Below are 72,089 nucleotides of genomic sequence, written 5' to 3' on the forward strand. Positions count from 1 at the left end.
GTTGTTTTGTCATGTTTGTTGCAATGTTTTGCTTTTGTAAATCTTCAAAGAGTTTAGTATTCTCAGTCAGTTCTGTGTCGTTTTGAGATACTTATTTTTCCAAACTTTGTTCCTTGTTGTTAAATTCAGTTTCAAAAAAATTTTCGTTTTGATCTAAAGTCCATAGAAACCGGTTAAGATCAGAAATGTATCTGATACCCTGAATTGAAGTTTGCCAAGTTGAAAACGTCCTTTTGAGATTCTTTTCTAAATTTTCCAAACTTACCTGGAAAAATTTATTGACGTTTTAAAATCAGAAAAAAGAAATTCATATTAAATTAAGTTATATAAAATAATTCTTCTATTTGTGTATATTCAAAATTCAATATCATAATTCTAAGTTAACCATTTAAACATTTAATTTAAATTTAAGTGTTTTTCAGCATGTAAAAGATTTTTCAAAATATTAAAGATCATTATTTTAATTATTTTACTATTTTTTGACAGCATAAAAAAAGCACACAAATTTTTTTGTCCTATGATCTGGTTTACGAGGAACTTCTAAGTTATCGACTCGCACACCGCTTTAATACCTTTCAAGTCTTGTCTAGGACAACTTTAAATATTTTTAACAGTATTTTTATTCTTTCTTTAAAATAGTTTGCCAATACTCTTAAAAATTACCAAGTATAGAGTATTACATAAAAACCATATTATATGATTTGTATAAATTTTAATTTGTACAGTATGCGTTTTGTTTAGGCTACTATAAAATTGAATAATACTAAACTTATTTTACTAATTCAAATACTGTGATGCCGATATAAAATAAAGTTTAAGTACAATAAAAAATTAAAGCAAAACGGTTAGCTTATATTAACTGTATAAAAGAATATTGAAACAAAGTCATTAATCTTAATAAAAGAACTTAATTTACCTGAACTGTATGTTTGCCTAATTGCCTTTTTATTGCTTATTTATTCAAACCTTACTTAGCATATATTTATCTGACTTGTTATAAATTTGTTAGAAATATTTTCAAATTAAACAACATAGTAAAACGTGCATTTTAAAAATATAAAGAAGTAGCTACATTTACTTACAAAATATTTTATACATTGAAATTATTAAACAACAGATTGTAAATACTTTTATAATATACTAACCTCAAGTTCTTCATTTTTATTCAAAACTGAACCAGCTGTATTTGTTGATGAACTATCCATTGATAAGTTAATTTACTTTTATAGTTTATCTTAGTAAAAGTAAAATTAATTCAGTTTAGTTTTTTTATATGGTTTTGCAAATTGAAAATGAGCTACAGTTGTTTTCAAAAAAAGTAAAAGAATCAATTTAGTTTTGCTTTTTTTTTAAACAAGCTTGATATGATAAATTTTAATAAAAATGTTTGCTATTTCTGTTAATCTAGCTTTAAGCTGACTTATTTCATATCCGATTTTAGTCTAAAATTAACTAAGTTAATATTATTATATGTATATTAAATGATAAATAATAGTTAATAGTTTTTAAACTTAAAACATATTGCTATCAAAATCTCATATAGTTCTTACTTAGCGTAAATTCAGTATAAAAATAGAGATACACTAAAAAGACTACACTTGTTTATTTTACTAACTATTGTAAGTTTTATTGCAATGTACAACCTCGCTAAATTTAAACTTAATTTAGAACTAACTGATACTTAAGGGTTTTTTAAACTAGTTAAAAAACTTAAAAATTAATTTTATACTACTAATATTTTATAGTAAATACCATACCAAACACTTTAATTAAAGAACTTCTAAGTTTCAATAATGTTAACATGTTTTTTGTTTGCAAATGGATTTTCGATAATTGTTTCTAGGATTATGTACCACTTCTAGGTTTTTAAAAGTACATGTTTAAATCATATATGATTAAATAAAATAAATGTCTTAAACAGTACAACAGTTTAAAATAAAATAGTTAAACACTGATTAAAAATTGTCTAATGATTAGAAAAGTTGTATATGTTAAAAAAAAAACAATTGTATTCAATAGATTTTTTTTTACGAAATCAAAATTTTATAAAATAGTTTCATATCAAAAAAAAAAGTTGTTAGAAATTTTAGGTTTTTTAAATGTCATGGTTTTCTTTTCGTTTTTGCTTTAATTTTCAAATTTAAAGTTTTAGAGCAATCCTCTTTTTAGATTATTAACTATTGACTAAGAAAAGTTTAAAGTACAACCCAGTGACAAATAATTAATTATACAGCTAATTTATGAGACAGTAATGTATGAAACCTTGTATTAGTCAAAATTAATATTTTTAACTAAACTAGTTTAGTTAGAGTATCATAGAATTTATTATAAAAAACTAAAAATAATAATAAGTAAGGCAATTATGTTATATATAGTCTGTATTTGAAAACGTAAATTAATTGTGTTGGGTGTGTAAAGTTAAATTGTGAACAGTATATAACCAAATTTAAAATGCTGAATGTATAGGAAAATGCTTTGAAACATCCATTCTTCAAATACAAATAGCTTTTCCAGCTTACACTTGTACAAATACTACAAGAGAAGGAGTTCAATTTTTATCAGAACAATTTTGTTTCAAATTTTAATAGCTAAGCTACTAGTAATTTTGGAGTATATTTAAAAAGCAACTTTAAAATTCTAGCTATTTAATGTTGAAAGCTCGGCTCGGCAATTATAGTAAAGTGAAAACTATTTAGTAAAAATAAACTGTTTCAGAGAAATATTTATCTTCTATCCGTTTTTAATAATCAGGGTAGCCACAGGTTTTTTAAAAAAATGTCAAGCTTTTGGTAAGAAAATGTTATCTAAAGTATTTTTTTTGGTTAATTATAAGTTAAAAGTCGTTTTAAGTATAAATTTGCTATAAATGTACTGTAGTGATAATTTTACGTATGTTCATGAAAATTTTTTTTTTTTTTTTTAGTTACTTTTATCTTATGTAGAGTTTAGTTTAGTTTATTTTAGTTTAGTAAGCCCACTCTCAATTTAGCTTGAAATATTACCTGAAAATAAAAGGCTTAATCAGGGGATGTTTTTTCAAAATGAGTTTCATATTATTTGTATTGTTTATAATATTTTTTATTAATATGATTATATATCTTATAATTATTGTATTAAGACTTTTATTTAGTTGTTATTTACTGTTTTTTAAAAACCTTTAAAACATAAAACTTTTTGTTTTTTATAAAATTCAAATTAAATTAAGTTTATACTTTGTGACTATCTTAAACTTGTCATATTCAAATATTAATTTAATATCGCGTATTTAAATTTAAAAGACTTGCCATAGAACTTAGGTTTCTTAAAAACTGAAATTTAAATTTATGGCAAAAAAAATTGTAACTATAAAATTTGAAAATATCTTAAAATTTAGGTTTTAAACCATTCGAATATTTGTTTTTAGTATAAATAATTTTTTAAGATACTTTATCAATCTTTCAATATAACAGTAATACGTGCTACTTATTATAATTAAAATGTAAATGGAATGTATACTCTCATCTTATAAAATTTTTAATTTTTAATGTTGAGCTTAACAAATGAATCGTGTAAAGTATACTTAATTTGTGTTATGCAATTTATTATATCATTTGTAATTATCAGTTCTTCTAGTAAGAGCTAAAAAAGTAGTTAAACAGACAATTTAACTTTATTTCAAAGCAATTTTTTTATTTTTTTAAATATATATTTAAAAACTTATAAAACTATGAAATTTGATGCGCTAGTCCTAGCTTTCTTAAAACTGTTTATAATAATTTTTTTTATCACCTTAGACTATGAGGTTTATAAATTTTAACATAAATTATTTTTAACATGTGAAATTATTTGGAAATCTTCAAATTATAAAAAAACAGTTTATCACTTACATTTGTTTTTTATGAACATGAACCTATTTTGGATCTATTAACAATCTAGATTTTCTCCGATTAGAACTAGTAAAATTAAACTCAAATATTAAATTTAATTTATTTTAGTTTAGTAAGGCCACTCTCAATTTAGCTTGAAATATTACCTGAAAAGAAAAGGCTTAATCAGGGGATGTCTTTTCAAAATGAGTATCATATTATTTGTATTGTTTATAATATTTTTTAATAATATGATTATATATCTTATAGTTTCTGTATTAAGACTCTTATTTAGTTGTTATTTAATAGTTTTTGAAAACTTATTAAAACTAAATGCTTTTCGTTTTTTATAGAATTCATATCCAATTTAATTTATACTTTGTTACTATTTTAAACTTGTCATATTCCAATATTAATTTGATATGTCTTATTTAACTTTAAAAGACTTGCCATTAAACTTAGTTTTCTTAAAAACTGAAATTTAAAATACGAGACAAAAAAAAAACGAGATTTTGAGTGTTTGTAATCGAGTACCGACTTTAATGTTGAGATATGGTATATTTGAGAAATTATATAAGAATGAAAATAAATAAAAAATGTTAAAGAAAGAACTAAGTTATTTTAACTTACAAAACTATCAGCTAATTGATATACACATTTTAATGGTATATTAGTAAAGATTTTGGTTTTTAAAAACTCATAAGTCAACAGTTATGCATTATGACGTGATAATCAGTTTTATATGCACAATAATCAACCGGTTGTCGTGAGCCTGGCTAGCTCAGTCGGTAGAGCTTTGGACTTTTAATCCAACGGTCAGGTTTCCTTTTTTCTTTTAAAACATTGACTTAATTAATTAATATTCAAATCTCATTAACGTTTCTAAATAAACAAAATTGTTTGTTAGATTTTAAATGCTCAATTTGATGTTATGCTTTAGTTAGCTCAATTTGTATTTAACTTATGATAATCAATAAAATTTTAATCATATTTATATGATTAAATGACACAAAAAGTACTTGTTAAAATGTAAATTTAAGTAGTATACATTTATTTAATAACTTAAGACATATTAGAATTGTTAATAGAAGTTTTTTTTTTAATATCATTATACATTGGAAGTAACTTATATAAAAAAAAATGAAATAATTACAAATTAAATCATTTAGCTGTAGTTACAAACTAATCAATTTCTTAAAAATGAAAACAATAACTGCTACTTAACTCCAATTAAATTTATTAAGCTGGCTTAATTTAACAAATTACTTTTTGTTACCCTTTTTTTTCACAATAGTTACAGTATAAATTTTATAAGAACTAATCAATATGAATATCTAAAAAGAAAGTATTTTTAGTCTTGTAAAGTAACATTACAATTTTTTTTCAAATATTTAATCTTCAACATATCACACGAAACTTTTAATGAATTGTTTTAGAACAAAAAGTCTACTAGATTTTGTATTTTCTTTTATTTTTATCAAATTAAATTTAAGCGCAATTAAATGTAAACACCGATAGAAATTTTTAGTATGTAAGTTTTAGAAATAAAAATATTAAATATCTTACAAAATTTATATGTATGTATATATAATTAGACAAAGTATTATTAAAACTTAATCTTATACTAAATAATTCTACAAGAAAACGGGTTGTGAAACATCATTAATTTTAAACCAAACAAGAGTTTAATAAAATTAACTTAACCTTAAGACTTCACAGTTGTATGATAAACAGAGTTTTTATCAAGATAATTCCTTATGGTATTGTTGCGTCATAATACGCTAGTCAGAAATATAATGCTGAAGAATGCGTTCCAAACGTGTGGCCGGTTAGCTCAGTTGGTTAGAGCGTCGTGCTAATAACGCGAATGTCGCGGGTTCGATCCCCGTACTGGCCTCATATCTTCTTCGTTAGTATAGTGGTGAGTATTCCCGCCTGTCACGCGGGCGACCGGAGTTCGATTCCCCGACGGGGAGATTTTTGTATACTTAATTTATTGGAATCGGTATTGTTATCCATTAATTATTTAATAACATAATTATGAATTTATTCTTTCTAATCAAAATATATAATAACAAAAATTATAATAACATGAGATATATCAAATATTTTTTCAATTTATCTAATATTTTTCTAACAAGTGTTAGTAGTCTAAAGAACATTTTCAAGTATATAAAGTAAATATTGAGTTATTAAACAAGTCTTCGTGTCGCAATCGGTTAGCGCGTTCGACTGTTAATCGAAAGGTTGGTGGTTCGAGCCCACCCGAGGACGTTCTTTTATTTGTTAAACATTAAAGAGTGTGCAAAATTTTACACTGAGCGTGTTTTCTCACTTTCACACTTTTACAATAGTTTTAAGTTATTTTAAACATCCGATTCTTTAGATTGAGATTCTATCTTTTTATTTATACATAAGTATTTCTTATCTTTTTTGATCTTCAAAAAGTTCGTTTTAAATTACTAGTTAACCTTCAATACAAACTCATTGTCAAATAACTAATAATAAATTGGATATACAAAATAGTAGGGTGGCAAAAAATCCGGGAATTTGAGAACATAGGCAAAATAAACCTGGAATTTGGTACTAAAAATGTAAGCAGAAACTTAAATTTTTAAAGTATAGTATTTAACAACTTTGATATTTTTAAAAAATTTGATTGTATCTTTTTTAGACTTAAAAAAATGTACAGAAGTTTTAGTAAGTAACCGATAAATTATTAGTTAAATTGTTATTTTAATTAATTAAACTACTTTGTTACTTGCATTTACATTGTTTTGAATGTCATGTCTAGTTAGTCAACAAGAGCCTATTTCTGATTGGTCTAACTGAATAGAGTTTAGATTAAGAGAAAATTAAGAGCGAAACAAGAGCAAAGCTAAATAAAAATTTCTGATGCAATGTTTTATGCCTAATGTATTTTATATTGAATTTTGTAAATTTTAACATACAAGTTTGCCAAAGATCGAACTGAAAAAGTTTTTCCTGACTTTTCTAAATCAAACTCTTAGTAAAAAACTATAAAAAATACATAACCAAAGACTTGAAAGTTTTTAGTTTGTTTCAAAAACTCAATTAAACCATGAAAAAGATGAACTGCGAAAGTAAATGATTCTAGAAAATAATAATATCAAATTGCAATTTTTAGTAACGATAAACTTTCTTTTTAAGAGCATGTTTAGATAAATCTCCAACTATTTTTCCAAAAACCCTTATCTTTTCATGACTTATGTAACTTTTACTAGTTTTTCCTGGCTTTGTGGCAACCCATGAACATATTATTTAATTATATAGGATGATAAAAAAAAGTAACAAATTTAAACTAAAACCAAATTAAATTTAGATTGTATGGCTATTTATGATATGTTTATCAACATAAAGGCTTTTGAAAAATCATCTGAGAAGAATTTTGACGAAGTTGATTAATAATACTTAAACAGGTTGCGATAGTCAGGGTTGGCACTGGTTTTTGACAAATTTCTTTTAAGTTTTTTTAATTTCTTCCAGGTTTTTGAAAGTACATGTTTTTGGGTCTGTTCTTAGTTAAAATTAAGTTAAAGGTTAAAAACTGGGTAATTACCTAGGATGATGTCCACCAATACCAAGCTGAAATTATATTATACTTGACGCCATAATTTTAAACCATAATTTTAGTTTTATTAGTTTATGATAGTTAAGTTTAATTTTATTTTAGTATATAACAAATATTAAATAATAATTATACTGTATCGTTTAAGTAGTTTAAATCTATCAAAAAACACCATTAATTACTTAAAATCGTTAAAAAAGATTTAAAACTTTCAAAAACTTGTAAGAAATTTTGAAAACCAGGAGTAATTTAGCTAAAAATATTTGGCCACCTGATATAGATTAAAGCGTAGTAGTCCTGGACTTTTAAATAATAACAAGTTTCTAAATTACAAACTTACGTATTTAAAATAAATGATACTTTATAAATTATGTATTTTAAACTTCAAACCGAATTTTAATAACAGTTGTTTACAACACAAATTATAACCATTTGTCGCGAGGAGATTTTAAGGGTTTATTCATAGATCAAAATTGATCTCTTTAGAATATAAATTTAACTGCCCAAATAATTACTTTAAAAACAAATCTTACTTTTTAGTATTTTATTCTTACAAATTATAAGTTTTGTTTGATAAGTTAAGTTAGTAGTTTTGACGAACTTTTCTTAGAATTTTTCAAAAATACTTTATTTTATTTTTTTGTCGATCATCTAGCAAACCTTGAAGTTTTTACTTACGTTGGGGACAATTAAGTAACATATATCTATATATCTTCTAAAACCATTAATTTATTAGATTCTAATATAATTTTAAAAATAGAAGTATTCCAAAATAATCTGCGAAATTTTTCTTAAACTTTTTAAGTATTTCCATCATAGGTATTTTTCAGAAAAAAACATATAAAACAGGTTTTCTTGTCAATAATTGGCTGATTTTGACTATCATATTTAAAAAACTATAATTTAAAAAATTTAAGGTTTTTCTTACATTTTTTGTACCAAATTCCAGGTTTATTTTGCCTATGTTCTCAAATTCCAGGATTTTTTGCACCCTACTATTTTCTATATCCAATTTAATATTAGTTATTTGATAATGGGTTTGTATTGAAGGTTAACTAGTAATTTAAAACGAACTTTTTGAAGATCAAAAAAGATAAGAAATACTTATGTATAAATAAAAAGATAGAATCTCAATCTAAAGAATCGGATGTTTAAAATAACTTAAAACTATTGTAAAAGTGTGAAAGTGAGAAAACACGCTCAGTGTAAAATTTTGCACACTCTTTAATGTTTAACAAATAAAAGAACGTCCTCGGGTGGGCTCGAACTACCAACCTTTCGATTAACAGTCGAACGCGCTAACCGATTGCGCCACGAAGACTTGTTTAATAACTCAATATTTACTTTATATACTTGAAAATGTTCTTTAGACTACTAACACTTGTTAGAAAAATATTAGATAAATTGAAAAAATATTTGATATATCTCATGTTATTATAATTTTTGTTATTATATATTTTGATTAGAAAGAATAAATTCATAATTATGTTATTAAATAATTAATGGATAACAATACCGATTCCAATAAATTAAGTATACAAAAATCTCCCCGTCGGGGAATCGAACTCCGGTCGCCCGCGTGACAGGCGGGAATACTCACCACTATACTAACGAGGAAGATATGTGGCCAGTACGGGGATCGAACCCGCGACATTCGCGTTATTAGCACGACGCTCTAACCAACTGAGCTAACCGGCCACACGTTTGGAACGCATTCCTCAGCATTATATTTCTGACTAGCGTATTATGACGCAACAATACCATAAGGAATTATCTTGATAAAAACTCTGTTTATCATACAACTGTGAAGTCTTAAGGTTAAGTTAATTTTATTAAACTCTTGTTTTGGTTTAAAATTAATGATGTTTCACAACCCGTTTTCTCGTAGAATTATTTAGTATAAGATAAAGTTTTAATAACACTTTGTCTAATTATATATACATACATATAAATTTTGTAAGTTATTTAATATATTTATTTCTAAAACTTAAAACTTACATACTAAAAATTTCTATGGGTGTTTACATTTAATTGCGCTTATATTTAATTTGATAAAAATTAAAAAAAATACAAAATCTAGTAGACTTTTTGTTCTAAAACAATTCATTAAAAATTTCGTGTGATATGTTGAAGATTAAATATTTGAAAAAAAATTGTGATGTTACTTTACAAGACTAAAAATACTTTCATTTTAGATATTCATATTGATTAGTTCTTATAAAATTTATACTGTAACTATTGTGAAAAAAAGGGTAACAAAAAGTAAGGTGTTAAATTAAGCCAGCTTAATAAATTTAATTGGAGTTAAGTAGCAGTTATTGCTTTCATTTTTAAGAAATTGATTAGTTTGTAACTACAGCTAAATGATTTAATTTGTAATTATTTCATTTTTTTTTATAAGTTATTTCCAATGTATAATGATATTAAAAAAAAAAACTTCTATTAACAATTCTAATATGTCTTAAGTTATCAAATTAATGTATCCTACTTAAATTTACATTTTAACAAGTACTTTCTTTGTGTCATTTAATCATATAAATATGGTTAAAATTTTATTGATTATCATAAATTAAATACAAATTGAGCTAACTAAAGCATAACATCAAATTGAGCATTTAAAATCTAACAAACAATTTTGTTTATTTAGAAACGTTAATGAGATTTGAATATTAATTAATTAAGTCAATGTTTTAAAAGAAAAAAGAAAACCTGACCGTTGGATTAAAAGTCCAACGCTCTACCGACTGAGCTAGCCAGGCTTGATTATTGTGCATATAAAACTGATTATCACGTCATAATGCATAACTGTTGACTTATGAGTTTATAAAAACCAAAATCTTTACTGATATACCATTAAAATGTGTATATAAATTTGCTGATAGTTTTGTAAGTTAAAATAACTTAGTTCTATCTTTAACATTTTTTATTTATTTTCATTCTTATATAATTTCTCAAATATACCATATCTTAACATTAAAGTCGGTACTCGAATACAAACACTTAAAAAGTTTGCCTTAAATCAGGTTTATTGGCAAAATAAATAGTAATATTATTTAAAATAAAAACAGACCGTAAAACTTGTTCTTTTAAAAACCTGGAGGAATTTTACCAAAAACATTTGGTAACCCTGTTGTAAAGGTTGTAAAGTAAAAAAAAATTCGTAAAGACTCAAAAATTCTATCATATAGGAAAAAAACTCAAATAATAATCAAATTTGAAGTAGCTTAACAATGTCTTTTCAATGTTGTTTTAGTACTTACAGGGTCGCAATTCGGTCAAGAAAAGTCAGGAAATCAGGAAAAGTCAGGAAAAATTTTTAAAAACGACAAAAGTCAGGAAAAAATGGGGGGTTCTGAAAAAAAGTCAGAAAAAGTCAGGAAATTTGATAAAGTTTTAAAAAAGTCAGATTTTGTCAGTTTAAATTTACAAAATTTCTTGTTTTCAAAGCCTTCAAATGGTAAAAATTAGTAAAATATCTTTTATTAAAATGCAGAAATTTTCTATTAACATATTGAACAAGTACCCTACTTGAACAATCAGATTTTGTAAGCTTTTCAGCAGTGATGATCTGTAGCAAGGACACTTTCATAGTGAAATTGTGATATATACACAAAAGTTTATCTAGAATAATTTTAGAATCAAAGTGTTTTTTGTTGAAGTAAATAATTGAGTTCTTTATAATTAAGCAGTTAGTTTAGTATTTTATGTAACAAGTTAATGTGTATACTGAAACGGAATGCAGACCAGATAAAGGAAACCATATCTTCATTAGATGAAGAGGTTAAAGTGCTAAAAAAAACAGAGAAAATAAATTTTAGTACATACATTTTAATACAGTATTTGACTAAGTTTTTGTTTGTTTATAGGGTTTTATTTGTAAAAGTTCCTTATATGTCGTTTCGTTTATTTAGATACATTTATGGTAGGAAATTCTAAAAAACTGTTCCTTATTGTTTTAAGGTTTCAACTGTAAAAAGTTGTTATTTGTTAAAGATTTTACTTGTTAAAGTTCGTTATTAATTCAAGGTTTTAACTGTAAAAGTTCCTTATATCTTGTTTTGTTCATTTAGATACATTTATGCTAGGAAATGCTAAGAAAATGCGTCTTTTTTCAGACAAGCTTTGTTTATAATGTAATAATACAAGTATTTTGCTAATAGAGCTGTTTATTACAAACATCAATCATACACAGGTGGTTTAAGTGAGGTACTGGAAGTTTGATGATAGAATTCAGCAAAAACTGTTGTTTTTAACCTGCATTAATATTAGGTTGAAAGCTTTATATAATTTCAAGTGTTAGATTATGTATTTTAGATTAAGTTTAATATAAGAGTTTGATTTAGAAAAGTCAGGAAAATGTTGGTAAAAAATCAGGAAAAGTCAGGAAATTTTTCTCAGCTTGATCAGTGGCACCCATGACAGTGTTACATTGAAAATTACAGCTTTTTATCCTAAATCTTTCCGTTATATTCTTTCAATAAAATTAAGCATATTTTATGGTTTGATTTGTAAATTTAAACAAATAAAAAGTTGCAGACACACATAATCTTAAGCTTGTAATAAATTTAAGTAATTAAAAAAAGTCAATAATTTAATTTCTTTAATTGAACACTATAGTTGATTTATAACTTGAAAAACCTCAGAAAATTAGTATTGATTAAATCTTGATTTTTCAAATTATATCTGGTTAAAAAAACTCAAGTATGTTTCAACATGTTTTAAAAGTTTAGGCTGTATTGGGTGTTTCTAATTCTCATGCTAGTATCTAATTATCTTTTTAAAGTTCACATTTTTATTTTTTTGATATGTAGTTTAATTTTTTCACAAGTTTTTTTTTTCAGTATTTGAATTTTTTAACTTAGTTTAACAATATGTATGACTTATTGCACTTGTTAAGTAAATTCTGTGTGAGGTTATAATGTTTAGGAAATTGAGGAAAAGTATTTAACTTAAAAATTTTATTAAGTATTTTTAACGTTTTTATAGTAAGATTTTTCTAAATATAAACAAACGTATTTTATAGATAAAACTACATTATAAGGGAAAATAATTGAGCTGAAGTAGTTGTAGCTAAAAGAGCTGAGAGCAATAGTTCAGTATACAATTAAAAAAAATTTCACAAAAATAAAGCTTCAGTTTTTAGACTTTTTCTAGTAAACATAAATATTGACGTTCCTACTATACTAGGGAAAGTATACTTAAATATCAGTCTGAGCTGATCAGAAAAAAATAGTTCATCAGCATTTTTCAGAAGTTTTTATTTTATTTTCATTCATTTAAAACCTTGTTCCTAACCTACCCCAGCCAAAAATTTTAATTGTTGAGTAAAAAATAAAGTTTAAATAATTAAAACTTTTTTTTTGCTGACCCAGCTTGTTTAAGTTTATATTTTAATTAGATTAAACTTTTAGTCTACTAGTCGTGTATGTTAAGTGATACATAGTATTACTATTTCGATTTTTTCATTTAAAGAATTTGTTCAGGTACTTATAAACTCAACTAAATATACAATTTATTTTAAACAATCTATGGTTTTCCTTCTATTTTTAAGACAGAAGAAAATCATTATTTTAACTTCAGTGGTTTTAAATAGTTGAAAAAAATAACTTATTATTCTAATAGTAATGTTAAATAAAATAGTTGTTTTTTTGTTGATCTCTTTTAGACTTGAAAATTTAAATAAAAATTAGCTGACTTAAACTTATTTATAGTTTTTTACAAATTTCAAGTCACCTTAACTTTCTCCAAATTCTCAAACTAACTTTTATGATTTAAAAAAACTTATTAATAAGTACTTATTTATAATACTTTTTTATAATCCTTTTATTACTTTAATTATCTTTTTTTACAAATTAAACTTTAGCCATCAAGCTTGCCTACGAGAAACTTAAAAATTCAAAGGATTTTTTATATTATTATTTTTTAGTTAGAGCTAAAAAACTTGCTTAGGATAGTTTTAAAGTTACCAAAGCGCGCAATTTTGTGTACCTGGTGCGTTAATAGTGAGTTGGCTATAAAAAAGGTAAATAGATAGTAATGTAATTCTATCAATATTAGTGGCTTTTTTTTTTTTGACAAGTGGATTTTATGAAAGTAATGGAAACCCTGGTACAAATTAATTCAAACTAGTTGTTTCGCTTCTAATATTTGCAACTCTGTTACAAGACAAAAATTTAAACAGTTATCAGAAAGTTAAACACATTGCTGTTGCCAAGTTATTTTTTAGTAAAAATAATATTTTTATTTATAAATTTTTTCATGGAATAATGAAATATTTATGTCTAAATCAGTCATTATTTGTTAACCTTATCTAAATGAAAAAAATAAAACCAGAAGTAAATAAAGAATATGCTTATACTTATTTAATATTAAATAAATTTCTATTTCATATTTGGTGGTTTAAAATACTTAGTTTTTTAATTTATGTGCGGTATTTAAGTTTCCTAGAGTTTTTTATTTGTTAGTCATTTAAAGACTTAAAAATTCAATCATCCTAAATTAGGTTATTTGCAAGATTTTGCTTATTAAAGTAAACTTTTTTTTTTCAAAATTGCTGGCTAAGATTTTTGACATCAGGATCATTTTATTCTAGGATTTTTTTTCTGTAGTTTATCATAATGACTTTTAAGTGCTTAAGGTTACATAACAGTAAAAGTTTTCAAACCTTGCTCATACCACAGTTTTCAGTTTTATCAAAAATATGTGCTAGTTTAATATAAATCACATTTGTTTTTTGGCAACCAAGCTGACTTTCTTGCTTCTGACAAGAACATTTCTTATTGTTGCTTCATTTTTTAAACTCAATTATTAGCTACAAAAAAGGTTACTTTCTCCCTCAAGAAAGTTTAAATCACAGTTTTCCAAAATTGGCGATTTTGGCTCTCTCTGGCATTAACTTTAAATTTGCAATAAAGTAAGTTGATAACTAGCTAGTCAAGGGCTAATATCTAATAAACAATGACAATATATATTTCTTATTTCTGGCAAGAGCGTTTATGGAAGTAGGAATTCCTGGTATAAATTAATGCAGGCTAGTTTTTTTTTCAATTTAAATAATGGCAACCCTGTTAAAAAACTATAAAAGGTGATACTAGCTATTTGCACAGCTGTTGCTAGCTTTTTTATTTAACAGTATGCTGTAATGAAGTACTTAATTTACTTGAATTATTCATTGTTTTGTACCCTGAATATGAGAGCCAGACAAAACGACCATATTTGTCAGTGAACTGATGACCACACCACAGCCTAATAAGCCAATCAGAATAAGGGTTAGTGAGGTGTGTAAAGTACTGATTAAGACATTGATTTGTGCAGTCAGTTGTATTTTGCAAAGCTGTGTGGAAGATCTACTGAAAGAATTCTTATTCAGAGCTATTTTGTGTATGTTTGTTGTATACTATTTTTAAATATAGAGTAAAACCATGAATTGTATGTTAATTGCTTTAAATTATTTGAGCTATATTTAAATGTTTAATAAATTATTAAGCAGGGTTGCCACAAGGTCAGGAAAAACACAGAAAACCAGGAAAAGTCAGGAAAAACTTAACAAAAAAAAAAAGTCAGAAAAAATAAAGCTTTTTGAAGAAAGATCAGGAAATTTAACAAAATTTAATAAAAAGTTAAATATTGGCAGTTAAAATTTACATAATTCCTTATTTTTCAAAGTCTTCAAATGGTAAAAACCGATTAAAAGTTCTTATGTCAGGTTTTTTTTATGCAAAATTTTTCTAGAAGTTTAGAAAATTATTTAATTTCCAATGACTTTATCTGGTAAAAATAGAAAAAAAATTATTTCATTTAACTGCAAAATTTCCTATTATGGTATTTAACAACAACCTCACTTGAACAAGAAGTTTTTGTATGATTTTTGGTATTGATTATCTGTGCAGGGTTGACAAAAAAACCTTAATATCTGGAAAAACCGAAAAACCTGTAATTTTTAACAATTTTAACATGTGTCAAGTAGAAAAATTTTGATTTGACCAAAAAATTTATAATAAAGATAGAAATTTTTTGTCATCATCAAAAAGTTTTTAAATAAAAACACATTTAAATAATCTATAAGAAATCTTTTCCGTGTCGTTAGACTATTTAACACAGTTTTTAGCTTAAACTTTATAATAAACTAAAAATAGACCCTATAACGTGTAATTTTACAAACCAGGAGCAAATTTTGAAAACTTGAAGAAAGTTTGACAAAAATATTTGGAAACCCTGTCTGTGGCAAGGAAACTTCCATAGTGCAACTGTGATATATACACAAAAGTTTTTATTTCAGAATTCAAGAATTAAAGTGTTTTTTGTTTTAGTAAATAATTAAGTTTTTTATAATTTAATACAATTTTAGTATTTTGTGTAACAAGTTTATTTGTATACTATACCTCTTTATAATTTTTTAATGTAGTTTAAAACTTGAATAACAAGTTATAAAAGAGGTATATTCTATTGTAGTTTAACTTATTTGTAATATGTTTCAAATTTAATACTAAATGATAAAAGGAAACATATTATAAAACATATATATAGTTTACTTTTTTATGTATTTTTAAAGTTACTTAAGTATACTATTTTCTAATTGATTTTTAATTTAATGATTTTATATTAAACTAAGTGAACAATTTATATAAGTATTAAGTTTTTTAGATGAATATTTTATACTATTATATAGTATTACGTTTAGGTTATTTTACAACTTTTTCGCTAAGTCTGACTATATCTTGATGATAGAGTTGTTTATTGAAAGTACAACAATCATACAGATGTTTCAAGTGAGGATTGAATGTAGTAAAAAACTGTTGCTTTAACCTGTAAAAAATAAAATTGAAAGATTTAGATAGTTTTAAGTGTTTGATTATTTATTTTAGAATAAGTTTAAATTAAGAGTTTGTTTTAGAAATGTCAGAAAAATTTGAGTAAAAGTCAGGAAAAGTCAGATAATTTTTCTCAGCTTGATCAGTGGCAACCCTGATTAAGCATTTTATATTTTATTATTAAATAAAAGTTTTTATTTTAGCTTAAGTTAGCTGTTTTAAGTCTTTTTAAATAGATTTGAATAGTCGAACATTCTTTAACTGTTTTACAGTTTACTGCACTAAAACTTGGTTTATTATTAAGTTTTACTTTTGCCTAGTGATTCATAAAAGTTTAAAAAGTAACTTATATTTTGAAAATAAATTTTTTGAATATTTTTTGTCGTTCTTTTAAAAAATATTTCTCAATTAGTTCCATATTGAACTATTTAATAGTAATTGCTACTTCTCAATATGTCTTGCCTGATTTATATAAATTAGTCTCAAGTAAAACCTATTAGTCATAAAATATTAAATTTTTAAAATAGATAAATAGTAAATAAGTAGAATTTACTTGTGGTGATTAGTACTAATAAATTAAATGTAACACAATCCATATTTTGGAATAGATCTTTAGAATTATCATAAAAAATGAACTATTTATGTCTAAATCATTTCTTATTTAAATTTTTTTATCATAATTATTTGACATATAATATTAAAATACTAAAACTTTATTTCTACATAATTCTTAGAAAAACACATTATGAATTTTGATTAGAAAAACTAAAAGTAATATCATTTTGTTACAGAACTTTATAAAATGTCAGTGTCTTGTATGATTTGTCAAGAAGATTTAAACTTCTGTACTGAAGAAGTTTCAGTTTTGAACTGCGGACACATGTATCACAATGGGTGTCTTCAGCAATGGTTAGATACCAATTCAACCTGTCCCGAATGTGGATCTGCAGTTACAAGAAACAATTTTGTGCAAAAGCTTTACCCTTCTAAAAAAGAAGATGCGGAATTAGTATACAGAGGAACATCTGATGAAACTAAAAGAATCTTGACAGTTTATAAAGGTTGTACTAAAAACTTGCAAAAAATGTTCACTGAAAGAATTGAAAGTCTTGAAAAGAAGAACTTAGAGTTGGAAGAAAATTTACAAAAGTCTTCAGATGAAAAAGAAAATTTGCGCTTAAAACTGGAAAATGAAGAACTAAAAAATAAAGTTTTGAAATCCCAAATAACAAAACTAGAAGAAAAATTGTCTTTAGTAAAAATTGTTTGGATAAAGAAATATTAAGTACAAGTTAGTCTACATTTATGTTTCATTATTTATCATTATTTTCATCGTATTTTTACACTGCTCTAAAGAGTGAGTTGAGTTTTGTTACAAAACTAATTTGTTTCTTAATTTCTCTACTAAACTAGTTAAAAAACTTCTTTTGTCTGTAGAAATTATACTAGTACAAAAACTCAAACCTTAAACAAATGTCAAAACTGGTGCTGGTAAAGGATGAACAGAAAAGTAATAAAAACACTTAAGTAACCTTATTTTTAAAATTTTTATATTTTAAGTTATTTTTACTGCTATTACTTGAACTATTTATTTTTACTCTGCTTAAAACACGATTAAAAATATCATCCAATGAGCACTCAATTTATATTGATAACAAAATCTACTAAATTTCAAATGCTAGCTTGTAAGGCAAACATGTTGTAATGTACGACATGAAGTAACAAATACGATGACATATTAAAAATGAAATATAGAAATAATACTTACTCATTTAATTAATCTTTTTATAAACAATGATTTCGATACTACAAACTAAATTAAAATATCTAAGTTTCTACTTTAGTTTTTTATTCTTATTAAAACAGTATCATTACCTATACACTAATTTAAATTTTGATGTTATTAAATAAAATTATTTATATAGTGCCACTACTTATATGTGAAAAATATTTAATAAGTAAATTGTTGGCATGTGTAACATTTTGTTACAAAATCATTCGAGCACCTCAATACAATATTACTTGAATTCATAAAATTTTTTAAATCAAAAATGGAAAATATTTTTGTGAAATAAAGTTATCTATTTTTAAGAAAGTGTCAGTTTGTGCAAAACGTTTGTTATAAAATTTCAGGTGAAAAAGTAAAAATTACCGAAGATGATCAAAAAAGAGCAAAAGCTATCGTGGTTGTAAGTGCTAAACACGAATACAGTTACCAGTATCTGTTAGATGATAAAAAGTGGGTTAAAATACACAAGTTTCCACAGTTAGTAGGTGACATATGTGGTATTTATGAAATAAACGACAAAATTTACGTAGTTGACAACAAAGGAATTTCAACACTGGACAATGACTTTTACAAATTATCATCATATCAAAGGTTTAATTTTTGCGCATCATGTTTAGCTGGAAACAACATTCTGGTTTATCGAAATATTTATGACAGCTCGTATTTTGAAAGCAAGATTTTAGATACAAAAAACAAAGAAGTAGTTGATTGCAATATCAAAAGAACACAATATGAAAGTTCATACTTTGCTATTGTTCATTACTTAAATCAGTTTTGGATTCTTGGGAGAAGTGAACCTGGTGATGATGAATACGGAAGCTTAGAATCAGTCAACACAATACAAGTATATGATCCAATATCGAAAACTACTTCTTTATCACCAGTAAAAATGATACAAGCAAGAAGTGGTCACAAAGCCATCGTTTATAAAAATAAGTTGTTTGTGTTTGGTGGATGTGATAAAGAACGTAGTCCTAACAGTGTTGAGATGTACTCTCCTGAAACAAACGAATTTACAATGATGGCTCCAATGAAATATTATCGAAGTTGTTTCGCTTGTTGCAGGGTTGGAAACCTCGTTTATGTTATTGGTGGATCGTATTATTTCCCAAAATCTATGGAAATCTACAACCTAGACACGAACACTTGGACTGAAGGTGTTGATTCACCTGTAATTGAATCAAGTTTGTATGCTTGTGCTGTTAACAGTTATATCTGCTAATAAGTCTTTTATAGCTTCGTTATTTAAAGTTTTTTGTAATTTTTAGATAACATTAGATGACTATCAACTGTAGATGATTTTTTTAACAAACAGTTTTAAACTTCTAAAAGTTTCAGAAAATTTATACTGTTTAGCGTTAAAAAAGTTTGGTCTAAAGACCTAGTGACAAAGGAACTTTTCCGTTATCGAATCGTACACCAAAGTGTTCATTTAAGATGCTTTTGCTTCTAATAATTTTATTTTATTAATTTTTTCTCTTAAATTTTGCATAGTAATATTCTTTTATTATTACGTCTTGCATTTACTCGTAAAATACTTATTTTTATAAAACTAATTATTCTTTGGTTAAAATAAACGTTTGATCTTACATTGGCTTCAAATTATATTTTACAGTTTTTTACCTGTTTATTTATTTTGTTTATAAACAGGTGTGACTTAAAAATCGGTAGAATAAACATTATAAAATGTTTTCAAAAATAACAAATCTAAATAAGTTCTTAATATTTTCTTACTTAAAAAATTTATAAAAAAATTCTTTAGTTTTGTTATAAATAAAGTTACTTTTTTTGTTTTAATTCAGTTATAATTGAGTTGTTGTTAATTTAGTAATAATTTAAGTAATTGTTTTTACAATTAAAATTCATCCTAATGGCTAAGGGAAAATGAGAGAATCAAATGAGAGAGCGCGTGATCTACAGTCCAAAGGAAATTCTAGAAAAAGAATCGAAAAACTATAAATACGCCCAATCAGAGCGTGAAGCAGGTTATTTAACTCGAAACAAGCACGAAGCGACACTCTGCTGCTAGCAAATTTGAGCGTTAGCCGCCATCTTGGAAAAGCTATGTGACGATCGCTCGGCCCTTCGGTACTTTCCCTAAACGGAGCCGGCGGTCGAGACTTCTCTGTTTCGCTAACAACGGGTTCAGGCGCGTTGGCTGACTCAGAGCGAGTAGTCATTTTGGCCAATTTCTTGGCAACTTGTTTCGAATTCATATCGCGCTACTTATCGATTAATTTACCGCGAATGAATGGTCAAGTAGTATAAGTTAAAACAACAAAAACGTATAAACACAATTATTTATTAAAAGAACTCACAACATAAAATATAAAACACCAAATACACTCTATAATCGTAAGTAAATGAACACAAATATAATATAATACTAAACTAGCAAAAAGTAAACACTGACTTTTGTCTATTCGTCTATGCGATCAAGAAGCGCATGCGATAAAAAGCGACGTGATCGTTCATGCGTAGCATATATAGTGCTTTAACAACCCCTTTTTCCCAATTCTCTCAATTTATAACAGAGCATGTCTGTTAGACTGCTACACTCCGTCTAGCCCGAAGAAGAAATGACTGTGGAGGCTTAGGGATTTTAATAACGCATTTTCCGAGCGCTCCCCTTCCCCCACTCCAGTCAATTTTTTTTTTGAATTAAATGAGAGTATGGAAATTTTAAGGATGTTATTATCACTTATACCACGAAATTCGATTACGTGCAATACTAAACAAGTTTAATACACATAGCATAAAGCTTAAAAATAACGTTGATGTAGTGTTTACTTGTAATATAAGCTAAAAAAATTGTATGTACAAAAAATTTTAAGCGACAAAACATAAAAAGTAAAATACAAAGGAGTCACATTGGCTCAATTTATCCTTCTATTAGGAAACATACTATCAAATGTAAAATAGATATTGTAACATGCAACGATACTTTTGTGTTTTTTTTTTTTTTTTTTTATGTAAAAAGTAACACTTAACACTAATATTAAAACAACACACAAAAAAATATTTTTTTATTTCTTATTTTTTTTTTTTTGTAAAAAACTTTTTTTTTATGTTATTATAGTTATTTTTATTAATTTTTATTTTATTTTTCTATTTTTAATTTTTTTTTTTTTTTTTTTTACAAATACAATAATTAAAAAAACACAAGTTAAAATATAAAATAAAGTAACATACAAGTTTTGTAAATAATGTAGTTAAAAATTTAAAAGTATACAACCCTAGTATTGTTACAAACCTATAAGTTCAAATTGTTCGTTCCAAATAGTCAATATGGTTTACGCAGCATTCTTCTCAGTACTCCGAATTGTTCTGATATATTGTTTTATGACTTGTACGATGAAAACAATCAACAATACTGATCCTATGATCGTGTATATTCTGGATAGCGTATCAAGTGCATCTTCCGTTTTACTCCATATGGTACTCTTGAAAGCGTCAATGATATCTGCAAAAACATTTGACTGTGTATCATCTGTGTTTGATAGGAAACCAGTAATGTCAAGTCCCTCTGCAGCATATCTGCGTTTTTCCAGATAGATTAAATTTCTAATTTGTTGTTTGGTGTCTTCTTCCTGAGACGATGACAATTGTTGGAAATCTCTCAGTAACTCTTGATCATCTATAGTAAAAAGTTGTTCCTTAATTTTTAAGCTTTTCAACGATAACTTTTTTACTGATGGTTTGGTTTCAGTCAACACAGAATTATTGAACAGCAAAATTTTGTCCTTGAACTCAAACATTCTGCTATTTGATCTAGAGGCGCTAAATGTTATTTTCGTTGAGAGATACCTATTTTGACGTAATGATGACAGTGTCGTACCAAGCCCAGTGTAAGTCCTGAACAACGGGCGATCAGACTCTCTGCCGTTAACCATCAAAGTTGGTTGGAGATATGCTTCAACCATGAAGCATTTAAGTTGGCACAAACTCCCAGCAGAATACACTGCTTGCACCTCACGCTCTAACAACAGGGAAAGGACTTCCGAAGGGTTTAGCCTTTGAGATCCTCTCAGCGAAATCAGGATAGATCGAGCGTTTTCACATAAAGCCATCTCGAAAAAATTCTTCAGTAAATTGATGTTTAACAGGCTACCATGGGCAACTCCTGAGACTGCAGCACCCAGTTGTTTTGCTGTCGCTGCTGTTTCATTTTCTTCAAGTTTGCTAGTAGAAATATTAGTGTTCTTCTGGATAATCAAAACATGTCCAGAAAAAGTCTTTCATTCTGCTCAAGCTTAGTACATTGAGTAGCTTTCTTGTCACAGCTAATCAATTTATTTGCGATGATATTGGACCCTTCAATTTCAAAGAGATGGCCGTTAGAAACGGGATGAATTATCAAGGTTTTGTTTCTCAAACTCGTTATTGAGTCACACGACAGCGTTTTGTTTGAAAGCAAGACAATTCTCCACGATTCTGCTGTACATGCTTTTCCTTCACAACTTAATTCACCCATAATAAGGTGCGAAATTTTCTCAGTTACAATGTTTTTCGTTACCGACAATGAAGCCAGTCGAAAATTAGTCGTAGCAATTGTAAGCGTAGTAAGATATTGATACCTTGGTTTCAATTGATTATTGGTGACAAGGGTTTTGTCGTTGGAAGGAACAAGACTTCCCTCCGTAGTATATCTGGTCTTTGCTGCCAGCTTACATGATTTAGTATCCACAACGGAAAATATTCGTTTTGTTTCAGCACAAACTTGTGATCCAAAAAAATAATAAGTACACTCGTTAATGATGGTTTCTTTCCTACATGCAATGGCTGGAATTTCAACCGTGACTTTATGCGGTTTGTAGATTGTGATACCCTCAATTCTCGTAACATTTTTTTTTGGAGTACATCGTCCTGGCATATCCAATTTATAATTACGAATAATCTCGGTTGTGCACATTGGAAGTATGTGTCGTCGTGAAGATGTTTCAGCTTTCACTGACATTGTTAACATGAACAACAATAGTGCTACTCTTATCATGATATCGATGAACAAATAAATGGAGTAACTGAAAATTCTACGTTATATATTAATCGGTGAGAAGAAGAAAATTTTCCATGTTGAGAGAAACATGGGAGTGTTGATATGACGTAATAATCCATGTTTCATGTTTATTTAATCATATGCAAACAAAAAGCGTTAAATATAGCATAAGTATTAATAGTTTAATAAAATCGGCTAGTTTATTAACTAAAAATAGTATTTATAATGACATTTACTTTTTATCGTTAACGTAAAAAATGAAGTAAGCACTGATGTAAAACAATAACTGAAGAATGCTTCAACCGACCGATACAGTTTTTGTTTTAAAAATTAAAATGTAGCCTTATTGTTTTTGAAATAACTTCAGTTTTATCTTTTTAACAGTTACAACAATAATTAGCTTTCAATTTACTTAACGAGGTATGATATTTTTTTAACAATAGCAACAATTATTGCTACACGTCGTAAAAACCGTTAAAGTCGTTAAGTCGTTAAGTCGTTAAGGTCGTTAACAATAGCAACAATTATCGCTGCATGTCGTAAAAAACCTTATTGCTGAAGCCTTCTCGCATTATTACGTTATACAAGAAAAGATGATAATTATGACAAAAAGGTTAATAATTTACAACTCATTTTATAGACTTTGAACTGAAACAGAAAAAACTCTAACTGATTTTTTTAAAGACCTTAACAGTTAAGAAAGTCATTTGTTACAAAAAAGTTTAAAAATTGTGTTTTGGTAAAAACACTGCTCCTAATTAACTCAGTTAGAATTCTCATCGATCGCAGTCAGAATTATTGTTGCATAATTTCACTACAACAATGCAGGATATATTAAATTTTCTGACTAGATATATTTCTCAAATAGGTTTTTAAATTTCATAGTATATTTACTTTTTAATTTATTTCATATAATCAGAAGTAAAACAACAATTAAGAAATAAATTGTCAAAAAAACATATTATAGTATATAAAATGTGGGAGTAAAATCAATGCACTTTTTTGCATTTTTAAACAAGTACAGGAAATAAGTTGTTTTGAAACAATAATTGAACAACAGCTCCTATTTGTTTAAAAAACAGATCAAAAGTAAACATTTGATATTTAAACAAAAAAATCTTAATATATGCTTGTTTACTTACGTACATAGACTTATCAATTTTCTTACATGACTTATTTAGCAATTTCTATTTATATATAGCATAATTTTGAAATAGTAAAAAAAATTTGGTAATTCAAGGTAAAGAAAATCTTAATTATTACACTTTAAAATTGTAACAATTTCAAACCCATTTTAGGCTTAATTATATGTCAAAAAGTGTATAAAAAATAATTTATAACGTTTAAACAAAAGAAGAATATAACACTAATATTTAAAAGGTAGAAAAAAAAAATAACACAAACAATTAACAATACTAGTTTATTGAAAAACTTGACCCTTCATTCGAGGAGAATGAAAAAAAAAAAAAAAAAATATATAGTGTTGATTACGTTAAAACTAAGCTGTTAGTAACGCTTGTTTGTAGGAAATAATTTCAAGTGCGTTCGATGTTGCATTTTTGAGAAACGACTTGCGAGTGTTAAGGGTGATTTAAAACTTCGCACGTGCTTATTCGATCTATGTTATCTTAACTAAAACTCGTTTTCGCTCGATTCGTCAACGTAATTTATATCAATTTTTCGCTCTCGTAAATTATAATCATGCAGTAAATTCGTCGAAGAATCGATTGTTGTTTTATTATAAATTTCTTTCCGCTTAACAAATGCTTTCAAATTCCTTATATTCTCTTTTACTAACCTTGAATTTTTACAAATTATTAAACTCTGATTATGTCTCGCATGAACTTTATAAGGCCCGTGGTAAAGAGGCTCTAACTTAGTCCTATTATGCTGCTTGACCCAAACATATTGACAATTAAAAATATTTGGTTCATAGTATACGTTTTCACTACTACGTCGCTGAAAATTTCTAGAAATTTTAGACATGTTATATAGAAAGATTCTTGTGTCGCTATCGTCGTTAATTGGATTTAGGTCGTCCTCGTTGTATATGCGATTAAATAATACTCGACCCGACAAGTTCGTACCTGTACCATAGGTATACTGCGATAATGTAAATGGAGAACCTTCAATGAGTGTGTTATTTATGTTAGCCGTCAACAATGGCAAGTGCGACGCCCACTCTTTTTTATTTCGCAAGGAACGCAAATAGACATTTATTACGGCATGTTGCCGCTCGATAAAGCCGTTACACTGCGGAGTATACGGCGGTACAAGTCTATGATCAATTCCGAGCATATCAAAAGTTTCTGTTAGGATAGTGTTTATAAATTCCCTACCATTATCGGAAACCACAGTCTGTGGAATTCCTAAATGACCTACCCAATTTTGTAAAAACGCGTCTTTTACTGTACTGGCTTTTTTATTCGCGATGGGCACGGTTACAAGAAACCCTGAAGCCCTATCTTTAGCTGTTAGAATATATTGAAACCCACTGGATTCAATATTTAATGGGCCCATGAGGTCGATATGAACGTATTGGAATCGCTGCGTATTTCGCGGATAAAAGCCAATACTTGGCTTATTATGTCGCTTTACTTTCGATGCCTGACAAATAACGCAACTACGGACCCAGTGACTCACATCTTTAATTAACTCAGGCCACCAATAATTTTGCGCGATTTTTTCAATTGTTTTATCAATACCTAAATGGAAACGGTTATGAATACTATCGAAAACGCTTAATCGTAATGATTTTGGGACAATCACTCGTCGATTATTATCATCGTTGATGACAGCCATTTTTTCTGGACCGACATACTCGATTACTTTATCTTGCATTTCGGCCGAGTTAATAGCTTCCGGATCTTCGGTTTGTAATTCTGTTATTGCGGCGACGTCACAAGTTAAAAATCGATTATCAGTCGCCACTGTGTCATCATCTGTGTTTATTATTAAATTTTCTTCTGTCTCTCCTATAGAGTCGTTTGCCGAACTATCTGAATCGTTGTCACTTTCAGAAGTATACGCGTAATCACTATCGTAACTGGCATTGCCGAACATTATCGATACTTGTGGTGGTCTGCTTAAACAATCAGCAACTACGTTCATTGAGCCGCTAACATGTTCTGCGTGCGGACTATATTCTCTTATTACGCACAACCAACGTTGTTCACTCGGGGGTTGCGTAGTTGGGCCTTTTTGAATTGCGTTTACTACCGATAAACTGTCTGAAAAAATTGTTAATTCTCGTCCTATTATTCTGTGATGGAAGGGTTTTAACGCGAGGTGAATGGCACGCAATTCTTTATAAAAAACACTACGGCTTCTTTGCAGCATATTTAAACTCTTACTGTAAAACGCTAATGGACGCATTACGCCTTCTTCACTCTCTTGTTGTAGGACAGCCCCAACATGAGTATCTGAGGCGTCCGTATACAAGCAGAGAGGCTTTTCGTGATTTTCGAAAGCTAGCGTGGTTGCATTTGCTAATTCTGAAATAGTTTCGTCGTACGCTTTCATTTCTACTGCGCCCATAACAATCGGTGTTCTGTTTGTAGACTTTGGTCCACCTGTCAGCGCGTTTAGAGGTGCCATTATACGAGCTATATTAGGCAACCATCGATTATAATGATTTACCATCCCAACGAAACGCTTTAATTCTTTGCGTGTCGTTGGGTATGGCAATTGCTTAATCGCTTTAACTTTTTCATCTACTACATTTATACCATTAACTCCTACAGTATTACCTAAAAACAAAAGTTTATCTTTCGCAAACTTAGACTTTTCTAAATTTAAATAAAGTCCATTGTTAGATAATATAACTAAAACTTGACGCAAATGAGCAAGATGCTCATCTTCGGTTTTGCTAAATATCAATATGTCATCGATATACACCATTACAAAATGTTGGCACGGAAGGAGGATGTCCTCCATAAACCTTTGGAACCCTGCGGGCGCATTTCGCAGTCCAAAAGGTGTCCGTAAAGGTACGAAGACGCCTGACAATGTAATAATCGCTGCATGACGTTGCGAATTTGGGTGCAGTGGTAAACTCCTAAACGCTTCTTTTAAATCTAAATTTGAAAAAAAACGTGTGCCCCCCGGGATTCTTTCCGGAATTGAGTCGATGCGCGGCAAAGGATAAGATAAAGGTTGCGTGAACGAATTTATGTAGGTGTAGTCTACACAAATTCGTAACGTGTCATCTTTTTTCTTTACGCACGTAATAGGTGATACGCTCATACCGGAATTAAGATTAGTTCTCACTAAGGCGCCTCTTCTTACTTGTTCAGCATACTGTTTATCTACTTCTAACTGACGTATTCTATTTAGCTTACGTGCTTTTATTACTCTAGGTTTGTAATCATTTAACACAATTTCGAGCCTGTGATTATGCTTCGGCGGTGTGTTATAATTTGGCGTTTGGATTAACTCTGGGAACTGATTAACCAACTGTTGACATTTAGTTTCTAACTCGCGGTAGTTGTCATTCGACAGTTTTGCGGCGAAGTTCACTGTTCTAATAATCGAAACTGGTAAATCATTTGGATAAAAAAGCTTTGCTGTCTTAAGCGAAATATTATTTGTTAGCTTTAAGTTAGCGAGATCTATTACTAATTTATTACTTTTAAGGACGTCCATTCCGATTATCCCAAAAGGTGTTTGCCCTTTTACGACCCAAAACTCATGATTTATTAATGGTAAATTGCCTAATTGAAGTTCAAGAGTTGTACTTCCTATAGCGTACATTTTGCCGTTTCCTATACCCTTGATCGACCGACTATAAGGAGGAAAAGTTTTTTCTACCTTACTAACGAACGACTTAGGTATAATGCTAACCTCACAGCCGGTATCTACCATAAACAGAAAGTTAGACCCTCTATCCACAACGAACGTTAAGTGTTGTGGTAGGTCTTTTGGATTACCGACAAAACATTGATCTAATTGGAATCCCCATTTTTGTACTTTTGTGACGTCACTATACGCGTTCGCGCTGTCGTTATGACTATCGGTAACCAGCGCGAAAGAAGTCGACTGTCGTTCGACATCAACCTGAACATCATCTGTTTTGCTAAAATTTTCTGCTTCTGTTGACTCGTTTCCCGATTTAAAAGAAGTCTTAAGGTTACTAATATCGCCGCTAAGGTGCTTTAACGCGGTTGATTCTGAGTCGAAATCAGTTTGCTCAGGTGTTTTAAGGTTACTAATATCGCGGCTAAGGTGCTTTAACGCGGTTGATTCTGAGTCGAAATCAGTTTGCTCAGATGTTTTAAACACACAGCCGACTGTCTTAGCAAGAGGTGGCTCTCCCCTCTCCTCCCTACCTCTTACTGTCGGGAGGAGGGGTGCCCGTTTTTTTGATTAAAGGGGCCCTGCCGGTTATGAAAATTTTGGTTGTTTGGGGAATGCCCTTGACTATGAAAACTTTGAATGAATGGAGGCCCTTGACTTTGGAAGTTACTTGGACCTTGGGTATACCCTGAATTATTATATCTATTGTTAACCTGAACGGGGTTCTGGTTAAAAACTTGGCCGTTTGGTGGCATTACATTCTGATACTGCATGTGGTTCGGCTGAACGTTGCCGAACCCCATGTTATTGTTCGCTACGTTCTGATAGTTTACATTACTGTCGTAACGCGTGTTTTGATTATTATAATCGTTTTGTTGATCGTATTCAACTTGATTACTTTGATTATGTCTATAAGGGCGACGCGAAGATTGCTGTACATGCGAATTTTTATTATTATTTTGTTTCTTTTTATAAAAATTCTGCGATCTTTGCTCATAACGAAATTCTTGAGCTTTTTCTAGAATCTCCGAGTGAGATCCAGTGTAAATCTGTTCAATTTTCACTAAAAAATCATCTATTTTAAGCGTAAAAGCTTCTTCAACTTTCTTTTTTAGTTCGATTGGACATATAGCTGACATAAAATACTTTATCATACTATCCTTATCAGCTTTGGACAACTTTTCAGCTAGGCACTTATCTGACTGGAAAGACGCCTGCCCTAAGGTACTCTGTTTAAATCGAAGTATGTGTGGCAAACTAGATTTTTTGCCAATAAGATAAGTTTTTAAATTAGTGTAGTTGAAATGACACTCGCTATTAGTTTCGCGAAAATTAATTATGTCATCTCGAGGCCAAATATGGATTAATAACTCAAGTTTCTCACGATCGCTATCGATATTAAACGACTTACAACGTGACTCAAATAATTCGAGTTCTGCGCGAGGTTCCGAAATATTTCGAAGTTGTCTAAATAGCTTAGCATTTTCTACTATCTTTCGGCGCAATCGATCTTGTTCAGTTTCAACACATCGAGCGCCATTTTCTAAATTATAAACATTGCTATTATCTGACAAGGATTCTGTCATTAGCGCACGTAACTCATTACGTAAAGCGTTTGTGCGACGATTTTGTTTTATCGTTGCTATTCTTAGCTCTAATCTGTTTGGCTAAGGTTTTCTATATCGTCCTGCCTAAAACTAAGGTGCGGACTAGCTTGAACACTTTCAGCTGTGTTTCTTGGATAAAGCGAAGAGTGCGAATTTTCTACGCTCGCTGTATACAAATCGTGCGTATTTTGTGGACGCAAAGAGGCGTTATAGTCCTCCTTTGCTCCTGGTACGCTATTAATATTTTGTTGGTATGCAGAGGCATCTGTGCTCTGCATACCCGCTTCGCAATTCTGTCTTCTCGATAAGGTTTGCTTTTTGGTTATAAAAACGGGTTCGGACCCGGGGAGGACGCCACTGTGACGATCGCTCGGCCCTTCGGTACTTTCCCTAAACGGAGCCGGCGGTCGAGACTTCTCTGTTTCGCTAACAACGGGTTCAGGCGCGTTGGCTGACTCAGAGCGAGTAGTCATTTTGGCCAATTTCTTGGCAACTTGTTTCGAATTCATATCGCGCTACTTATCGATTAATTTACCGCGAATGAATGGTCAAGTAGTATAAGTTAAAACAACAAAAACGTATAAACACAATTATTTATTAAAAGAACTCACAACATAAAATATAAAACACCAAATACACTCTATAATCGTAAGTAAATGAACACAAATATAATATAATACTAAACTAGCAAAAAGTAAACACTGACTTTTGTCTATTCGTCTATGCGATCAAGAAGCGCATGCGATAAAAAGCGACGTGATCGTTCATGCGTAGCATATATAGTGCTTTAACAACCCCTTTTTCCCAATTCTCTCAATTTATAACAGAGCATGTCTGTTAGACTGCTACAGCTAGATGACATCCGAGAAAACCTTTTATTCAACAACGTCGACGGGGCGAACAACTCGATTTGATTTGTTAACGTGCCATACTCATAAGCCTACGCATACTGTAGCAGACAACTTCTTTGGATCAATTTGAACACTGAATTCCACGATTGAGTCCACAGCGTTCAAGGAAACAAACTTGAACATTCATCTTACTGAGTAAGCCCACACAGACTGCGGCGTCAAACAAAGCTACACTTCTACGAACAAGTTGTTTTCGTACTTTTAATTAATTCTGTCGTAATATTTATACATATTTATATAATCGTATCTACTTACTATTGTACTTGTATTGTAACATTTATATATATTATTATCATCGTGCCTATTTAATATTGTATTTTATCGCCACGCTCCGATTACGGAAGGGAACCGAAAGAAGACCAAGAAAGCGTTCATCAAGATTCTGTACACGAGACGGACCAACGCCGAGTGCCAGAAACCGGAAACTAGTGACACGTCAAGGAGGGAATCCAGAGCACGTTTGCCTTCTTATTATTAACTTTAAGTGTTTAGACTTATTGTGCGTTGTCATTGCGTTTATTTGTACATAATAAAACAACATCACTTAGTTTTATTATATTTAGTTAGATAAATTATATAGTTATGTCCTTATACCCCTAAAAAAGGCATTAGTCTTAAAAGTGCCACGCACACGTTCGCGCACCGAAATGAGTTGTTCCGAGACTACTGCTAACTTGGAATCTGATGAGATTGTCGAGCCTGAGACCGAGGCAATTTCGAAGGAAATCAGTGAGGCTCCTATTTTGGGTAACAATACAAGCAAGGAATGATACTATAAAGTGTAAACATAAATACATACATTAGTTAATATAATATATTAATATAATTATAATTACATTAGTTAATATATGTTTAACATTATTTTAAAATTTAGCAAGAACCAAGTGAAATTAGATATTTTAAAGCTTTTTCTAGTTTTAAAATAAACGTCTTATGATATAGATTATACCTATAATTGTTTTCCTTATATATCATAATAAAATAAAAAAAAGCCTAGTTTAGACATTACTTTTATTATTATTTTAACTATTTAAGAACATTTCTTTACAAAATAAAACAAATAGAAATTTTCTTTATGCTACGACTGTAAATTAAATAAAGGCTTGTAAACAATAATAAAAAAATAAATATACTTAATTTTTTTTTGTTTTTACTGTTTTGTAATTTAATTCTAAATACTAAAATATTCTTTTTGTTTAAATATTTAAAACATTTATTTATAACACTAATACAAAAAATTAACTCTTCAAAAATATAAATTTGAGCGAATAAAGATCAAAGCCAAGCAAGTTAACTGGAATATATAATAATATGTTATATGTAATATTTAAATTACAAAATTAAATTGGTATAAATTACTTATATAATTTGTAGTGTTAAAAACTTAGTCACACATGTCAACAAAATTAAAAGCTAATTATGTGTTCCTTTTAAAACTTTTATCATCTATTAGTAAAAAATGCATAAACTATTTTAATTTGAAAATTCAATTCTACTGTATGTCTGTAGGAAGTTAAAGCAAATTTTGTAGAAAAATATATTTATATATTTTCTTGTATTTTGTATGTAAATTTTTTAATTGTAAAATTGTTAATTGTTTTAAATGTCTGCAACTATTTTTTTTTATTTGGTGGATTGAGAGCTATAAAACTTTCATTCGCTTTGTGGCGCCACTGAGTCTTTGGATTTTGCCGAATCCTTGCTTAAGTGTGTTTAGTTTATTTCAATCAAAACTTTGGTTTAGATTATTCAAAATAATATTTCATATCTTTTATATATTTAAGGGAAACAAGTTTTTGTAAATACATAAAAAGTCTATAATTAAAACCATTAATGTTATGAATTTTCTAAGTTGTTTAAAACTTATTATTGCAAGTTAGTTACAACTTTTAGCAGTCATTAGTTTAAAAAAGCTTATAAACTTTAGTTTTTATAATATTGTTTCAGATCCTTTCCGGTAGTAAGACAAAATTTTACTTAAAATAATGAAATATTTATTAAGTTTAAATACCTATACTAAAGTAAAATAATTTTCATATAAAAAAAACTATTAATATTATATATATATGAATTTTTATGCTATCAATTTATTATTTAAAATAATTTCTTCCTATTATAAAACAAAATAAAAGATAACTATTATTATTTTTTTTATTAAAATAAACTTACTTAATAAGAACTTCAACCAAATATAGCTATTGTAATAAAATACTATGTAATTTAAAACCTATACTTTATGTAATGAAAAAAAAAATTTTGATAATCTAATCTTAACCATTTATTTTAGAAAACTGAAAAATACTTTTAAAAACAAAAAATAATTAAATTGGTGTTTATTAGTTTGTGTTCTAATTAGTTTAAAAATCTTGGCTTTTCAAATGATTAACAGTTAGTTTTTTATTGGATAAATATTCACAGTTATAAAGCTAGATTGAAAGATTTTATGAAAATATATAAAATTTTAGGTCTAATAACTTATTTGTAAACACCATAGCTTAGCAAAATAAAACTCATTTAAGCTTTCATTGTCTGATTAAAACTCCACTATATTAATACTTTCATTAAAATAATTATAAATATAATGTCAGCATTACTCTGTACCTGGAGGTTGTTAATTATACTTTAAATAACTTCTATCCAAATTACAGGTCTCTATTTATGAAACTTTTGAGAAACACCTTGTATTTATATTTTTTTATAACACTTAATTGTCAAGTTATCACTTAAATATTTATTTTATGCTAAAAAATAAAGTTGTATCTGTTAAATGAAGTTTCAAAGATTTAACATATAAAATATTAAGAAGGACACTGTTTTAGTGATAAATAATCAAAACCAAACTACAATAAAAAACTACTAAACGTTCATGAATGTTTTTAACACAACAAAAAATTTGTTTACTTATTGCTACTCAAAATACAACTAAAGGTCAAAATTTTCAAATATTGAGAACAAGTTTTTATATTTTAAAGAAAAGAATTAAAAACTAAAACTTACATGTTTTAATTATGTCAGGATTAAAAAATTTTTAATACGTCAGGATTTTAAAATTTTTAATATGTCAACAAAATGATTTTTAGTTAAATTTAATTTGATTTTTTTGTGATATTTTCAATTAAAGAAAAAAAAAAGACAAATGATTTTATTATTAATTCAAAAAATTTTTATTTAAAAAACTTGGGATTTAAATATGCTGTATAAAATTATGTAAAACACTTTTATTAACTGACCTTTATGATAAAAAAAACTGTAAAACTTTGGAATTAAAAATATATATATACCTCAACTAATTCATCCCCTTAATCACTATATTTAAATTTCTTTATTTTGAATTACAAAAAGTTAAATCTTACTAAAACCTTTAATTTTTTTTAACAATTTGGCTTTTTAAAACTTAGAAAATGGACGTATCAAATTAAACCAGGGATTCGACAAGGCTGTCTCGAAAAAAAAGAGTTATATGCAGAAAATAAAAGATTTCATTCTTATTTAAAATTTATCCGAGATTAAAGTAAATTTGACAAAGCTGGATTAGACAAAATCAATGATAGCAGATTTGTCAGACCATTACTAATATTCGACTAATTTATAAAACTAATCTATTCGTATTTTTTATTATTATTTGGTGTTTTAATTGATATCTTATGAATACTGAATGTTAAACTAACACTTATGAAGTTTTAAATTTTCTGTTGATACTACATGAATTTACTTCTAAGATCATATTTAGTAGTTATTCATGTTTTTGTTTATTATAAATTAGCGTGTAATCTTTTTTAGTCGTAGTTCAAAATAAAATTAAAAACATCTAATTACTTTTTTATACCAAGTATTGATAGGTTTAATTTAGAAATTAATATTATATAACATTAAAATGAAAAAATATTTCGTTGAGTAACTAATTTGAAATTTACTAAATTTCAAACTTTTAAAAAAAGTTAGTTATAATTTTTTTATTGTATTTTTTAATCGGTAGTACTTGAGCAACTTTACACTAAAGACCTAAAACTGGTACTACCTCTAATAGGTTGAAAAGAAATAAAATAATGTGTTAAAATCTAAGACTTTATTTATGTTAGAATACTTGTTTGTTCTTTTCTTCAGTTTTTGAACGTTGAAACTTAAATATAATAACTGATTTGTGGAATGCAAACATTTTGTAAGAGAAAAGCCATAAAATGCAGTACTACCTTACACTTAGAACTTTAAGTTGCACTTTTTTTTAACGTTTTACTAACAATTTATACGAGCATAAAGTTAATTTTATAGGCAAAACTATAATGTTTTCAAAAATCATAAAATTTTAATGTCAATTATTTTCCTTATCTTAAAAGCTATCTGAAAAATCATTTTTTTATCTTAGAGAACGCACCTTTGTATTTAATTTAAGAAAAAAAAAATTGGTTTGGGGTTTGAATTATTTCATGGGGTCCCTCCAAAAATAAAGGTTATTTTTTGTTTTTTCTATTAAAATTGCTTTATAACCAAAAATATTTTTTTTTTAATTTTTTTTTGTGATTTCCCTTAGTTTGCATGTTATTTAAACTCTTAAATAGTTATTTTATAAATAGTGTTAATATCTTTTACGAGTTGGCCCCAAAACAAAATGATGTATATTACACTATCATTTGCCTTGGCCATTTCCTAGATAAAAAATTGATAAAAGGAAAAAAACAATTAATAAGAATGTAATTTACAACAAATTTAATTAAACTATAATAATTTAATTACATTTGTTGTAATTCACATTCTTATTAATTGTTTTTTTCCTTTTATCAATTTTTTATCTAGGGAAATGGCCAAGGCAAATGTTAGTGTAATATACATAATTTTGTTTTGGGGCCAAATCGTAAAAGATATTAACACTATTTATAAAATAACTATTTAAGAGTTTAAATAACATGCAAACTAAGGAAATCAAAAAAAAAAAATTAAAAAAAATTATTTTTGGTTATAAAGCAATTTTAATAGAAGAAACAAAAAAAAAACCTTTATTTTTGGAGGGACCCCATGAAATAATTTAAACTCCAAACCAATTTTTTTTTCTTAAATTAAAGACAAAGGTGCGTTCTCTAAGATAAAAAAAGATTTTTTAGAGAGCTTTTAAGATAAAGAAAATAACTGACATTAAAGTTTTATGTTTTTTGAAAATGTTATAAATTTGTCTATAAAATTAACTTTATGCTCGTACAATTTATTACACTTAGTTACATTTAGAAAATAAAACTTTATGCATTTTTTTTTCGTAAAAATAGCATTTGAAAATGTTTAAGTATTTTCTGTTTTAAAAGAGTTTTTCACTCACCTTTTTGCCTCATATTTCTTGGTTAAGTTCTGATTCTTGTATTTAACTAAAAACTAATCTTCAGTTTGTTGTTTCAATTATTTAAGTCTTTGACATAACTACAGTCTTAGTAACTTTGCTTTTAGGTTCGATTTTATTTTAGAGTAAACTAAACTTTTAAATATAAATGAGTTTTTAAAATTCTCTACACTCTACACTACTCTACATAACTAATTCAATTTTTATTCTAATTGTTTAAAAATGTATACAATTTTAAGTTGTTTTTGATAATTAATTAAAAGTATTATAGCATTGATGAAACGTACAGACCGGTGCGATTGAGAAAAGTTGTGTTGTGATATCCGAAGCACAACTACAAAACTGCCCTATTCAAATTTGACATTAATCTCAATTATAAGCTAGTAAATGTCATCCAAACTTATTCGGAAGACAAACCTACTTTGATTGTTAGTCTAAATTAAAAGCATATATGCTTGTACATTATGCGGGAACGGGTCTAAATTGCGCGAAGACAAAAGTGCGCAAGGTTACTAAATTGCACGCGGGAACTAAATTGCACGAGAACAAAATTGCACAAGTGTACAAAATTGCACGAAGATACTTTTGCACGAAGACTAATTTGCACGCGGGCACAAAATCGCACGAGGAGACAAAATTGCACGAAGACTATTTTGCACGGAAGGTCGATTTTGCACGAGTTACAATTTTGCACGGAAGGTCAATTTTGCACGACAGATAGTTTTGCACGGAGGGTCAATTTTGCACAAAAGATGCCAACTTAAAATAACTAAATAAAAAATATAACAAACCCTTTATGATTATAAAAGAATAATAATAAGCATTTGATAGTGTAGTTCATTCTAATTTAACCAGGGCTGAATTAACTTTATTTAATATGTATAACCTTTTTTTTTATTAAACTATATTAATGTGTTTTTAAACTATTATAAATTAGAATTTTATTTTAATAGAAATAAAACTAGAGTTTTATCATACTTAAAATAATCCTTATTTAAAAATAGACATGTATTGATGTAAACATAAATTATATTATAATTATACTAAATTTAAATATGAAATAAAACAAGATTAAAAAAAGATAAATAAATAAAGTTTTACATGGGTAGGTGTTAAAAATTGCGCGAGTGTACAAAATTGCACGAGGGGACAAAATTGCACGAAGATACTTTTGTACAGAAAAAACGAGCTTGCAAAATAGTGAAACAATTAAATAAATTTAGAAAAGAGAAAACTCGTTTTTTGAAATTTTTATTGTTCATTGTACAAATAGTTCTGTTACGGCTTTGTACTTCCATAATTTATACTTAAAATTGTACTTTTTTGTTTTATATAAAAGTTTTAAACCTAATTTATATGTCATTATTTTATATTTTTCTAAACTTTATCTTAGTTGCATCAGTATTTGCACGCGTTTTAGTCTAATTAGCTCTTAAGTTTCTCCTGCTCTGTATTTTCTCTTTATCTAACCAAGACTTGCGAAAAAGCACTGTCAGAAGCAATTTTATTTTTACATTTTTAGAAGAAAAAGGAAATATAAGCTTTTGACTTAAATGAAACAAACAAAATAATACAACAGCTACAATTAGTTAATTTCTATTTTTAACAAAAAAAAAATAGTTTAAACAAAACTCTTTTTTTGGTAATTATATTTTAATAACGGTTAGAATCTAATTTTATAATCTAGTTTTTATTTTTATTTATATTAATTTTTTTAATAGATTTTTGTTTATTTTTTAAATTGTTCATTTTGACTTTTATGTTTATCATTATTTCATAAAATTTATTTAGTTATTTATTTCATTTAATTTGACTTTTTATATTAATTTTATTAAATTTTGTTTTGGACTTTTATTTAATGTATTTATTATTTAGTTTTTAATTTTAGTAAATCTTTAATATTTTTTGATTTTTTTAAACTTATTTATTATTAAGTTAGTTGATTTTTTATATTCTAACTTTTTTTATTATTTAAAAAAGTCTAATTAACATTTAATTTTTCTACTTGAAAATATTTTTTTTACTTAAAAGTACTATATATATTTTATTATATACTTAAATTTTTCACTATTTTTTTTTATTTTTACTTGATATTTTTTTCTTATATTTTAGTTATTTAGTTATTAAATTTTACAATTCAGAATTTTATATTTATTTGCATAATATGTAATTTTGTTTCGTATTTTTTATTATTAAGTTATAAAATTTTTAATTCTGTTTTATTTTTCGTTATTTAGTTATTAAATTTGATAGTTCAAATTTTTTTATTTTTTTGAATAATATATAATTTTGTTTTGTATTTTTTATTATTAAGTTATAAGTTTTTTAGTTCTGATTTTTATTTTTCGTTATTTAGTTATTAAATATTATAATTCAGGCTTTTTATTTAGAATATTATATAGTTTTGTTTTGTATTTTTTATTATTAAGTTATAAATTTTTTAATTCTGATTTTTTATTTTTTAAATGTTATAAAAAATTTCGTGCAAAAGAGTCTTCTCGTGCAATTTTGTCCCCTTGTGCAAAAATGTCTACGCGCAATTTTGACCCGTCCCTGGGAAGGAAACAAAACCCGTGCAAAATTGACCCTCCGTGCTAAGTTGTCACTCGTGCAAAAATGACCCTTCGTGCAAAAGTGTCTGCGTGCAAAATTGTCTGCTCGTGCAAAAATATACCCTCGTACAAAAGTGTCTTTGTGCAAAAGAGAGCCTTCGAGCAATTTTGTCTGCATGCAATTTTATCTTCGTTCAATTTTGTGCTCTCGTGTAAATTAGTCTTCGTGCAAAAGTATCTTCGTGCAATTTTGTGTTTTCGTGCAATTTTGTCCCCTTGTGCAAATTTGTACGCTCGCGCAATTTAGACACCTACCCACATTATGCATAGTATAGTTTTTTTTTTTAACGTAATAAGAAACATAAAGTATAAAACTTTATATTAACGAGTAGGTTTCAAAAATGCACGAAGGGACACTTTTGCACGGATTGATTAATTTTTAAAATTAGTATGAATTTACTTTCTTTTTTTTTTTACTATCACTATTATCCCTTACCCTTGGTCGGGAACTTGAAAATAAAGTTTAATAATCATTTCTTGTAAACTATCACTGATACCCCTAACATTTACACTAGGTCAGTAACTTTTTTTTCTTCTTCATCTATTATTAATTTATTAAATATATTTTTTTTTACTAAAGCTGTTACCCTTGTCTCGATAAGAGATGCCGACGTGATCTTACAAAATGCTTACAAAATCTAATTGTTCAAGTAATTTGTTCAATATGTTAATAGAAAATTTCTGCAGTTTTATAAAAGATATTTTACTAATTTTTACCATTTGAAGGCTTTGAAAACAAGGAATTTTGTAAATTTAAACTGACAAAATCTGACTTTTTAAAAACTTTATCAAATTTTCTGACATTTTCTGACTTTTTTTCAAAACCCCCCATTTTTTCCTGACTTTTCCTGATTTCCTGACTTTTCTTGACCAAGTGGCAACCCTGTAAGTAGTAAAACAACATTTAAAAAGATCTTGTTAAGCTACTTCAAATTTGTTTATTTTTTGAGTTTTTTTCCTATATGATAGAATTTTTGAGTCTTAACGAATTTTTTTCACTTAACATGTAACCTTTATAACAGGGTTACCAAATGTTTTTGGTAAAACTCCTCCAGGTTTTTAAAAGAACAAGTTTTACGGTCTGTTTTTACTTTAAATATTTATACTATTTATTTTGCCAATAAACCTGATTTAAGGCAAATTTATTATTCTAAGTGTTTGTATTCGAGTACCGACTTTAATGTTGAGATATGGTATATTTAAGAAATTATATAAGATTGAAAATAAATAAAAAATGTTAAAGATAGAACTAAATTATTTTAACTTACAAAACTATTAGCAAATTGATATACACATTTATATGGTATATCAGTAAAGATTTTGGTTTTTATAAACTCATAAGTCAACAGTTATGCATTATGACGTGAAAATCAGTTTTATATGCACAATAATCAACCGGTTGTCGTGAGCCTGGCTAGCTCAGTCGGTAGAGCGTTGGACTTTTAATCCAACGGTCAGGTTTCCTTTTTTCTTTTAAAACATTGACTTAATTAATTAATATTCAAATCTCATTAACGTTTCTAAATAAACAAAATTGTTTGTTAGATTTTAAATGCTCAATTTGACGTTATGCTTTAGTTAGCTCAACTTGTATTTAATTTATGATAATCAATAAAATTTTAATCAAATTTATATGATTAAATGACACAAAAAATTTACTTGTTAAAATGTAAATTTAACTAGTATCCATTTATTTGATAACTTAAGACATATTAGAATTGTTAATAGAAGTTTTTTTTTGAATATCATTATACATTGGAAATAACTTATAAAAAAAATGAAATAATTACAAATTATATCATTTAGCTGTAGTTACAAACTAATTAATTTCCTAAAAATGAAAACAATAACTGCTACTTAACTCCAATTAAATTTATTAAGCTGGCTTAATTTAACACCTTACTTTTTGTTACCCTTTTTTTCACAATAGTTACAGTATAAATTTTATAAGAACTAATCAATATGAATATCTAAAAAGAAAGTATTTTTAGTCTTGTAAAGTAACATTACAATTTTTTTTCAAATATTTAATCTTCAACATATCACACGAAATTTTTAATGAATTGTTTTAGAACAAAAAGTCTACTAGATTTTGTATTTTTTAAATTTTTTTCAAATTAAATATAAGCGCAATTAAATGTAAACACCCATAGAAATTTTTAGTATGTAAGTTTTAGAAATAAAAATATTGAATAACTTACAAAATTTATATGTATATATATATAATTAGACAAAGTATTATTAAAACTTTATATTATACTAAATAAATCTACAAGAAAACGGGTTGTGAAACATCAATAATTTTAAACCAAAACAAGAGTTTAATAAAATTACCTTAACCTTAAGACTTCACAGTTGTATGAAAAACAGAGTTTTTATCAAGATAATTCCTTATGGTATTGTTGCGTCATAATACGCTAGTCAGAAATATGATGCTGAGGAATGCGTTCCAAACGTGTGGCCGGTTAGCTCAGTTGGTTAGAGCGTCGTGCTAATAACGCGAATGTCGCGGGTTCGATCCCCGTACTGGCCACATATCCTCCTCGTTAGTATAGTGGTGAGTATTCCCGCCTGTCACGCGGGCGACCGGGGTTCGATTCCCCGACGGGGAGTTTTTTGCATACTTAATTTATTGGAGTCGGTATTGTTATCCATTAATTATTTAATAACAGAATTATGAATTTTTTCTTTCTAATCAAAATAAATAATAACAAAAATTATAATAACATAAGATATATCAAATATTTTTTCAATTTATCTAATATTTTTCTAACAAGTGTTAGTAGTCTAAAGAACATTTTCAAGTATATAAAGTAAATATTGAGTTACTACACAAGTCTTCGTGGCGCAATCGGTTAGCGCGTTCGACTGTTAATCGAAAGGTTGGTGGTTCGAGCCCACCCGAGGACGTTCTTTTATTTGTTAAACATTAAAGAGTGTGCAAAATTTTTACACTGAGCGTGTTTTCTCACTTTCACACTTTTACAATAGTTTTAAATTATTTTAAACATCCGATCCGATTCTTTAGATTGAGATTCTATCTTTTCATTTATACATAAGTATTTCTTATCTTTTTTGATCTTCAAAAAGTTTGTTTTAAATCACTAGTTAACCTTCAATACAAACTCATTATCAAATAACTAATATTTAATTGGATATATAAAATAGTAGGGTGGCAAAAAATCCTGGAATTTGAGAACATAGGCAAAATAAACCTGGAATTTGGTACAAAAAATGTAAGAAAAACCTTAAATTTTTAGAGTATAGTATTTAACAACTTTAATATTTTAAAAAAATTTGATTGTATCTTTTTTAGACTTAAAAAAGTGTACAGAAGTTTTAATAAGTAACCGATAAATTTTTAGTTTAAATATTATTTTAATTAATTAAACTACTTTGTTACTTGCATTTACATTGTTTTGAATGTCATGTCTAGTTAGTTAACAAGAGCCTATTTCTGATTGGTCTAACTGAATAGAGTTCAGATTAAGAGAAAATTAAGAGCGAAACTAGAGCAAAGCTAAATAAAAATTTCTGATGCATCGTTTTATGCCTAATGCATTTTATATTAAATGTTGTAAATTTTAACATTCAAGTTTGCCAAAGATCGAACTGAAAAAGTTTTTCCTGACTTTTCTAAATCAAACTCTTAGTAAAAGACTATAAAAAATCATAATTAAAGACTTGAAAGTTTTTAGTTTGTTTCAAAAACTCAATTAGACCATGAAAAAGATGAACTGCGAAAGTAAATGATTCTAGAAAATAATTATATCAAATTGCAATTTTTAATAACGATAAACTTTCTTTTTAAGAGCATGTTTACATAAATTTCCTACTATTTTTCCAAAAACCCTTATCTTTTCATGACTTATGTAATCTTACTAGTTTTTCCTGGCTTTGTGGCAACCGTTGAACATATTATTTAATTAAATAGGATGATAAAAAAAAATTAACAAATTTAAACTAAAAACAAATTAAATTTAGATTGTATGGCTATTTATGATATATATATATCAACATAAAGGCTTTTGAAAAATCATCTGAAAAGAATTTTGACGAAGTTGATTAATAATACTTAAACAGGTTGCGATAGTCAGGGTTGGCACTGGTTTTCGATAAATTTCTTTCAGGTTGTTTTAATTTCTTCTAGGTTTTTGAAAGTACATGTTTTTGGGTGTGTTCTTAGTTAAAATTAAGTTAAAGGTTAAAAACATGGTAATTACCTAGGATTATGTCCACCAATACCATGCTGAAATTATATTATACTTGACTCCATTTTAAACCATAATTTTAATTCTATTAGTTTATGATAATTAAGTTTAATTTTATTTTAGTATATAACAAAAATTAAATAATAATTATACTGTATCATTTAAGTAATTTAAATCTATCAAAAAACAACATTAAGTACTTAAAATCGTTAAAAAAATTTTAAAACTTTCAAAAACTTGTAAGAAACTTTAAAAACCAGGAGTAATTTCGCTAAAAATATTTGGCCACCTGAGATAGGTTAAAGCGTAGTAGTCCTGGATTTTTAAATAATAACAAGTTTCTAAATAACAAACTTACGTATTTAAAATAAATGATACTTATAAATTATGTATTTTAAACTTTAAACCGAATTTTAATAACAGTTGTTTACAGCACAAATTATAACCATTTGTCGCGAGGAGATTTTAAGGGTTTATGCATAGATCAAAATTCATCTCTTTAGAATACAAATTTAACTGCCCAAATAATTCCTTTAAAAACAACTCTTACTTTTTAGTATTTTATTCTTACAAATAATAAGTTTTAATTGATAAGTTAAGTTAGTAGTTTTGACAAACTTTTCTTAGCAATTTTCAAAAAAACTTTATTTTATTTTTTTGTCGATCATCTAGCAAACCTTAAAATTTTTACTTACGTTGGGGACAATTAAGTAACATATATTTACATATCTTCTAAAACCATTAATTTATTAGATTCTAATATAATTTTAAAAATAGAAGTATTCCAAAATAATCTGCGAAGTTTTTCTTAAACTTTTTTAGTTTTTCCATCATAGGTATTGTTCAGAAAAACCATATAAAACAGGTTTTCTTGTCAATAATTGTCTTATTTTGACTATCAGAACTAAAAAACTATACTTTAAAAATTTAAGGTTTTTCTTACATTTTTTGTACCAAATTCCAGGTTTATTTTGCCTATGTTCTCAAATTCCAGGATTTTTTGCCACCCTACTATTTTATATATCCAATTAAATATTAGTTATTTGATAATGAGTTTGTATTGAAGGTTAACTAGTGATTTAAAACGAACTTTTTGAAGATCAAAAAAGATAAGATATACTTATGTATAAATGAAAAGATAGAATCTCAATCTAAAGAATCGGATGTTTAAAATAACTTAAAACTATTGTAAAAGTGTGAAAGTGAGAAAACACGCTCAGTGTAAAAATTTTGCACACTCTTTAGTGTTTAACAAATAAAAGAACGTCCTCGGGTGGGCTCGAACCACCAACCTTTCGATTAACAGTCGAACGCGCTAACCGATTGCGCCACGAAGACTTGTGTAATGACTCAATATTTAATTTATATACTTGAAAATGTTCTTTAGACTACTAACACTTGTTAGAAAAATATTAGATAAATTGAAAAAATATTTGATATATCTTATGTTGTTATAATTTTTGTTATTATTTATTTTGATTAGAAAGAAAAAATTCATAATTTTGTTATTAAATAATTAATGGATAACAATACCGATTCCAATAAATTAAGTATGCAAAAAACTCCCCGTCGGGGAATCGAACCCCGGTCGCCCGCGTGACAGGCGGGAATACTCACCACTATACTAACGAGGGGGATATGTGGCCAGTACGGGGATCGAATCCGCGACATTCGCGTTATTAGCACGACGCTCTAACCAACTGAGCTAACCGGCCACACGTTTGGAACGCATTCCTCAGCATTATATTTCTGACTAGCGTATTATGACGCAACAATACCATAAGGAATTATCCTGATAAAAACTCTGTTTATCATACAACTGTGAAGTCTTAAGGTTAAGGTAATTTTATTAAGCTCTTGTTTTAGTTTAAAATTAATGATGTTTCACAACCCGTTTTCTTGTAGATTTATTTAGTATAATATAAAGTTTTAATAATACTTTGTCTAATTATATATATATACATATAAATTTTGTAAGTTATTCAATATTTTTATTTTTAAAACTTACATACTAAAAATTTCTATGGGTGTTTACATTTAATTGCGCTTATATTTAATTTGAAAAAAATTTAAAAAATACAAAATCTAGTAGACTTTTTGTTCTAAAACAATTCATTAAAAATTTCGTGTGATATGTCGAAGATTAAATATTTGAAAAAAAATTGTAATGTTACTTTACAAGACTAAAAATACTTTCTTTTTAGATATTCATATTGATTAGTTCTTATAAAATTTATACTGTAACTATTGTGAAATAAAAGGGTAACAAAAAGTAAGGTGTTAAATTAAGCCAGCTTAATAAATTTAATTGGAGTTAAGTAGCAGTTATTGTTTTCATTTTTAGGAAATTAATTAGTTTGTAACTACAGCTAAATGATATAATTTGTAATTATTTCAAATTTTTATTATAAGTTATTTCCAATGTATAATGATATTCAAAAAAAAACTTCTATTAACAATTCTAATATGTCTTAAGTTATCAAATAAATGGATACTAGTTAAATTTACATTTTAACAAGTACATTTTTTGTGTCATTTAATCATATAAATTTGATTAAAATTTTATTGATTATCATAAATTAAATACAAGTTGAGCTAACTAAAGCATAACGTCAAATTGAGCATTTAAAATCTAACAAACAATTTTGTTTATTTAGAAACGTTAATGAGATTTGAATATTAATTAATTAAGTCAATGTTTTAAAAGAAAAAAGGAAACCTGACCGTTGGATTAAAAGTCCAACGCTCTACCGACTGAGCTAGCCAGGCTCACGACAACCGGTTGATTATTGTGCATATAAAACTGATTTTCACGTCATAATGCATAACTGTTGACTTATGAGTTTATAAAAACCAAAATCTTTACTGATATACCATAAAAATGTGTATATTAATTTGCTGATAGTTTTGTAAGTTAAAATAATTTAGTTCTATCTTTAACATTTTTTATTTATTTTATTCTTATATAATTTCTTAAATATACCATATCTCAACATTAAAGTCGGTACTCGAATACAAACACTCAGAATAATAAATTTGCCTTAAATCAGGTTTATTGGCAAAATAAATAGTATAAATATTTAAAATAAAAACAGACCGTAAAACTTGTTTTTTTAAAAACCTGGAGGAGTTTTACTAAAAACATTTGGTAACCCTGTTGTAAAGGTTACATGTTAAGTGAAAAAAATTCGTTAAGACTCAAAAATTCTATCATATAGGAAAAAAATCAAAAAATAAACAAATTTGAAGTAGCTTAACAATGTCTTTTAAATGTTGTTTTACTACTTACAGGGTTGCCACTTGGTCAAGAAAAGTCAGGAAATCAGGAAAAGTCAGGAAAAAATGGGGGGTTTTGAAAAAAGTTAGAAAAATCAGGAAATTTGATAAAGTTTTAAAAAAGTCAGATTTTGTCAGTTTAAATTTACAAATTCCTTGTTTTCAAAGCCTTTAAATGGTAAAAATTAGTAAAATATCTTTTATAAAACTGCAGAAATTTTCTATTAACATATTGAACAAGTACCCTACTTGAACAATCAGATTTTGTAAGCTTTTCAGCAGTGATGATCTGTAGCAAGGACAGTTTCATAGTGAAACTGTGATATATACACAAAAGTTTATCTAGAATAATTTTAGAACCAAAGTGTTTTTTGTTGAAGTAAATAATTGAGTTCTTTATAACTAAGCAGTTAGTTTAGTATTTTATGTAACAAGTTAATGTGTATACTGAAACGGAATGCAGACCAGATGAAGGAAACCATATCTTCATTAGATGAAGAGGTTGAAGTGCTAAAAATAACGGAGAAAATAAATTTTAGTACATACATTTTAATACAGTATTTGATTAAGTTTTTTTTGTTTTAAGGTTTTATTTGTAAAAGTTTCTTATATGTCGTTTCGTTTATTTAGATACATTTATGCTAGGAAATTCTAAAAAACTGTTCCTTATTGTTTTAAGGTTTTAACTGTAAAAATTTGTTATGTTTTAAAGATTTTACTTGTTAAAGTTTGTTATTAATTCAAGGTTTTAACTGTAAAAGTTCCTTATATGTTGTTTTGTTTATTTAGATACATTTATGCTAGGAAATGCTAAGAAAATGCGTCTTTTTTCAGACAAGCTGTGTTTATAATGTAATAATACAAGTATTTTGCTAATAGAGCTGTTTATTACAAACATCAATCATACACAGATGGTTTAAGTGATGTACTGGAAGTTTGATGAAAGAATTCAGCAAAAATTGTTGTTTTTAACCTGCATTAATATTAGGTTGAAAGCTTTATATAATTTCAAGTGTTAGATTATGTATTTTAGAATAAGTTTAATATAAGAGTTTGATTTAGAAAAGTCAGGAAAATTTTGGTAAAAAGTCAGGAAAAGTCAGGAAACTTTTCTCAGCTTGATCAGTGGCAACCATGACAGGGTTACATTGAAAATTACAGCTTTTTATCCTAAATCTTTCCGTTATATTTTTTCAATAAAATTAAGCATATTTTATGGTGTTATGTGTAAATTTAAACAAATAAAAAGTTGCAGACACACATAAGCTTAAGCTTGTAATAAATTTAAGTAAATTAAAAAAGTCAAAAATTTAACTTCCATAGTTGAACACTATAGTTGTTTTATAACTTAAAAAACCTCAGAAAATTAATATTGATTAAATCTTGATTTTTCAAACTATATCTGGTTAAAAAAACTCAAGTATGTTTCAAACTGTTTTAAAAGTTTAGGCTGTATTGGGTGTTTCTAATTCTCATGCTAGTATCTAATTATCTTTTTAAAGTTCACATTTTTATTTTTTTGATATGTAGTTTAATTTTTTCACAAGTTTTTTTTATTCAGTATTTGAATTTTTTAACTTAGTTTAAAAATATGTATGACTTATTGCACTTGTTAAGTAAATTCTGTGTGAGGTTATAATGTTTAGGAAATTTAGGAAAAGTATTTAACTAAAAAATATTATTAAGTATTTTTAACATTTTTATAGTAGAATTTTTCTAAATATAAACAAAAGTATTTTATAGATAAAACTACATTATAAGGGAAAATAATTGAGCTGAAGTAGTTGTAGCTAAAAGAGCTGAGAGCAATAGTTTAGTATACAATTAAAAAAAAATTCACAAAAATAAAGCTTTAGTTTTTTAGACTTTTTCTAGTAAACATAAATATTGACGTTCCTACTATACTAGGGAAAGTATACTTAAATATCAGTCTGAGCTGATCAGAAAAAAATAGTGAATCAGCATTTTTCAGAAGTTTTATTTATTTTTATTCATTTAAAACCTTGTTCCTAACCTACCCCACCCAAAAATTTTAATTGTTGAGTAAAAAATAAAGTTTAAATAGTTACAACTTTTTTTTGCTGACTCAGCTTGTTTAAGTGTATATTTTAATTAGGTTAAACTTTTAATCTACTAGCCGTGTATGTTAAGTGTTACATAGTATTACTATTTCGATTTTTTTTCATTTGAAGAATTTGTTCAGGTACTTATAAATCAACTAAATATACAATTTATTTTAAACAATCTATGGTTTTCCTTCTATTTTTAAGACAGAAGAAAATCATTATTTTAACTTTAGTGATTTTAGTTAGTTTAAAAAATTAACTCATTATTCTAATAGTTATGTTAAATAAAATAGTTGTTTTTTTGTTGATCTCTTTTAGACTTGAAAATTTAAATAAAAGTTAGCTGACTTAAACTTGTTTATAGTGAACTCAACTTTATCCAAAATCTCAGGCTAATTTGTATGATTTGATAAAACTTATTACAAAGCACTTATTTACAATACTTTTATATAATCCTTTCATTACTTTAATTATCTTTTTTTTATTCAAATTAAACTTTAGCCTTTAAGCTTGCCTAACAAGAAACTTGAAGATTCAAATGATTTTTTAAATAATTTATTTTTAGTTAGAGCTAAAAAACTTGCTTAGGATAGTTTTAAAGTTTCAAAAGCGCGCAATTTTGGGTACCTGGTACGTTAATAGTGAGTAGGTTATGAAAAATGTAAATAGATAGTAAAGTAGTTTCATCAATATTAGTGGCATTTTTTTTTTTTGACAAGTGGAGTTTATGAAAGTAAGGAAAACCCTGCTACAAATTAATTCAAACTAGTTGTTTTGCTTCTAATATTAGCAACTCTGTTAGCAGACAGAAATTTAATCAGTTATCAGAAAGTTAAACACATTGCTGTTGCCAAGTTACTTTTAATGAAAATAATGTTTCTATTTATAAAGTTTTTCATGGAATATTGAAATATTCATGTCTAAATCAGTCATTATTTGTTAAGCTTATCTAAATGAAAAAACTAAAACCAGAAGTAAATAAAGAAAATGCTTATACACATTTAATATTTAATAAATGTCTATTTCGGATTTGGTGGTTTAAAGTACTTGGTTTTTTAATTTATGTGCAGTATTTAAGTTTCCTAGAGTTTTTTTTTTGTTAGTCATTTAAAGACTTAAATATTCAATCATCCTAAATCAGGTTATTTGCAAGATTTTGCTTATTAAAAATAACTTTGTTTTTTTACAAAATTGCAGGCTAAGATTTTTGACATCAGGATCATTTTATTATAGGATTTTTTTTTCTGTAGTTTATCATAATGACTTTTAAGTGCTTAAGGTTATATAACAGTAACACTTTTCAAACCTTGCTCATACTACACATTTTCAGTTTTATCAAAAATCTGTGCTAGTTTAATATAAATCACATTTGTATTTCAGCCACCAAACCTGACTTTCTTGCTTCTGACAAGAATATTTCTTTTTGTTGCTTCATTTTTTTAAAGTTCAATTAAAAGCTACAAAAAAGGTTATTTTCTTGCTAAGAAAGTTTAAATCACAGTTTCCCAAAATTGGCGATTTTGGCTACCTCTGGCGTTAACTTTAAATTTGCAATAAAATAAATTGATAATTAGCTAGTCAAGGGCTAATATCTAATAAACAATGACAATATATATTTCTTATTTCTTGCAAGAGAGTTTATGGAAGTAGGAATTCCTGGTATAAATTAATGCAGGCTAGTTTTTTCAAATTAAATAATGGCAACCCTGTTAAAAAACTATAAAAGGTGATTTAATACACAGCTGTTGCTAACTTTTTTATTTAACAGTATGCTGTAATGAAGTACTTAATTTACTTGCATTATTCATTGTTTTGTACCCTGAATATGAGAGCCAGACAAAACGACCACATTTGTCAGTGAACTGATGATCACGCCACAACCTAATAAGCCAATCAGAATAAGGGTAAGTGAGCTGTGTAAAGTACTGATAAAGACATTGACTTGTGCAGTCAGTTGTAATTTGCAAAGCTATGTGGAAGATCTACTGAAAGAATTCTTATTCAGAGCTATTTTGTGTATGTTTGTTGTATATAATGTTTAAATATAGAGTTAAACCATGAATTGTATGTTAATTGCTTTAAATTATTTGAGCTATAATTAAATGTTTAATAAATTATTAAGCAGGGTTGCCACAAGGTCAGGAAAAACACAGAAAACCAGGAAAAGTCAGGAAAAGCTTAACAAAAAAAAAAGTCAGAAAAAATAAAGTTTTTTGAAAAAAGGTCAGAAAATTTAACAAAATTGAAGAAAAAGTTAAATATTGGCACTTCAAATTTACAAAATTCCTTACTTTTCAAAGTCTTCAAATGGTAAAAACCAAATAATAGTTCTTATGTCAGGCTTTTTTTTTTGCAAATTTTTCTAGAAGTTTAAAAAATTACTCAATTTCCAATGCCTTCATCTGGTATAAATATAAAATTATATTATTTAACTGCAAAATTTCCTATTATGGTATTTAACAACAACCCCACTTGAACAAGCAGTTTTTTTATGATATTTGGTATTGATTATCTGTGCAGGGTTGACAAGAAAACCTTAATATCTGGAAAAACCGAAAAACCTGTAATTTTTAACAATTTTAACATGTGTTAAGTAATAAAATTTTTATTTGACCAATTTATAATAAACATAAAAAATTTTGTCATCATCAAAAAACTTTTACAAAAAAACACATTTAATTAATCTTTAAGAAATGTTTTCCATGTTGTTAGACTATTTAGCACAATTTTTAGCTAAAACTTTATAACAAACTAAAAATAGACCCTATAAGGTGTAATTCTACAAACCAGAAGCAAATTTTAAAAACTTGGTGAAAGTTTGACAGAAATATTTGGCAACCCTGTCTGTGACAAGGAAATTTTCATAGTGCAACTGTGATATATACACAAAAGTTTATATTGCAGAATTCAAGAATTAAAGTGTTTTTTGTTTAAGTAAATAATCAAGTTCTTTATAAGTAAATACAAGTTTAGTATTTTTTGTAACAAGTTTATGTGTATACTATACCTCTTTATAACTTTTCAAAGTTGTTTTAGTTTAAATAATATGTTATAAAAGAGGTATATTCCGTTGTAATTTAATTTATTTGTAGTTTGTTTTAAAATTAAATTTAAATGATAAGAGGAAATATATTATATAAAAGATATATAGTTCACTTTTTTATGTAATTTTACAATTACTTAAGTATGTTCTTTTTTAACTTATTTTTTATTTAATGATTTTATATTAAATGGTTTAAGTAGTATTTTATTAGTTCTGGACATGACGTTAAACTGTTCCGGTGCATGACTCAATAACCGAAAGGTTTTTTCGTGCACCAGGTCGTTGGACCAAACTTTTTGAGTATTTTCTGTCTATTAAGCTAAGTAAACAATATATATAAGCATTACTTGTTTTAAATAAATATTTTATATTATTACCTTTGAGTTGTTTTACAACTTTTTTGCGAAATCTGGCTATATTTGTCTGATAGAGTTGTTTATTAAAATACATCAATCATACACAAATGGTTCAAGTGATATAATGGAAGTTAGTGATTGAATTTAGCAATAAACTGTTGTTTTAACCTGTAAAAAGATAAAGTTGAAAGCTTTAGATAGCTTCAAGTGTTTAATTATGTATTTTAGAATATGTTTAAATTAAAAGTTTGTTTTACAAAAGTCAGCAAAATTTTAGTAAAAAGTCAGGAAATTTTTCTCAGCTTGATCTGTGGCAACCCTGATTAAGCCTTTTCCATTTTTTTTTTCTAACTAAAAGTTTTTATTTTATCTTATATTAGTTATTTAAAAGATTTTCAAATAGATTTAAATAGTCAAAAATCTTAAATCGTTTTACAGTCTACTGCACTAAAATTTGGTTTATTTTTACGTTTCACTTTTTCCAAATAATTTATAAAAGTTTTTAAAATAACTTATATTTCAAAAATAGATATTTTGTAATATTGTTTTGTTGTTATTTTTAAAAATACTTCTGAATTAGTCCCAAACTGAACTATTTAATAGTAACAGCTACTTCTCAATATGTTTTGTCTTGTTCATATAAGTTATTCTCAATGAGAACCTATTATTTATAAGATTATAAATAGGTAAATAGTTAATAAGTAGAATTTACTTGTAGTGAGTAGTACTAACAAATTGGGTGTAACACATTTAATATTTTGTCTAAATAGATCTTTATAAAATTATCATGGAAAATTGAACTATTTATGTCTAAATCATTTATAACTTATTTTTTTTATCATAATACTAAAAAATTAAACCCTTATTTCTACATAATAATTAAAGAAATATATCATGGATTTTGTTTTAGAAAACACATCATTTTGTTACAGAACTTTAAAAAATGTCAGTGTCTTGTAGAATTTGTCAAGGAGATATAAACTTCTGTACTGAAGAAATTTCAGTTTTGAACTGCGGACAAATGTATCACAACGAATGTCTTCAGCGATTGTTAAGTACCAATTCAACTTGTCCTGAATGTGGATCTGCAGTTACAAAAAACAATTTTGTGCAAAAACTTTACCCTTCTAAAAAAGAAGATGCGGAATCAGTATACAAAGGAACATCTGATGAAACTAAAAGCGTTTTAAAAGTTTACGAAGACTCCACAAAAAAACTGCAAAAAATGTTTACCGAAAGAGTTGTAAATCTTGAAAATAAGAACTTAGAGTTGGCAAATGATTACAAAAGAGTTATGAAAGATCTGCAAAAGATTTCAGATGAAAAAGAAAATTTGCGTTCGAAATTGGACAACGAAGAACTGAAAAACAAAGTTTTAAAGTACCAAATAAAGAAATTAGAGGAAAAATTGTCTTCAGTGATTTGTTTGAATGGAGATGTAATAAGTACAAGTTAGTCAATATTTATGTGTTATAAACTTTCATGATATTTTTCAACATATTTTTACATTGCTCTATAGAACGATTTTAGGTTTGTAATAAATTAATTTTGTGTCTTATTTTACTTTACAAAACTAGTTATAATACTTCTTTCATCTAGAAGGTACTAAAAATATAAACTTGGGCTTATACTTGATATAAAAACAAGTGCTGATAAATGAGTAGCACAGGGGTCGGAAAACTAGTGCCCGCGAGCATATAAATGTGGCCCGCTGAGCAAAAATATATTTTAAGTAATTTTTTTTTGGTAATTTGGTTTAACTTGTTTAATCTCGTTTCAAGCCCCTGTATAACATTTTCAAATAATTTAAAGACTTTACTGCTTTAGTTTGAAATTGTGAAAGACAGATTAGCAATCCATCAGGGCTTTTTTATCTGTTTCATAATAACTTACTTCTTACAACAGCAAGTAATTATCTGAAAAAAGAAAGTTGAGAGTGCTTGGATTTAGTATGTTATTTATATAATACCTATTAAGTAAATAAACTCAATGCAAATGTTTACCATTTTATACAACAGTTATGAACAGTAGTTAACTAAGATATCATTTCTTTACAGTTTTGGTTTTTTTAATATTTTTTATTCCTAAGTTTATTTTATAGATATTAACTACTAAATGTTATTTTATAGAATGCACAAAAACATTTAAAATAACATAGTAATAACAATTAAAGTTTATTTTATTTTGGTTTTGACACATTTTGATTTTTAGAGTTCTTTTGTGTACTTTCAACTAATTCATATGCCCACCAATGTACAAAGATGCTCATATTTTAAACCACTTTTTATTTAATAACTAAGTCAGATTAAGTTTAGTATATGCATAATTTTCTAAGATTATTGTTTCTTCATGTAATATCTAAGTGTGTACAACCACATTTAAAACTATACATATAACATAAATTAAACAGTTTTTGTTAGGTATATGTTTTCATTTTTCAAACAATGTTTAATGGCATTTTAAGTTAATTTTAAATGCGTCGCGTAATAATATACACAACTGCTGGTTTTTGTAACTACATATTAAATACAAACAAGACTAAAGGATAGTAAAATTATTAAGTTTGTACATTGTAAATCAAAATAATTCAAGTTCAAGCAAATAACCAACTAAACGTTTCCACACACTTAGACTATGACTATTTGAAGATTTCAAATCTCAGGCCAAATAACATTAATTTATTTTTTAGCTTGAATTGCTTTTTGTATACGAAAATATTAGGCTAGTTTTTGGTCACTCAAGCTACCTTTTTTGCTTTAAAGAGTGGCAATTTAAACTAACGATGTTTGTTTTGTTCGATCTAAATTGTACATTTTTATTTAATATATGTTAAATTTAAAACCTTGCAGCCAATAAAATTTGAAATATTATCTATGTTAATTGTATACATAAAGGTGTATACAATCAGTGTTGTTAAAAAATTAAAAACCCGGAAAAGGTTAAAATTTGACAACTTATGCTTAAAAAATCTTAAAAAATCTTGAATTTGAGATTTTTATGTAAAAAACTAAAATTTTAAACATTTTAAAAAACACATATAATCTATCACATAAAATATTTTTCATTAAAAAACACATCTAAAGTAGCTTAAAAATCTCTTTTTAATATTGCTATGTTGTTTAAGATATTTATTTTACCTTAAATTTAGTTTTATACTTAGAAGCTAAAAATGTACTTTTAAAATTTTGCTATTGGTGCATTGCACCTTTGCTTCTAAAATCTCTTTGTCTATTGTTGTGCTTTGCATTGAACTAAACTCAAAAATTCTTCTAAAATGTCAAACTTAGTAACAATACCACTAATAAAAATACTCAGATTAATAATATTTGTTGTATCAGTGCTTTGATCTTAACAGATTGATTAAAGTCCTCACTTGATTTATGCGGGTTTATAATCTTCAGACATTTCTTAAACACGACTTCTTATTGTCATTAAAAAATTAAACAAAAAGACTTCACTACCGCCAACACAAACTTTTAAAAAAAGTTTGAAATTCTAAAGGGTAACTTCTTTTTAGTCATAAATTTTGCTACTTTATAACTTTCCTTCACAATTTTTCTGGTCAGTCTTTAGTTACTGAAAATATTCATGTGCTTTGTTGTAACTGACTTAAGCGATACGTTATTTGTATTTTTCCCAAAACACCTAACAAACGTTTTTTAATTTATATAGCTTTTCTTACATTTCACACTTACTCATTTTAAATGCAATATTTTAATTTCAGATAAAGAATTGCTTAATACTCAATAAAAAATAACTTTTCTACTTTATTAATGACTTAATAAATTCTTATAATTTTGTTTAAAAAAATAAAGAAACCTATTTGTCCATTCTAGCTGACTTAAAATATTTTTCTGCTATACTTTTTACTCACTGTTAATAAACCTCGTTACATTTTTTACAAATATACATTTTTCAAAAACTCAGGTGTGTGTTATACTTTTATATCAACAAATTTTAAACAAATCTTAGAAAACTCATAACATTTTTTATGACTGTTGTGCAGTTTACTAATTGTATTTTTTTCTTGTCTACTTAAAAATTGAGTAATTGTTTTGAAAACTGATGTTTTAGTTAGGTATTTAAGCTTGATTAAGATCGAGTTTTTAGCTTTTTTAACTTTTATAAACTTAGGCTGGTTTAATATAACTCAGACATTTTTGCTTTTAAAGTGGCAACCATGTGAATGACAAATTAATTACTAATAATTTATCTTATTAAAGTATTCTACCATTAACTATGTAAATGAATTGTTTTAGCTTTTCTACAATACAAATAGGTACTAGTTTTATTTAGATAACTAATTACTGAAGTTTTTAAATAGTGAAAACTATTTAATACGCAAAAATCGTTTTCAAATGTTAATATTTTTTTTTAACTTGAAAAGGTGGCTCAAAATATGAAAAAATGTATAAAAGTGACCAAAAAATTCTTTTCAAGCTCGGTTTTTATAGAGAGTTAGGTTGTAAGTAATATAAAAAAATATTGAGCTTAGCTTATTTTGTGTTTTAAAAAGTACATAGTTTATTAAAACTTAAGTATTATAGTAAATGTGAATTGTATTCCAATAAACATTTATAATTTAAATATAAAATATGTGTAGCTAAAAGTTATTTAAAATAATAAATTGGGTAAAAGAAAAACTTTCTCTAGTGTGACTAAAACTAAAACCAAAATATTATTAAAGTAGTATTAAAACTAAAATTTCGAGCCGCGAATATTTAAAAAACTTGAAGTTTTGCCCGCGAGCACCAACTGCCTGCTGACTCCTGGATTAGCAGTTAAAATAAAAAATAGCTTAAGCAACCCAATTTTTTCAATTTCTATATTTTAAACTATTTTTACTAGTAAAATTTGAACTCTTTACTTTTACTTTGCTTAACACACGATTAAATTGATCATCCTGTGAGCATACAACTTGTTTTTGTAAGCAAATCAGCTCAAACCCGAAAGCTAGCTCGTAAGGCAAAAATTTAGTAATAAACATGAGGTAAAAGATACGATGACATATTGAATTTTTTTTTTTTTTTTAAATTTTGTTTATTGATAAACACAGGTTCAGATTGTACCAACTTAAGTTAATTACTTAAAATCTTAACTCTTTTTTTTTCAAAGTGTCATAACTGTATACTAGGGTGCTTTTTATACAGTGATTTTTGAGTGATCAGCCAGCAAATTTTAAATTTTCGGAAATATAATAAAAACATCTTGTGCAAAATTTTAGATGATTCGAACAAACTTTTACTTTGGCGATTATCTGAAAACCACCTTCATGCAAACTGTCTGGGACTTTTAAAAAATCAACCATTGAGTACTTTTAGTGGCTATTAATCGCAAAAGTACAATGTGCCGATTTTAAAACGATTTAAATTAAGTATTATTGTAACACTTTCCTTAAAAAAAATACACGTAAAAAGACCTAAAAATGGATATAAATTACATAAAATCGAAAAATGTCTCAAAAAGATTTTTTTAAACCATCTGAAATTGTTAACAAAGTATATTTGTGATATCTCGCAACATGTAAAAACAGTTCAGATAAAAATTTCAAAGAGAAACTTTTTGGATCCTATACACTTTGCATTGGGTTGGCTTTTATAAAATAAATTGGTGCAAAATAGAAAACATCTTCAAGTCGTCTAAAATTTTGTACAAGGTGTTTTTATGATATTTTCGAAACATGATATTTTTTCCAGCCGAAAACTCAAAAGTGGTGTATAAATAAGCACCCAAATGTAAGCTGATTTCATTCTTAAAATTATCAAAAAATATATTTATTTTTGGCCACTACTCAGATGTCAATTAAGTTTATTAATTAAATTGTTGGTACTAATAAATTATTATTACAATATGTTTAAACCCTTTAATGTTCTTTACCACTCAAAACAACACTACTAAAATTAAATAGATATTTTTTTAAATAAAAAAAGAAATTATACTTTGCATTATTACTCATTTTTGTTTTTAAGATAATTTAAACGCTTTAAACGTAATATAAAAATAAAATTAGGTGAAAAAGTAAAAGATACCGAAGATGATCGAACAGGAGCAAAATCCATCGTGGTTGTAAGTTCCTACTACGAATACAGTTACCAGTATCTTATAGATGATAAAAAGTGGGTTAGAATAAACAAATATCCACAGTTAGTAGGTGATATTGGTGGGATTTATAAAATCAACAAGAAAGTATACGTAGTTGACGCAAAAGGAATTTCAACACTAGACAACGAGTTTTACAAGCTACCAACAGGTGACGAGTATAGTTTGTGCTTTTCATGTCTAGCTGGAGACAACTTATTGGTTTTTCAAAAGTTTTATGAAAAACCATTTTGTAAGTTGTTTGACACTAAAAACAAAAATGTTGTTGATTTTAGTTTTCAGACCATAAAAAAACAGAAAACCTCATGTTTTTCTGTTGTTCATTACTTAAATCAATTTTGGATTGTTGGAGGAAAGGAACCCAATTACGATAATGAAGGAGCATGCCCAGAATCGGTCAACACAATACAAATATACGATCCAATTTCAAAAATTACTTCGTTATCACCATTGAAAATGGTGCAAGCAAGATCAAATCACCAAGTAATCGTTTACAAAGATAATTTGTTTGTGTTTGGTGGAGAAGAAAAACAACTAAGTTCACTGAACTCCGTAGAAATGTATTCACCAACTGCAAACAAATTTGTAATGATGGCTCCAATGAAACACGCTAGAAGTGATTTCGCTTGTTGCAGGGGTGGAAACCTCGTTTATGTTATTGGTGGATCATACGACTTCCCAAAATCTATGGAAATCTACAACCTAGACACTAATGTTTGGACAGATGGAGTTGACTCACCTGGATTCGATTGTCACCAGTATTTATATGCTTGTGCTGTTAACAATTATATCTGCTAACAAGTATTTTCTAGTATCGTTATTGAAAGCTTTTGCTTATAGGTATAGTGTACAATTGCTTAGAATTTAATTTAGATATTCTATTTTCTTTCAAACATTTTTTAATTTTTAAAGCTCATAAAAGGTTATTCTAATTCCCTTTTGCTCTAATAATTTTATTCCTTTTTTTTTAAATGTTCGATGCATATACTTTTATTATTACGTCCCGCCTTTTACTCTTAAAATACTTCTTTCTTTGAAACTGAAAATTGCAAATTAACTAAAAAAAAGAACGCAATTACAACCCACAAAACTTTAAAGAGTTGTTGTAACAGTAGTTATAGAATTTAACATACTTTAGAATCAGTTATGCCATAAAACTGCAAATGTAGTAAACGATGGTTCCATTTAAAGTTTGAAAAAATATATACGTATCTTGAACACTTTTATCATATAGACTATTGAGCTTTGGGATGTTTGTTTTGATGTTAGTAGAGGTATAATTTTCTTATGCAATATTAAACAAGTTTCATTTACTTGAATGTTTAAAATAAGTTGTAAATTTTTGTTAACATACAAAGAAGAAAATTTTTAGTTGCTTATAACCGCTAAAAACTTTAAAAAACTCAAAAAGTATACCAGTTTACTGTAGTATTATTTTTACAGTTAAAATGAGTTTTCAAATATTAAAAGAAAAAGTTTACAGCTACGTATAATAAAATTTTTAGCAAGTTTTAAATTGAGTTTTAACTTTATTATTCCATACACTTATTTTTAAAATAATAGTGGTTAGATGTAAATATATCAAACACTGTTGTGTTTATTATTTGTAAATACCTGACAATGTTAACTAATAGTCACTTTTGACCTTAATTACTTTACACATACTTTAAAAATATTTTAAATTAATTTTACGAAAAGTATTCTTAACAGTATACTAAAAATCATGGAATGCCACCGAAATTCTTAAAGTTTAAAAATAACTATGGAAAATAAAGATAAACTTTGACATTCAGAGGAATAAAGTTGTTTTTAAAAAATAAAAATCCATTATTATTTTGTTGTATAATGTTTTTAAAATATAAGGGTTGAAAGTGTGACCTGCGAACAGTCAACATTTTGCCGCGAAAATTAACTTTGAAAGTTATACTAAATATTCTAATGTTAATTAAGAGTTACGAAAATAAAACCTATTTGCATTTTAAAATAGTATTTTATAGTTGCACTTGATAATTCAGCTACGTCATGAATAGTTAAATTAAAATAACAATTGAACAATTTTTGTTTGTTAAAATTTGACCGCGACTACCGAATTCCTACTGATCAATGTTTTAAACTTTGACTTTTTAATAGTTGTTTCTTAAGGTATTTTATACAAATATAGCTGTTAAAGTATTTTACTTAGCCTTAAGAAATTAATGTTGTGTTTAAATGTTTAACTAAATGTCATTTAATTAAACTAAAAAAAAAACATATATAGATACAACTTATCAAAAATAATCAGTTAAATAGAAATAGTATCTAGTAGAAAAAAATTGAACTAAATCGTACTTCACAAGTTTTCGTAAAGTGTTTTTGTTTTTTTTTTTTCGAAGTACTTATTTAAATTAAAACCAGAGTTTTATAGTATATAAACCAGTAGCGTAGCGCGGTATTTTTGTTAAAGGGTGCGCAAAATTTACTTACTTCAAAAAAATATCTCCGAACTTACAACTTTTGTTTTAAGCTATATAAGCCTTATTTTAAGTATTTTAATTAGAATAATTTTACTGTATAAAAATGACTAATTTTTTTTTCAAAAAAAAAATCGAAATTGAGCATTTTTTGAACTACTAAAGCTGACTTTTCTTTAATTAAAATTCAGTTATAGTTTGTTATACTTGGAAAAATGTAAAGTAAATAACATAAAATTAATACTCAACTTCTTATTAATAAACAATAACTTTTACATTAAAACAAAATCTTTTGAAAGTATTTAGGAAAACATTAACAAAGTTATTAATATCTTATAAAAAAACTATATAAAACAGATAAAAAGTATTTTAAGATAAATAGCAAAATAAAAAATAAAGTTTTTTCATGCCTAGCAAAAAATATGTAAAACAAACGACAGGTAATAGCAATAATACATAGTAACAAAAAAAATTTATCTAAAACATGTAGTAATTTTCAAAAAGTCAAAACTTTTCTCAATAAAAGTTAAAAAAAAGAAGGTAGAGTTTGTTTCGAACATATAACAATTAAGAAACATAGCAAAATCTATTTAATAGTTCACTAGTTGCAAACCAAGAAAACAAAAAGTAACGAAACACTTTAAAAAGATTTAGTTTAGTTTAAACTCAACTTTTATTTTTGTATGTTTTCCAAAAAGAGCCCAGTAAGCACATTTAATAAATACTAGACATTGTTGTCACTAACATAAAATAGATTCGACGATAAAGTTTTCTATCCACATTCGATCAACAAAACCCTTCTTGATTGTTTTTCATACGCTTCGCTATATCCTATCGTCAACATGTCGTTAATCCACAGTATATGTAGCACTTGCAGCCTACAAAAGCTAAAAACAGCCAAAGTCAATAAAAGAAACAGCTGAATCAAAAGACTAAAACTGTTTGCTAATCGTCTAATTTTCAAAACTTTACTTTAAGACTTAAACGCTTGTTTGCTTGTTTTGCATTTACTATTCATTTGTTTACTTAAATTCATTTTAATTTATAAGTACAAAATGTTTTTTTGTCATATTTAAATAACTTAATAAATCTCTAGCTTTAAGATAAAAAACTAAGTACTAGCATTTAATTAGTTCAAACCATATATTAGTTACGTCATAATAAATAAAGGAATATTATTCAAAAATGTACAATGCACTTTTCAATTAGTTTGATTTATCCTCAGTCAAACTCTAGCCTATCAAGTTATAAATTTAATCTAAATCCCTTTTGTGTATGTATGGTAATATATGTAAGTTATTTAGTTTATTTATTCACTTTAAGCTTAGTCGTTTTTAAATCTAGTAGTTTCTTGTTCAAAACCTAAGTTAAAGTTTTCAATTTGTTCAGTAATTCTAGTAAATACGGTTGTCATATTTAAGGCGCAAAAGTTTTTATTTATTAAAGTATCTAAATTTTTTATATTATTTTTCATTATATGCCAATTATATTTTTTAGAGTTAAAAACATTTTACAAAATTAAAAGTTTTCTTTTGTAATCTAATTAACAGCTTATACAGTATAAGTAGTTTTGAAAAATTATAGACACAAATTCTGTGTATTTTTAGATTTAATTTTATTTACTTTTTTGCCTTTAAGCTAGTAAAAATTTATAAAATTAAAAGTTTTACATTCATTATAAATAAGTTTCATTTTAAACACTCAAACGTTCCTCTATTAGTATGTAAGTAGTTTGTTTTATTCCTTAATTTGTAAGCCACTCATGGTTTTTTTTTAATTTAACAGTTTCACATTCAGTTTATTAAAAGCCTAAACCATGTTAAGTGTTTATTAAGTATTTTATTCAAATTTTAATTAATAATTAAACTAACGTAATTGACAATTTCTAATTTACATGTTTTGTTTTTCTTTATAGTATTTTCCATGTGTTGTTTAACTTTTATTTTTCAGAATTAAATTGTTAATGAAGATCCTTTAAAGGGTAAATCTTAGTTTTCAAATAAAATATTGAATAACAAATCTTGTATCGATTTTATAGTACAATACTTTTACTGTTGAATTTTCATAATCAAGGCTTTATGAAGTAATTCCAAAAAAGAAATACATACTAGAGGTAATTATTTTAAACTGCTTTACATAATAACGGCATTGTTTGATAAACTTTTTTCTACCAAATTGTGTAAAAACAATGCTTATGCTTAATATTGATTTAACTATTGCGACGATAACTGTATTAAAAATAATAGAAAAATTTAGAAATGTTTCTTCATTAGACGTGTAATTTTTTCATTTGTTTTTATTCTTAAAATACATTTCGTACAGAACCTTAAGGGTAAACTATTTAGCTTTGAAAACTAAATGTTTTTATTAGAATTCATTGGGTCGCTGTAGAAACTATATAAAAAAATATTTTATTAATTTTACTTCATGTTGCTTATTCGAAAAATACATACAAATTTATATTTATTTCTAATTTTTGAGTAAAAAAAACTAAACTAATTTGTCTTATTATTTGTTGAATAATGTTTATTATTTTCGGGAAATTGCCCTTTAATTCAATTTTAATTAAGATTTTTTTGACGGGTAAAAAACTTTTTTTTTTTAGATTTGATAAATATTTACGAATTACTTTTATCAGTTTAAAATTAGAGACTATTAAATGTTTAACAAGGAAAGAAGTTTTTTTAATCAGCAACTTTACAATAAGCAACTATACAACAATAAAACAATATTTAAAGAATCAAAAAACACATAAATTATTTTAAGTCTACGACAATTTATTTTTTCAATAAGAAAAATTATTAACTTACTAATATTACATTAAACTATAAAAAACTTGTGTTCCTCATCAGTTGAGAGGTAAGAAACAAAGAAGATTTTTTTCCTAAACACAAGTAAATTAAATTGCTAACCATATTATTTTAAGTTTTAATGCAAAACTTTAACATAAACATAAAAAAAAATTTAAATTCGTTTTCAACCACTATAGTTTATTTCTTAAAGTAATTTGATGTCAAAATTTTACTTTTCATTGCCAATTTATTAGAACCAAGGTATTTTGACACAAGAAAAATTTACTGTTTTACATTTCAAATATTCTGCATACCATTGATCTTCATCTACATCATAACAATAAACATAGTCCTCCTCCTGATTTTCAAAAAATACATACAACATATTACCCATTGGAACTACTTCATTAACAGAATCAAATCTAATTACTGGTGATTTAAGAGAAAAAAACTTTTCACAAGAGTTATCAAAAGTTTCAATCTCGTCTAATTCTAAGCTTATCACAAAGAGCTTATTTTTGACAACAACAGAACTGTGATGAGATTTTGCTGTGATCATATTTGGCATCGGTGTCCATTTGTCAGCAGATACGTCATACGAATTAACGCTACTTGTTATAACACCATTAATATTCCCACCGCAAAATATAATTTTATTTTGAAAAACAGCACATGCTCCATTTGTCACTACTTCGTTTATTCTAGCAATATGTTTCCATTGGTTTTCTTTTGTATTAACTTTATTATAGTTATTACTAGAACGATTACTATGTGCAAAAAAAGGTTATCCCTCCAATAAAGAATATTTCATCCATAAATGCACACAAACAATAATTATATCGAGAATTCATGGTACAAACGTGTGTCCAACTCTTAGTAGCAGCTGAGTATTTGATTATTGAGCTAAGATTTCGATAGTTCATATTACGACCACCAATAACAAATACTTCATCTTTGATGCATACAGTCTTGCAATATTCACGATCTTGATCCATTGATGGCAAGGTATTAATACTCTTTAAACTAATTCCACAAATTTGCTCGACAGGTCCAACAACCTTATAATCATTGTGGCGGCCTCCACAAAGTAATAAATTAAAGTTGTTGCTACTGCAATACCTGTAACAACTAGAATCTATAAACTTTTCTTTGTTTTCATTGACATTATTTAATACTGAAACACATTCTTTATTTTCAGTAAACAATGAAGCCTCATTTAAGATTTTTCTCAATGCATGATCTGAAAGTAAGGCTAGTCTAACTTTTATTAACAACTGTTTCGCATATTTTTTGCGTTCACTTACACTGTAGTTCAGCCAAGCTTTTACTGAATTGTATATTTCTAGCTCTGAAGTAATGTGTAATTCAGAACTTGCAAATATTTTTTCAACGAATGTGTACTCTAACTCTAAGAAGTTCTTTGTTGCAGCTAAAATTACAAAACATCTTTCAATGTGGCTCCAAGATTGCTTAGCAACAGATTGTAAGTTGAAAATTTTGCTAATAGTGTAAATAGTCAATAAATTTTTAATGTTCAACATCTTTAAAAATTTTATGTTAACTTTTATTTCAAAATTGTTTTGTGTTAAAATCTTCATTAGCCTTGTAGCTTCAATTAGATTGGCATATTCTAATTTAGTATTACCTGAAATATAGTTAAAATTAAAATAAAACCGTATAAATTAGTTTAGATTACAAAAAAAAGTCTAAATTAGATAACTAAAATTCTAAATATTGTTCTTAACTTTTAGCTTAAAGTTTAATACATATCTTAAGCATGTCCTGATATAAATTGACTATAATTAATCAATGTTTAAATAATTATGTTCGTTTAAATACAGCTATTTTAAGTAATGTTTAAATTCGACGGCACCCGAAATACTATAAAGCATGAAAAAAGATACACCTACAACAATAACACAAAAATAACTAAAATAACTAAACAAGCCAATATTTTAGCTGATAAACGTAGTTCAAAATATACTATTAAAATTTGCTATACATTGTTTCGTTTTTTTTTTTATTCTAAGTATTTATAATTTTTTATATAAAAGTTAAGAATGCTTTTAATAAAGTTTAAGGTCATATTGTAGTTAAAAGCTCAGAAACTATCATCCGAACATTTTTTCATTGGGTTAAATAAATAAAGTAGTAAAGTTAAAATTAGTTAGAGTTTTTTTTTTTTGTGAATAAAATTGAATTTTTTAGACATTTGTAATCAATACTTATAAAGTAATTATTTTTTCTTTTTTTTTGATAAAATTTACAACTTTTCAAATTAAATAAAAACTAATCCAGTTTTGAAACCAATTTTCGTTTTTTTCGAAAGAACTAATCTATTATTAAAATAAAACAGCAAAAAATAGTTTTAAATTAGCATTGCATGCATTTCTCTAAGATAATTCTTTAACAGATATGCAAAAAACTTTTCAGTATTTTTTAATTAACAAAACGAAATAAGTACTAAATTTTAAAATTACACATTTTATGGAACCTTTATTACAAAAAAAATGTTGAAAAATACAATTTTACAACTAAGTTATCAATTTTTATCCAACTAGTTTAACTCTCGCCAATTTTTCAGTATTTTAAACAGTACTTTTTTTTATAGAAAAATAAGCCTAAGTTTAAAACTATTTAAATTTAATAACAGTAAAACAGTATAAATACATAAATTAAACTTTTTATAATGTTTTCATAGACTCTAAATTAAATGCTCAATTTTATAGTTTATATTTAACCTAAGATAGCAGCACAGCAAAAGGTTTTATTTGTTAATTTTCAGGAGTTTGCTAAGAAAAGCAAATTTTGAAACCTACATGTAACTTAAAAATTAAAAAAAAAGTAACCTGATATTAAAATTAAAGTTTAAAATTGCCTGAGGTTATCTCAAAATATAACTAACAAGTCCAAGTATAACTAACACGTTATACCAAGACAGCTCAAGATTTTAAAAACTATAAAAGAAGACTACTATACTGCAAACCTAACTAAAATTCAAAAGTTAATTTTTATACCGTTAGCCCGAGTTTTAACAATTAAAATTTTTAAGGTATTTATTTATGATCGTATAAATGTGAATTAAAAAAAAACCTGGTGATTATAATTGATTAAAAATGCATAACTTAAGAAAGCTTATTTTAAATGTTTTTTTCTTGTAAAATATTATATTCAAAAACCTAAAAATAATTGTTATTTAACGTTTATTCCTAAAAAAGAACACCTATGAGGCAATTAAAAACGTTTATCATAAACTAAATTAAAAAATTAAATAAATACAAAAATTAAATTTTAAATTTTTTAAATTCTGATTTAATATCAACAGCCAGAAATAGTTATTATAAATTTAATTCTTCTGTTTAGGTTCTTATAAAAATTATGCAAAGTAGATATCAAAACAAAGTTATTAAAAAAAAATATTTTACCTTTTTCGTTATATATTTTAAAATCATCTTCAGTCTTCTTCTTGCAGAGGTTCAAAAACTTGTTACTGTTTTGCTTTGTACCAGAGTTTTTTATTTTTATTTTCTTTGCACCAGCTTCATTCTGATGGTTGTCTGCCAGATCAGCTTTATTGCGTTTTTTTGAGTTTTTGCTCATTGGAAAATAAATATATGCTGAAATCAATTTAAGTGTTTATTTAAAAACAAACTAAATGTAATTAATTGGATATCAGTAAAGTTAGTATATTATACATGATAGTTTTCATGCTTTTATAACTGCATTTGTACAGGTTGAAAAACTATATAAATTAAAAGCAACTCAAAAATATTGCATAAACTAGTCTGAATAAAACTTATTCAATTACTAACATAAAGTACAATGCAACTAAACTATCCATAGCAATAATTAAAAATATAGATACTTTTGTAAATTGTCTATATTCTTTAAAGTTTAAAAAAAAAATATATTGCATGACAAAAAAAATTTGTCTAAGTGTATGGTATAGATGCTGAAATACTCACAGTTAAATACCTTCTTTATTTTATATTACATTATAAATACTAAATGCTACTTTATATGACTCAGAAAATATAAATTGAGTCATGTGTCTCTTATTAAAATGTACCACAAAATTACCTCATAAATACTAAATGCTACTTTATATGATTCAGAACAGATAAATTGAAAAATGTATCTCTTATTAAAAAGTACCACAAATTATTTACCTTATAAATACTAAATGCTACTTTATATGATTTAGAAAAGATAAATTGAATAATGTATCTTAAAAAAAGTAAAACAAAACACTACAATAAAAACTTTATTTCAGAAATATTAGTTATTTTTATGAACTAAATGTAATTAAATAAAACTTAAGAACTATTCAAATTAAAGTGAAATATACTTTAAAAACTACAACTAATATGACAAATATTAAATACTTAAAGAACTTGGAAACAATAAAAAATTGTTTAGTAATACTTTCTAATACTTGAACATACAAAAAAGTAAACATGCAGTTCTAAAAAAGTTGTTAATAACTTTTAGCATTACCTCAGTACAAGCTTTATATCTAACAATAAAACAAATTTTTATATTTATAACAATTTTGTGCAGTTACACGCTTCATTGGTTGACCTTATTTTTCTAATTTTAACATTCAGTATACTAAAAGTTAACATTAAATAAAGAAAAAAGCATACGTAAGATGCACTCCATTACACAATGACCTGATAAACAAAAAAAAACATCTTTCAGTTATTGAGTAATACATATTTAAACTTATTTGCCTTCAAGTTAAGAGTTGCCTTTTTCAAATAAATATGGTTGAAAATAATTTGAGATGAATATTTTATGTTTTAGTTTGAAAAATCTGAATAATTACTTTGTTTATATATATTTAACAAGGTAATTTAACGTGGAAAAGAACATAGGGAAAAAAAATATTAATAATGTTTTTTGGTTTATTTTATTAAAATACTAATCTAAAGAAAAAAATTGTTTCTGTTTTAATAAAATAGAAAAACGATTATAGGCCTAAATAAACAGTTTTAGATTTAAAGTGTAAGTTTTATAATGTTTTTAATGGATATTATACTGTGTATACATTTTAAGACTTTTAGAAGATGAAAATACTTTTTAAATTCCAAAACCAAGCTTATCATAATACAATATACCTTTATCAAGTTTAAAAATTTTAGAGTAACATTTTATTGACATCATAAATGCATTTTCCTTTTGCTGTTATGCTTATCTAATTACTATAATTTTGTCTAGATTGCCTTTATTTTAATGTATTGGATAGTTAAATTTATATAACAACTGTTTGTTTTACTAATAATGTTTCGATACTTATCTTAATTGTTTTTTTATAATTTTTTAAAGTTTTTGCATTTCTATGTATAATAACTAGATGTCTAACTTTAAACTTTAACATATAAAACAATACCTTATGCAATAACTAACTAAAAGTTCTAAGATTAATTTTAAAAATTTAAAATAATAAGTCTTTACCTATATTTAAAATACGTATAAACGCTGTTAAAGAAATTTAAAATAATTGTATTTATACTCAATAGTTAAACCTAATTTTTTAAATCCGAAAAAAACTTTTTATACAGTATAAGAGTTATAAAATTCAAAGAAGTTTACACAATTTGCTATTGAAAAAGTACAAAGGGTTGTTTTCATACTGTAACAAACTTTATATGTCGGTCTAAAATAAAACTTCAGAGCTTTAGTTAAAATATACCATTCAAAATTAAGATTTTAGCATGCTTAAATGTATGCTTTTTCACTTAACCGGACATGTTGGGCAATATATTTCTGTAAAAATTTCCGAATAAGCATTTTTCCCGATAAAAATGTTTTTTTTTTATTTGATAAAAGTATAACTGTTGTATATTATGCATTGCATAAAATAAGCTTAGCTTTTCTTTTTATGCTTTAATTTTTTTCAGAACTTTCTTCTTTTTTCAAAATGTTGTATCAAATAGACTGCCTTTGATAAACTGCCCCATTAAAAAGACTTTGCCACATTTTTTTTACCACTTTATAAACTTCTAGTTTTATATCAATGGTTAGTGCAACTCGTAGTTTTTTTATTGATGTCTTGTCTATTTCTAAAACGTTGTATGTTGAGTGTGTCAATCTTATTTAACCTATAAATAAAAGTAACAAGAATTCTCATGTACCTCGTCTTAAACAAAAAGTATTTGAAATAATATAATTTATAATATGTTTTAGATTAGAAATCAAACATAAAAGAACTACCATACATTTTTATAAAAACATTTTGATTTTTATTGAACACCTAAATAACTTAAAATTTTTGAATAAAAATTTTATGTCATATTTTATATAACATTTTAAAATAAAAGTTTAAATTGTCTTACTTAACATACAGAAGTTGTTGATAACTCAAATAGTTTTGTCAAGTTTTAAATGTAAGCCTTGGTAGTAAATTATGTCATATAATGAACTAAGTTGTAGAATTTATAAAATAACATAAACATTTTTGCCTTATGAAATCTGAAATACTAGTATCACACAAACATTTTAGTACTTTATAGTTTATTATTTAAATTTTCTTTTTTCTTCCTGACTGAACTGAAACTATCCTGATAAGTGAGCGTCTGGATAAGTGGAGTGAATAAACACTGTATTTATTTTTAACCTAGTTTTGCAAGTCAGATTATAAATGTTGTAGTTTTGAATATAAACATAATGTGCAATTAAAAAAAGTGATAGAAATTTTCAAACTGTACTTTATAATATCATTTCAATGTTTATATTGAGAAATTATAATATTTGTTACGTACTTAAAAATATATATCAATTCAGGGTAGGTGTCTAAATTGCGCGAGCGTACAAAATTGCACGAGGGGACAAAATTGCACGAAAACACAAAATTGCACGAAGACTAATTTGCACGAGGGGACAAAATTGCACGTAAACAAAATTGCACGAAGGCTCACTTTTGCACGAAGACACTTTTGCACGAAGGGTCATTTTTGCACGAGTGGCAATTTAGCACGGAGGGTCAATTTTGCACGGGTTTTGTTTCCTTCCCAGGGACGGGTCAAAATTGCGCGTAGACATTTTTGCACGAGGGGACAAAATTGCACAAGAAGACTATTTTACACGAATCTTTTTTTAAAATATTTAAAAAAATAAAAAAAGCAGAATTAAAAAATTTATAACTTAATAGAAAAAAATACGAAACAGTATTATTAAATACTCAAAAAAAAAAATTTAATTATAAAATTCAATAACTAGATAACAAAAATAATAAATCAAAATTGAAAAATTTACAACTTAATAATAAAAAATACGAAACAATATTATTTATTATTCAAAAGATAAAAAATTCTAAATTAAAGATTTAATAACTAAATAACAAAAAAAAATTAAATAAATAAAAAATCAATAAAAAATGAAAAATATAAATAAATACATAATAACTAAATAATAAAAAATCAAATAATGAAAAAAATACATATATAGTAAGTAAAAAAAAATATTTTCAAGTATAAAAAAAGTTAAATACTAGTTAGATTTCAATATATAATAAAAATGTCAGAATATAAATAATCAATTAATCAAATAATAAATATTTATTTTTAAATCAAAAACTAATTAAGTTTTATATAAATTAAATAAAAGTCCAAAACAAAAGTTGATAAAATTAATAAAAAAAGTCAATTAAATGAAATAAATAATTAAATAAATTTAAAGAAATAATAATAATTATAAAAGTTAAAACGAACAATTTAGATAATAAACTAAATCAATCAAAAAATTTATATATATAAAAATAAAAATAGATTATAAAATTAGATTTTAACTGTTATTAAAATATAATCAGCAAAAATTGTTTTGTTTATCCTAACTTTTTTTTTGTTAAAAATAGAAATTAAATAATTGTAGCTGTTGTATTATTTCGTTTGTTACATTTAAGTCAAAATCTTATATCTCCTTTTTCTTTTCAAAAAGTAAGAATAAAATTGTTTCTGATACTGCTTTTTTGCTAGTCTGGGTTAGGTAAAGAGAAAATACAGAGCAGGAGAAACTTAAGAGCTAATTAGAGTAAATCGCGTGCAAATAGTAATGCAACTAAGATAAAGTTTAGACAAATAGAAAATAATGATATATAAATTAGGTTTAAAACTTTTATATAACGCAAAAAAAAAAACTTTAAGTATAATTCATGGAAGTACACAGCCGTAACAGAAATTTCTGTACAATGCACAATAAAAACTTCATTAGACGGATTTTCTTCTTTCTAAATTTATTTAATTGTTTCACTGTTTCGCATGCTCGTTTTTTTCTGTGCAAAAGTATCTTCGTGCAATGTTGTCCCCTCGTGCAATTTTGTACGCTCGCGCAATTTTAACACCTACCCATGTAAATTTTTTTAAATTATTTTTTTTAAATCTTGTTTTGTTTCATATTTAAGTTTAGTATAACTATAATATAATTTAAGTTTACATCAATACACGTCTATTGTTGAATAAGGATTATTTTAAGTATAATAAAATTCTTGTTTTATTTATACTAAAATAAAATTTTAATTTATTTTAGTTTTAAAACCTACTAATTTAATTTTAATAAACAAAGGCTATATATATTTAAAAAAAGTTAGATAAAATTTATTCAAACCTAATTAAATAAAATGAACTACACTAGCACATGCTTATTATTATTTCTTTTATAAAACATAAAGGTTTTGACATATTTTCTATTTAACTATTTTAAGCTGATATTTTTTTTTGCAAAAATGACCCTCCGTGCAAAATTGTCTGTCGTGCAAAATTACTTTCCGTGCAAAATAGTCTTCGTGCAATTTTGTCCCCTCGTGCAATTTTGTGCCCGCGTGCAAACTAGTCTTCGTGCAAAAATATCTTCGTGCAACTTTGTACACTCGTGCAACTTTGTTCTCGTGCAATTTAGTAACCTCGTGCACTTTTGTCTTCGCGCAATTTAGACCCGTTCCCATCAATTTAATATTTAAGATAGTTAGTTTAGAAATTTAACATGAACCAATTTTACTAAATAAATTTGTTTGTATAAGGTATTACTAGTAAAGTTAGTTTTGATTAAAATTAGAAAAATTTTAACAATACTTTAGTATTACTCAATTTTCATTTTTTATTTTAAATCTACTAATTAAAAAGTTTAGTAAGTGTATTTAGGAAACAAAAAACTTATTACTTAACTATGACAAAGTTTAAATAAAACCTAGTTAATTTTTAAAACAAACAAAATTAAAATTCTATTAAACTATAAGCTTAAAGAATTTATAGAAATAAAAACTGTGTTTGCTAACTTTCTCTTTAAAAAAAAACTTCAAGCAAAACTTGATTGAAAATAATCAAACTCTTAAAACATATAAATTTCTTAGATATCAATAATCTTAAAAATGTTACAAAAATTTAACAGCTAATTTTTGAACAAGCTATGTCCCTATTAGACCGTTGTTTACACTATTTTAGGGTCTTTTATATAAATGAGTGTAACATTATTGGAAACAAAGAACACTGATCATATTTATAAAACTTTTAAACAGTATACTTTA

At 26.2% G+C, this 72,089-nt stretch overlaps 1 protein-coding gene and 6 non-coding genes across 7 annotated transcripts; 3 read left to right on the forward strand and 4 right to left on the reverse strand.

The window, feature by feature from the left end:
• Positions 1–8,681: 8,681 nt before the first annotated feature.
• Trnan-guu (transfer RNA asparagine (anticodon GUU)) lies at positions 8,682–8,755 on the reverse strand. Its single transcript has one exon. It is a non-coding gene; the product is annotated as a tRNA-Asn (tRNA).
• A 303-nt stretch (positions 8,756–9,058) lies between these two features.
• Positions 9,059–9,132, reverse strand: Trnai-aau (transfer RNA isoleucine (anticodon AAU)). Its single transcript has one exon. It is a non-coding gene; the product is annotated as a tRNA-Ile (tRNA).
• Positions 9,133–25,248: 16,116 nt separating this feature from the next.
• On the reverse strand, positions 25,249–26,626 carry LOC145841120 (uncharacterized). Its single transcript, XM_082948491.1, has 3 exons — positions 25,799–26,626; positions 25,412–25,576; positions 25,249–25,338 (listed from the first exon to the last, which is right to left on the reverse strand). Exons 1-3 carry the CDS (start codon positions 26,624–26,626, stop codon positions 25,249–25,251), a joined length of 1,083 nt encoding a protein of 360 aa, XP_082804617.1.
• Positions 26,627–40,735: 14,109 nt separating this feature from the next.
• Positions 40,736–40,809, forward strand: Trnai-aau (transfer RNA isoleucine (anticodon AAU)). The gene has a single exon. It is a non-coding gene; the product is annotated as a tRNA-Ile (tRNA).
• A 7-nt stretch (positions 40,810–40,816) lies between these two features.
• On the forward strand, positions 40,817–40,888 carry Trnad-guc (transfer RNA aspartic acid (anticodon GUC)). Its single transcript has one exon. It is a non-coding gene; the product is annotated as a tRNA-Asp (tRNA).
• Positions 40,889–41,112: 224 nt separating this feature from the next.
• On the forward strand, positions 41,113–41,186 carry Trnan-guu (transfer RNA asparagine (anticodon GUU)). The gene has a single exon. It is a non-coding gene; the product is annotated as a tRNA-Asn (tRNA).
• Positions 41,187–43,751: 2,565 nt separating this feature from the next.
• On the reverse strand, positions 43,752–43,825 carry Trnan-guu (transfer RNA asparagine (anticodon GUU)). The gene has a single exon. It is a non-coding gene; the product is annotated as a tRNA-Asn (tRNA).
• Positions 43,826–72,089: the final 28,264 nt, after the last annotated feature.

Source organism: Thalia democratica, chromosome 7 (assembly GCF_965202585.1).
Source record: "Thalia democratica chromosome 7, ktThaDemo2.hap1.1, whole genome shotgun sequence".
In the NCBI taxonomy this organism is placed as follows: Eukaryota; Metazoa; Chordata; class Thaliacea; order Salpida; family Salpidae; genus Thalia; species Thalia democratica.

Coding starts and splice junctions, on each gene's coding strand:
- LOC145841120 (XM_082948491.1), bottom strand. CDS start 26,626: ATGGCACCTCTAAACGCGCTGACAGGTGGACCAAAGTCTACAAACAGA. Junction 25,577..25,798: donor ACGATGATAATAATCGACGA/GTGATTGTCCCA, acceptor CGAAATACGCAG/CGATTCCAATACGTTCATAT. Junction 25,339..25,411: donor ACGCGTTTTTACAAAATTGG/GTAGGTCATTTA, acceptor CTATCCTAACAG/AAACTTTTGATATGCTCGGA.